The following is a 67,822-nucleotide window of genomic DNA, read 5'->3' as shown; positions in this document are numbered from 1 at the left end:
GTGGATCCTCGCTGCATTAGGGTGATGTGTGGAATCTCACTGCATTAGGGTGATGTGTGAATTCTCGCTGCATTAGGGTGATGTGTCGATTCTCGCTGCCTTAGGGTGATGTGTGGAATCTCGCTGCATTAGGGTGATGTGTGGAATCTCACTGCATTAGGGTGATGTGTGAATTCTCGCTGCATTAGGGTGATGTGTCGATTCTCGCTGCATTAGGGTGATGTGTCGATTCTCGCTGCATTAGGGTGATGTGTGGAATCTCGCTGCATTAGGGTGATGTGTGGAATCTCACTGCATTAGGGTGATGTGTGGATTTGTGCTGCATTAGGGTGATGTGTGGAATCTCACTGCATTAGGGTGATGTGTGAATTCTCGCTGCATTAGGGTGATGTGTCGATTCTTGCTGCATTAAGGTAATGTGTGGATTCTTGCTGCATTAAGGTGATGTGTGGATCCTCGCTGCATTAGGGTGATGTGTGGATTCTCGCTGCATTAGGGTGATGTGTGGATTTGTGCTGCATTAGGGTGATGTGTCGATTCTCGCTGCATTAGGGTGATGTGTTGATCCTCGCTGCATTAGAGTGATGTGTCGATTCTCGCTGCATTCGGGTGATGTGTGGAATCCCGCTGCATTAGGGTGATGTGTGGATTCTCGCTGCATTAGGGTGATGTGTGGAATCCCGCTGCATTCGGGTGATGTGTGGATTTGTGCTGCATTCGGGTGATGTGTGGATTTGTGCGGCATTCGGGTGATGTGTGGATCCTCGCAGCATTAGGGTGATGTGTGGATCCTCGCTGCATTAGGGTGATGTGTGGATACTCGCTGCATTAGGGTGATGTGTGGATTTGTGCTGCATTAGGGTGATGTGTGGATCCTCGCTGCATTAGGGTGATGTGTGGATTCTCGCTGCATTAGGGTGATGTGTGGATTTGTGCTGCATTAGGGCGATGTGTGGATCCTCGCTGCATTAGGGTGATGTGTGCATTTGTGCTGCATTAGGGTGATGTGTGGATTCTTGCTGCATTAGGGTGATGTGTGGATCCTCGCAGCATTAGGGTGATGTGTGCATTTGTGCTGCATTAGGGTGATGTGTGGATTCTCGCTGCATTAGGGTGATGTGTGGATCCTCGCTGCATTAGGGTGATGTGTGGATTCTCGCTGCATTAGGGTGATGTGTGGATCCTCGCAGCATTAGGGTGATGTGTGCATTTGTGCTGCATTAGGGTGATGTGTGGATTCTCGCTGCATTAGGGTGATGTGTGGATCCTCGCTGCATTAGGGTGATGTGTGGATTCTCGCTGCATTAGGGTGATGTGTGGATCCTCGCTGCATTCGGGTGATGTGTGGATTCTCGCTGCATTAGGGTGATGTGTGGATTCTCGCTGCATTAGGGTGATGTGTGGATTCTCGCTGCATTAGGGTGATGTGTGGATCCTCGCTGCATTAGGGTGATGTGTGGATTCTTGCAGCATTAGGGTGATGTGTGGATCCTCGCTGCATTAGGGTGATGTGTGGATTTGTGCTGCATTAGGGTGATGTGTGGATCCTCGCTTCATTAGGGTGATGTGTGGATTCTCGCTGCATTAGGGTGATGTGTGGATTCTCGCTGCATTAGGGTGATGTGTGGATTCTCGCTGCATTAGGGTGATGTGTGGATACTCGCTGCATTAGGGTGATGTGTGGCTGTGTGCTGCATTAGGGTGATGTGTGGATCCTCGCAGCATTAGGGTGATGTGTCGATTCTCGCTGCATTAGGGTGATGTGTCGATTCTCGCTGCATTCGGGTGATGTGTGGATTCTCGCTGCATTAGGGTGATGTGTGGAATCTCGCTGCATTAGGGTGATGTGTGGATTTGTGCTGCATTCGGGTGATGTGTGGATTTGTGCTGCATTAGGGTGATGTGTGGATTTGTGCTGCATTCGGGTGATGTGTGGATTTGTGCTGCATTAGGGTGATGTGTGGATTTGTGCTGCATTCGGGTGATGTGTGGATTTGTGCTGCATTAGGGTGATGTGTGGATCCTCGCTGCATAAGGGTGATGTGTGGAATCTCACTGCATTAGGGTGATGTGTGAATTCTCGCTGCATTAGGGTGATGTGTCGATTCTCGCTGCATTAGGGTGATGTGTGGAATCTCGCTGCATTAGGGTGATGTGTGGATCCTCGCTGCATTAGGGTGATGTGTGGAATCTCGGTGCATTAGGGTGATGTGTGGGTCCTCGCTGCATTAGGATGATGTGTGGATCGTTACTGCATTAGGGTGATGGGTGTATCCTCGCTGCATTAGGGTGATGTGTGGAATCGCGCTGCATTAGGGTGATGTGTGGATTCTCGCTGCATTAGGGTGATGTGTGGATTCTCGCTGCATTAGGGTGATGTGTGGATCCTCGCTGCATTAGGATGATGTGTGGAATCTCGGTGCATTAGGGTGATGTGTGGGTCCTCGCTGCATTAGGATGATGTGTGGATCCTTACTGCATTAGGGTGATGGGTGTATCCTCGCTGCATTAGGGTGATGTGTGGATCCTCGCTGCATTAGGATGATGTGTGGAATCTCGGTGCATTAGGGTGATGTGTGGGTCCTCGCTGCATTAGGATGATGTGTGGATCCTTACTGCATTAGGGTGATGGGTGTATCCTCGCTTCATTAGGGTGATGTGTGGATTCTGGCTGCATTAGGGTGATGTGTGGATCCTCGCTGCATTAGGGTGATGTGTCGATTCTCGCTGCATTAGGGTGATGTGTCGATTCACGCAGCATTAGGGTGATGTGTCGATTCTTGCTGCATTAGGGTGATGTGTGGATCCTCGCTGCATTAGGGTGATGTGTCGATTCTCGCTGCATTAGGGTGATGTGTCGATTCTTGCTGCATTAGGGTGATGTGTGGATCCTCGCTGCATTAGGGTGATGTGTCGATTCTCGCTGCATTAGGGTGATGTGTCGATTCTCGCTGCATTCGGGTGATGTGTGGATTCTCGCTGCATTAGGGTGATGTGTGAATTCTCGCTGCATTAGGGTGATGTGCGGATTCTTGCTGCATTAGGGTGATGTGTCGATTCTCGCTGCGTTAGGGTGATGTGTCGATTCTTGCAGCATTAGGGTGATGTGTGGATCCTCGCTGCATTAGGGTGATGTGTCGATTCTCGCTGCATTAGGGTGATGTGTCGATTCACGCAGCATTAGGGTGATGTGTCGATTCTTGCTGCATTAGGGTGATGTGTGGATCCTCGCTGCATTAGGGTGATGTGTAGATTCTCGCTGCATTTGGGTGATGTGTCGATTCTCGCTGCATTAGGGTGATGTGTGGATTTGTGCTGCATTAGGGTGATGTGTGGATTCTTGCTGCATTAGGGTGATGTGTGGATTCTCGCTGCATTAGGGTGATGTGTGGAATCCCGCTGCATTCGTTTGATGTGTGGATTCTCGCTGCATTAGGGTGATGTGTGGATTCTCGCTGCATTAGGGTGATGTGTGGATCCTCGCAGCGTTAGGGTGATGTGTGGATTTGTGCTGCATTAGGGCGATGTGTGGATCCTCGCTGCATTAGGGTGATGTGTGGATTCTCGCTGCATTAGGGTGATGTGTGGATACTCGCTGCATTAGGGTGATGTGTGGATTCTCGCTGCATTAGGGTGATGTGTGGATACTCGCTGCATTAGGGTGATGTGTGGATTTGTGCTGCATTAGGGTGATGTGTGGATCCTCGCAGCATTAGGGTGATGTGTCGATTCTCGCTGCATTAGGGTGATGTGTGGATCCTCGCTGCATTCGGGTGATGTGTGGAATCTCACTGCATTAGGGTGATGTGTCGATTCTCGCTGCATTCGGGTGATGTGTGGATTCTCGCTGCATTAGGGTGATGTGTGGAATCTCGCTGCATTAGGGTGATGTGTGGATTTGTGCTGCATTCGGGTGATGTGTGGATTTGTGCTGCATTAGGGTGATGTGTGGATTTGTGCTGCATTAGGTTGATGTGTGGATTTGTGCTGCATTCGGGTGATGTGTGGATTTGTGCTGCATTAGGGTGATGTGTGGATCCTCGCTGCATAAGGGTGATGTGTGGAATCTCACTGCATTAGGGTGATGTGTGAATTCTCGCTGCATTAGGGTGATGTGTCGATTCTCGCTGCATTAGGGTGATGTGTGGAATCTCGCTGCATTAGGGTGATGTGTGGATCCTCGCTGCATTAGGGTGATGTGTGGAATCTCGGTGCATTAGGGTGATGTGTGGGTCCTCGCTGCATTAGGATGATGTGTGGATCCTCACTGCATTAGGGTGATGGGTGTATCCTCGCTGCATTAGGGTGATGTGTGGAATCTCGCTGCATTAGGGTGATGTGTGGATCCTCGCAGCGTTAGGGTGATGTGTGGATTTGTGCTGCATTAGGGCGATGTGTGGATCCTCGCTGCATTAGGGTGATGTGTGGATTCTCGCTGCATTAGGGTGATGTGTGGATTCTCGCTGCATTAGGGTGATGTGTGGATTCTCGCTGCATTAGGGTGATGTGTGGATACTCGCTGCATTAGGGTGATGTGTGGATTTGTGCTGCATTAGGGTGATGTGTGGATCCTCGCAGCATTAGGGTGATGTGTCGATTCTCGCTGCATTAGGGTGATGTGTGGATCCTCGCTGCATTCGGGTGATGTGTGGAATCTCACTGCATTAGGGTGATGTGTCGATTCTCGCTGCATTCGGGTGATGTGTGGATTCCCGCTGCATTAGGGTGATGTGTGGATTTGTGCTGCATTCGGGTGATGTGTGGATTTGTGCTGCATTAGGGTGATGTGTGGATCCTCGCTGCATTAGGGTGATGTGTGGATCCTCGCTGCATTAGGGTGATGTGTGGATTTGTGCTGCATTAGGGTGATGTGTGGATCCTCGCAGCATTAGGGTGATGTGTGGATACTCGCTGCATTAGGGTGATGTGTGGATTTGTGCTGCATTAGGGTGATGTGTGGATTCTTGCTGCATTAGGGTGATGTGTGGATCCTCGCTGCATTAGGGTGATGTGTGGATTCTCGCTGCATTAGAGTGATGTGTGGATTTGTGCTGCATTAGGGCGATGTGTGGATCCTCGCTGCATTAGGGTGATGTGTGGATTTGTGCTGCATTAGGGCGATGTGTGGATCCTCGCTGCATTAGGGTGATGTGTCGATCCTCGCTGCATTTGGGTGATGTGTGGATTCTTGCTGCATTAGGGTGATGTGTGGATCCTCGCAGCATTAGGGTGATGTGTGGATTTGTGCTGCATTTGGGTGATGTGTGGATTCTCGCTGCATTAGGGTGATGTGTGGATCCTCGCTGCATTAGGGTGATGTGTGGATTCTCGCTGCATTAGGGTGATGTGTGGATCCTCGCAGCGTTAGGGTGATGTGTGGATTTGTGCTGCATTAGGGCGATGTGTGGATCCTCGCTGCATTAGGGTGATGTGTGGATTCTCGCTGCATTAGGGTGATGTGTGGATTCTCGCTGCATTAGGGTGATGTGTGGATTCTCGCTGCATTAGGGTGATGTGTGGATTCACGCTGCATTAGGGTGATGTGTGGATACTCGCTGCATTAGGGTGATGTGTGGATTTGTGCTGCATTAGGGTGATGTGTGGATCCTCGCAGCATTAGGGTGATGTGTCGATTCTCGCTGCATTAGGGTGATGTGTGGATCCTCGCTGCATTCGGGTGATGTGTGGAATCTCACTGCATTAGGGTGATGTGTCGATTCTCGCTGCATTCGGGTGATGTGTGGATTCTCGCTGCATTAGGGTGATGTGTGGAATCTCGCTGCATTAGGGTGATGTGTGGATTTGTGCTGCATTCGGGTGATGTGTGGATTTGTGCTGCATTAGGGTGATGTGTGGATTTGTGCTGCATTAGGGTGATGTGTGGATTTGTGCTGCATTCGGGTGATGTGTGGATTTGTGCTGCATTAGGGTGATGTGTGGATCCTCGCTGCATAAGGGTGATGTGTGGAATCTCACTGCATTAGGGTGATGTGTGAATTCTCACTGCATTAGGGTGATGTGTCGATTCTCGCTGCATTAGGGTGATGTGTGGAATCTCGCTGCATTAGGGTGATGTGTGGATCCTCGCTGCATTAGGGTGATGTGTGGAATCCCGGTGCATTAGGGTGATGTGTGGGTCCTCGCTGCATTAGGATGATGTGTGGATCCTTACTGCATTAGGGTGATGTGTGGATCCTCGCAGCGTTAGGGTGATGTGTGGATTTGTGCTGCATTAGGGCGATGTGTGGATCCTCGCTGCATTAGGGTGATGTGTGGATTCTCGCTGCATTAGGGTGATGTGTGGATTCTCGCTGCATTAGGGTGATGTGTGGATTCTCGCTGCATTAGGGTGATGTGTGGATTTGTGCTGCATTAGGGTGATGTGTGGATCCTCGCAGCATTAGGGTGATGTGTCGATTCTCGCTGCATTAGGGTGATGTGTGGATCCTCGCTGCATTCGGGTGATGTGTGGATTCTCGCTGCATTAGGGTGATGTGTGGAATCTCGCTGCATTAGGGTGATGTGTGGATTTGTGCTGCATTCGGGTGATGTGTGGATTTGTGCTGCATTAGGGTGATGTGTGGATTTTGCTGCATTAGGGTGATGTGTGGATTTGTGCTGCATTCGGGTGATGGGTGGATCCTCGCTGCATAAGGGTGATGTGTGGAATCTCACTGCATTAGGGTGATGTGTGAATTCTCGCTGCATTAGGGTGATGTGTCGATTCTCGCTGCATTAGGGTGATGTGTGGAATCTCGCTGCATTAGGGTGATGTGTGGATCCTCGCTGCATTAGGGTGATGTGTGGAATCTCGGTGCATTAGGGTGATGTGTGGGTCCTCGCTGCATTAGGATGATGTGTGGATCCTTACTGCATTAGGGTGATGGGTGTATCCTCGCTGCATTAGGGTGATGTGTGGAATCTCGCTGCATTAGGGTGATGTGTGGATCCTCGCTGCATTAGGGTGATGTGTGGAATCTCGGTGCATTAGGGTGATGTGTGGATTCTCGCTGCATTAGGGTGATGTGTGGAATCTCGGTGCATTAGGGTGATGTGTGGGTCCTCGCTGCATTAGGATGATGTGTGGATCCTTACTGCATTAGGGTGATGTGTGGATCCTCGCTGCATTAGGGTAATGTGTGGATTCTTGCAGCATTAGGGTAATGTGTGGATTCTTGCAGCATTAGGGTGATGTGTGGATTCTGGCTGCATTAGGGTGATGTGTGGATCCTCGCTGCATTAGGGTGATGTGTCGATTCTCGCTGCATTAGGGTGATGTGTCGATTCACGCAGCATTAGGGTGATGTGTCGATTCTTGCTGCATTAGGGTGATGTGTGGATCCTCGCTGCATTAGGGTGATGTGTCGATTCTCGCTGCATTAGGGTGATGTGTCGATTCACGCTGCATTAGGGTGATGTGTCGATTCTCGCTGCATTTGGGTGATGTGTAGATTCTCGCTGCATTAGGGTGATGTGTCGATTCACGCTGCATTAGGGTGATGTGTCGATTCTCGCTGCATTCGGGTGATGTGTAGATTCTCGCTGCATTCGGGTGATGTGTCGATTCTCGCTGCATTAGGGTGATGTGTCGATTCTCGCTGCATTCGGGTGATGTGTGGATTCGCGCTGCATTAGGGTGATGTGTGAATTCTCGCTGCATTAGGGTGATGTGTGGATTCTTGCTGCATTAGGGTGATGTGTCGATTCTCGCTGCATTAGGGTGATGTGTGGAATCTCGCTGCATTAGGGTGATGTGTGGATTCTCGCTGCATTAGGGTGATGTGTAGATTCTCGCTGCATTCGGGTGATGTGTCGATTCTCGCTGCATTAGGATGATGTGTGGATTTGTGCTGCATTAGGGTGATGTGTGGATTCTTGCTGCATTCGGGTGATGTGTGGATTCTCGCTGCATTAGGGTGATGTGTGGAATCCCGCTGCATTCGTTTGATGTGTGGATTCTCGCTGCATTAGGGTGATGTGTGGATTCTCGCTGCATTAGGGTGATGTGTCGATTCTCGCTGCATTAGGGTGATGTGTGGAATCTCGCTGCATTAGGGTGATGTGTGGATCCTTGCTGCATTAGGGTGTCGTGTGGAATCTCGCTGCATTAGGGTGATGTGTGGATTCTCGCTGCATTAGGGTGATGTGTGGATTCTCGCTGCATTAGGGTGATGTGTGGATTCCCGCTGCATTAGGGTGATGTGTGGATTCTCGCTGCATTAGGGTGATGTGTGGATTCTCGCTGCATTAGGGTGATGTGTGGAATCTCGCTGCATTCGTTTGATGTGTGGATTCTCGCTGCATTAGGGTGATGTGTGGATTCTCGCTGCATTAGGGTGATGTGTGGATCCTCGCTGCATTAGGGTGATGTGTCGATTCTCGCTGCATTTGGGTGATGCGTCGATTCTCGCTGCATTTGGGTGATGTGTCGATTCTCGCTGCATTTGGGTGATGTGTGGATTCTTGCTGCATTAGGGTGATGTGTGGATTCTCGCTGCATTAGGGTGATGAGTCAATTCTCGCAGCATTAGGGTGATGCGTCGATTCGTGCTGCATTAGGGCGATGTGTCGATTCTCGCTGCATTTGGGTGATGTGTGGATTCTTGCTGCATTAGGGTGATGTGTGGATCCTCGCAGCATTAGGGTGATGTGTGGATTTGTGCTGCATTAGGGTGATGTGTGGATTCTCGCTGCATTAGGGTGATGTGTGGATCCTCGCTGCATTAGGGTGATGTGTGGATTCTCGCTGCATTAGGGTGATGTGTGGATCCTCGCAGCGTTAGGGTGATGTGTGGATTTGTGCTGCATTAGGCCGATGTGTGGATCCTCGCTGCATTAGGGTGATGTGTGGATTCTCGCTGCATTAGGGTGATGTGTGGATTCTCGCTGCATTAGGGTGATGTGTGGATTCTCGCTGCATTAGGGTGATGTGTGGATTCTCGCTGCATTAGGGTGATGTGTGGATACTCGCTGCATTAGGGTGATGTGTGGATTTGTGCTGCATTAGGGTGATGTGTGGATCCTCGCAGCATTAGGGTGATGTGTCGATTCTCGCTGCATTAGGGTGATGTGTGGATCCTCGCTGCATTCGGGTGATGTGTGGAATCGCACTGCATTAGGGTGATGTGTCGATTCTCGCTGCATTCGGGTGATGTGTGGATTCTCGCTGCATTAGGGTGATGTGTGGAATCTCGCTGCATTAGGGTGATGTGTGGATTTGTGCTGCATTCGGGTGATGTGTGGATTTGTGCTGCATTAGGGTGATGTGTGGATTTGTGCTGCATTAGGGTGATGTGTGGATTTGTGCTGCATTCGGGTGATGTGTGGATTTGTGCTGCATTAGGGTGATGTGTGGATCCTCGCTGCATAAGGGTGATGTGTGGAATCTCACTGCATTAGGGTGATGTGTGAATTCTCGCTGCATTAGGGTGATGTGTCGATTCTCGCTGCATTAGGGTGATGTGTGGAATCTCGCTGCATTAGGGTGATGTGTGGATCCTCGCTGCATTAGGGTGATGTGTGGAATCTCGGTGCATTAGGGTGATGTGTGGGTCCTCGCTGCATTAGGATGATGTGTGGATCCTTACTGCATTAGGGTGATGGGTGTATCCTCGCTGCATTAGGGTGATGTGTGGAATCTCGCTGCATTAGGGTGATGTGTGGATTCTCGCTGCATTAGGGTGATGTGTGGATTCTCGCTGCATTAGGGTGATGTGTGGAATCTCGGTGCATTAGGGTGATGTGTGGGTCCTCGCTGCATTAGGATGATGTGTGGATCCTTACTGCATTAGGGTGATGGGTGTATCCTCGCTGCATTAGGGTAATGTGTGGATTCTTGCAGCATTAGGGTGATGTGTGGATTCTGGCTGCATTAGGGTGATGTGTGGATCCTCGCTGCATTAGGGTGATGTGTCGATTCTCGCTGCATTAGGGTGATGTGTCGATTCACGCAGCATTAGGGTGCTGTGTCGATTCTTGCTGCATTAGGGTGATGTGTGGATCCTCGCTGCATTAGGGTGATGTGTCGATTCTCGCTGCATTAGGGTGATGTGTCGATTCACGCTGCATTAGGGTGATGTGTCGATTCTCGCTGCATTTGGGTGATGTGTAGATTCTCGCTGCATTAGGGTGATGTGTCGATTCACGCTGCATTAGGGTGATGTGTCGATTCTCGCTGCATTAGGGTGATGTGTAGATTCTCGCTGCATTCGGGTGATGTGTCGATTCTCGCTGCATTAGGGTGATGTGTCGATTCTCGCTGCATTCGGGTGATGTGTGGATTCTCGCTGCATTAGGGTGATGTGTGAATTCTCGCTGCATTAGGGTGATGTGTGGATTCTTGCTGCATTAGGGTGATGTGTCGATTCTCGCTGCATTAGGGTGATGTGTGGAATCTCGCTGCATTAGGGTGATGCGTGGATTCTCGCTGCATTAGGGTGATGTGTAGATTCTCGCTGCATTCGGGTGATGTGTCGATTCTCGCTGCATTAGGGTGATGTGTGGATTTGTGCTGCATTAGGGTGATGTGTGGATTCTTGCTGCATTAGGGTGATGTGTGGATTCTCGCTGCATTAGGGTGATGTGTGGAATCCCGCTGCATTCGTTTGATGTGTGGATTCTCGCTGCATTAGGGTGATGTGTGGATTCTCGCTGCATTAGGGTGATGTGTCGATTCTCGCTGCATTAGGTTGATGTGTGGATTCTCGCTGCATTAGGGTGATGTGTGGATTCTCGCTGCATTAGGGTGATGTGTGGATTCTTGCTGCATTAGGGTGATGTGTGGAATCTCGCTGCATTAGGGTGATGTGTCGATTCTCGCTGCATTAGGTTGATGTGTGGATTCTCGCTGCATTAGGGTGATGTGTGGAATCTCGCTGCATTAGGGTGATGTGTGGATTCCTGCTGCATTAGGGTGATGTGTCGATTCTCGCTGCATTAGGGTGTCGTGTGGAATCTCGCTGCATTAGGGTGATGTGTGGATTCTCGCTGCATTAGGGTGATGTGTGGATTCTCGCTGCATTAGGGTGATGTGTGGATTCCCGCTGCATTAGGGTGATGTGTGGATTCTCGCTGCATTAGGGTGATGTGTGGATTCTCGCTGCATTAGGGTGATGTGTGGAATCTCGCTGCATTCGTTTGATGTGTGGATTCTCGCTGCATTAGGGTGATGTGTGGATTCTCGCTGCATTAGGGTGATGTGTGGATCCTCGCTGCATTAGGGTGATGTGTCGATTCTCGCTGCATTTGGGTGATGCGTCGATTCTCGCTGCATTTGGGTGATGTGTCGATTCTCGCTGCATTTGGGTGATGTGTGGATTCTTGCTGCATTAGGGTGATGTGTGGATTCTCGCTGCTTTAGGGTGATGAGTCAATTCTCGCTGCATTAGGGTGATGCGTCGATTCTTGCTGCATTAGGGTGATGTGTCGATTCTCGCTGCATTTGGGTGATGTGTGGATTCTTGCTGCATTAGGGTGATGTGTGGATCCTTGCTGCATAAGGGTGATGTGTGGAATCCCGCTGCATTAGGGTGATGTGTGGAATCTCGGTGCATTAGGGTGATGTGTGGGTCCTCGCTGCATTAGGATGATGTGTGGATCCTTACTGTATTAGGGTGATGGGTGTATCCTCGCTGCATTAGGGTGATGTGTCGATTCTCGCTGCATTAGGGTGATGTGTGGATTCTCGCTGCATTAGGGTGATGTGTGGATTCTTGCTGCATTAGGGTGATGTGTGGATTCTCGCTGCATTAGGGTGATGTGTGGATTTGTGCTGCATTAGGGTGATGTGTGGAATCTCACTGCATTAGGGTGATGTGTGAATTCTCGCTGCATTAGGGTGATGTGTGAATTCTCGCTGCATTAGGGTGATGTGTGGAATCTCGCTGCATTAGGGTGACGTGTGGATTCTCGCTGCATTAGGGTGATGAGTGGATTCTCGCTGCATTAGGGTAATGTGTGGATTCTTGCTGCATTCGGGTGATGTGTGGATTTGTGCTGCATTCGGGTGATGTGTGGATTTGTGCTGCATTAGGGTGATGTGTGGATCCTCGCTGCATTAGGGTGATGTGTGGAATCTCACTGCATTAGGGTGATGTGTGAATTCTCGCTGCATTAGGGTGATGTGTCGATTCTCGCTGCATTAGGGTGATGTGTGGAATCTCGCTGCATTAGGGTGATGTGTGGAATCTCACTGCATTAGGGTGATGTGTGAATTCTCGCTGCATTAGGGTGATGTGTCGATTCTCGCTGCATTAGGGTGATGTGTCGATTCTCGCTGCATTAGGGTGATGTGTGGAATCTCGCTGCATTAGGGTGATGTGTGGAATCTCACTGCATTAGGGTGATGTGTGAATTCTCGCTGCATTAGGGTGATGTGTCGATTCTTGCTGCATTAAGGTAATGTGTGGATTCTTGCTGCATTAAGGTGATGTGTGGATCCTCGCTGCATTAGGGTGATGTGTGGATTCTCGCTGCATTAGGGTGATGTGTGGATCCTCGCAGCATTAGGATGATGTGTGGATACTCGCTGCATTAGGGTGATGTGTGGATTTGTGCTGCATTAGGGTGATGTGTCGATTCTCGCTGCATTAGGGTGATGTGTTGATCCTCGCTGCATTAGAGTGATGTGTCGATTCTCGCTGCATTCGGGTGATGTGTCGATTCTCGCTGCATTAGGGTGATGTGTGGAATCCCGCTGCATTAGGGTGATGTGTGGATTTGTGCTGCATTCGGGTGATGTGTGGATTTGTGCTGCATTCGGGTGATGTGTGGATTTGTGCTGCATTAGGGTGATGTGTGGATCCTCGCTGCATTAGGGTGATGTGTGGATCCTCGCTGCATTAGGGTGATGTGTGGATTTGTGCTGCATTAGGGTGATGTGTGGATCCTCGCAGCATTAGGGTGATGTGTGGATACTCGCTGCATTAGGGTGATGTGTGGATTTGTGCTGCATTAGGGTGATGTGTGGATTCTTGCTGCATTAGGGTGATGTGTGGATTTGTGCTGCATTAGGGCGATGTGTGGATTCTCGCTGCATTAGGGTGATGTGTGGATCCTCGCTGCATTAGGGTGATGTGTGGATTCTCGCTGCATTAGGGTGAGGTGTGGATTTGTGCTGCATTAGGGCGATGTGTGGATCCTCGCAGCATTAGGGTGATGTGTGGATTCTCGCTGCATTAGGGTGATGTGTGGATTTGTGCTGCATTAGGGCAATGTGTGGATTCTCGCTGCATTAGGGCGATGTGTGTATCCTCGCTGCATTAGGGTGATGTGTGGATTTGTGCTGCATTAGGGTGATGTGTCGATTCTCGCTGCATTAGGGTGATGTGTGGATCCTCGCAGCATTAGGGTGATGTGTGCATTTGTGCTGCATTAGGGTGATGTGTGGATTCTCGCTGCATTAGGGTGATGTGTGGATCCTCGCTGCATTAGGGTGATGTGTGGATTCTCGCTGCATTAGGGTGATGTGTGGATCCTCGCAGCATTAGGGTGATGTGTGGATCCTCGCTGCATTAGGGTGATGTGTGGATTTGTGCTGCATTAGGGCGATGTGTGGATTCTCGCTGCATTAGGGTGATGTGTGGATCCTCGCTGCATTAGGGTGATGTGTGGATCCTCGCTGCATTCGGGTGATGTGTGGATTCTCGCTGCATTCGGGCGATGTGTGGATCCTCGCTGCATTCGGGCGATGTGTGGATCCTCGCTGCATTCGGGTGATGTGTGGATTCTCGCTGCATTAGGGCGATGTGTGGATCCTCGCTGCATTCGGGTGATGTGTGGATTCTCGCTGCATTAGGGTGATGAGTGGATTCTTGCAGCATTAGGGTGATGTGTGGATTTGTGCTGCATTAGGGTGATGTGTGGATTCTTGCAGCATTAGGGTGATGTGTGGATTCTCGCTGCATTAGGGTGATGTGTGGATTCTCGCTGCATTAGGGCGATGTGTGGATCCTCGCTGCATTCGGGTGATGTGTGGATTCTCGCTGCATTAGGGTGATGAGTGGATTCTTGCAGCATTAGGGTGATGTGTGGATTCTCGCTGCATTAGGGTGATGTGTGGATACTCGCTGCATTAGGGTGATGTGTGGATCCTCGCTGCATTCGGGTGATGTGTGGATCCTCGCTTCATTAGGGTGATGTGTGGATTCTCGCTGCATTAGGGTGATGTGTGGATACTCGCTGCATTAGGGTGATGTGTGGATTTGTGCTGCATTAGGGTGATGTGTGGATCCTCGCAGCATTAGGGTGATGTGTCGATTCTCGCTGCATTAGGGTGATGTGTCGATTCTCGCTGCATTCGGGTGATGTGTGGATTCTCGCTGCATTAGGGTGATGTGTGGAATCTCGCTGCATTAGGGTGATGTGTGGATTTGTGCTGCATTCGGGTGATGTGTGGATTTGTGCTGCATTAGGGTGATGTGTGGATTTGTGCTGCATTAGGGTGATGTGTGGAATCTCGCTGCATTAGGGTGATGTGTGGATTTGTGCTGCATTCGGGTGATGTGTGGATTTGTGCTGCATTAGGGTGATGTGTGGATCCTCGCTGCATAAGGGTGATGTGTGGAATCTCACTGCATTAGGGTGATGTGTGAATTCTCGCTGCATTAGGGTGATGTGTCGATTCTCGCTGCATTAGGGTGATGTGTGGAATCTCGCTGCATTAGGGTGATGTGTGGATCCTCGCTGCATTAGGGTGATGTGTGGAATCTCGGTGCATTAGGGTGATGTGTGGGTCCTCGCTGCATTAGGATGATGTGTGGATCCTTACTGCATTAGGGTGATGGGTGTATCCTCGCTGCATTAGGGTGATGTGTGGAATCGCGCTGCATTAGGGTGATGTGTGGATTCTCGCTGCATTAGGGTGATGTGTGGATTCTCGCTGCATTAGGGTGATGTGTGGATCCTCGCTGCATTAGGATGATGTGTGGAATCTCGGTGCATTAGGGTGATGTGTGGGTCCTCGCTGCATTAGGATGATGTGTGGATCCTTACTGCATTAGGGTGATGGGTGTATCCTCGCTGCATTAGGGTGATGTGTGGATCCTCGCTTCATTAGGGTGATGTGTGGATTCTGGCTGCATTAGGGTGATGTGTCGATTCTCGCTGCATTAGGGTGATGTGTCGATTCTCGCTGCATTCGGGTGATGTGTGGATCCTCGCTTCATTAGGGTGATGTGTGGATCCTCGCTGCATTAGGGTGATGTGTCGATTCTCGCTGCATTAGGGTGATGTGTCGATTCACGCAGCATTAGGGTGATGTGTCGATTCTTGCTGCATTAGGGTGATGTGTGGATCCTCGCTGCATTAGGGTGATGTGTCGATTCTCGCTGCATTAGGGTGATGTGTCGATTCACGCTGCATTAGGGTGATGTGTCGATTCTCGCTGCATTTGGGTGATGTGTAGATTCTCGCTGCATTAGGGTGATGTGTCGATTCACGCTGCATTAGGGTGATGTGTCGATTCTCGCTGCATTCGGGTGATGTGTAGATTCTCGCTGCATTCGGGTGATGTGTCGATTCTCGCTGCATTAGGGTGATGTGTCGATTCTCGCTGCATTCGGGTGATGTGTGGATTCTCGCTGCATTAGGGTGATGTGTGAATTCTCGCTGCATTAGGGTGATGTGCGGATTCTCGCTGCATTAGGGTGATGTGTCGATTCTCGCTGCATTCGGGTGATGTGTGGATTCTTGCAGCATTAGGGTGATGTGTGGATCCTCGCTTCATTAGGGTGATGTGTGGATTCTGGCTGCATTAGGGTGATGTGTGGATCCTCGCTGCATTAGGGTGATGTGTCGATTCTCGCTGCATTAGGGTGATGTGTCGATTCACGCAGCATTAGGGTGATGTGTCGATTCTTGCTGCATTAGGGTGATGTGTGGATCCTCGCTGCATTAGGGTGATGTGTAGATTCTCGCTGCATTCGGGTGATGTGTCGATTCTCGCTGCATTAGGGTGATGTGTGGATTTGTGCTGCATTAGGGTGATGTGTGGATTCTTGCTGCATTAGGGTGATGTGTGGATTCTCGCTGCATTAGGGTGATGTGTGGAATCCCGCTGCATTCGTTTGATGTGTGGATTCTCGCTGCATTAGGGTGATGTGTGGATTCTCGCTGCATTAGGGTGATGTGTGGATCCTCGCAGCGTTAGGGTGATGTGTGGATTTGTGCTGCATTAGGGCGATGTGTGGATCCTCGCTGCATTAGGGTGATGTGTGGATTCTCGCTGCATTAGGGTGATGTGTGGATACTCGCTGCATTAGGGTGATGTGTGGATTCTCGCTGCATTAGGGTGATGTGTGGATACTCGCTGCATTAGGGTGATGTGTGGATTTGTGCTGCATTAGGGTGATGTGTGGATCCTCGCAGCATTAGGGTGATGTGTCGATTCTCGCTGCATTAGGGTGATGTGTGGATCCTCGCTGCATTCGGGTGATGTGTGGAATCTCACTGCATTAGGGTGATGTGTCGATTCTCGCTGCATTCGGGTGATGTGTGGATTCTCGCTGCATTAGGGTGATGTGTGGAATCTCGCTGCATTAGGGTGATGTGTGGATTTGTGCTGCATTCGGGTGATGTGTGGATTTGTGCTGCATTAGGGTGATGTGTGGATTTGTGCTGCATTAGGTTGATGTGTGGATTTGTGCTGCATTCGGGTGATGTGTGGATTTGTGCTGCATTAGGGTGATGTGTGGATCCTCGCTGCATAAGGGTGATGTGTGGAATCTCACTGCATTAGGGTGATGTGTGAATTCTCGCTGCATTAGGGTGATGTGTCGATTCTCGCTGCATTAGGGTGATGTGTGGAATCTCGCTGCATTAGGGTGATGTGTGGATCCTCGCTGCATTAGGGTGATGTGTGGAATCTCGGTGCATTAGGGTGATGTGTGGGTCCTCGCTGCATTAGGATGATGTGTGGATCCTCACTGCATTAGGGTGATGGGTGTATCCTCGCTGCATTAGGGTGATGTGTGGAATCTCGCTGCATTAGGGTGATGTGTGGATCCTCGCAGCGTTAGGGTGATGTGTGGATTTGTGCTGCATTAGGGTGATGTGTGGATTTGTGCTGCATTAGGGTGATGTGTGGATCCTCGCTGCATTAGGGTGATGTGTGGATTCTCGCTGCATTAGGGTGATGTGTGGATTCTCGCTGCATTAGGGTGATGTGTGGATTCTCGCTGCATTAGGGTGATGTGTGGATACTCGCTGCATTAGGGTGATGTGTGGATTTGTGCTGCATTAGGGTGATGTGTGGATCCTCGCAGCATTAGGGTGATGTGTCGATTCTCGCTGCATTAGGGTGATGTGTGGATCCTCGCTGCATTCGGGTGATGTGTGGAATCTCACTGCATTAGGGTGATGTGTCGATTCTCGCTGCATTCGGGTGATGTGTGGATTCCCGCTGCATTAGGGTGATGTGTGGATCCTCGCTGCATTAGGGTGATGTGTGGATTTGTGCTGCATTAGGGTGATGTGTGGATCCTCGCTGCATTAGGGTGATGTGTGGATCCTCGCTGCATTAGGGTGATGTGTGGATCCTCGCTGCATTAGGGTGATGTGTGGATTTGTGCTGCATTCGGGTGATGTGTGGATTTGTGCTGCATTAGGGTGATGTGTGGATCCTCGCTGCATTAGGGTGATGTGTGGATCCTCGCTGCATTAGGGTGATGTGTGGATTTGTGCTGCATTAGGGTGATGTGTGGATCCTCGCTGCATTAGGGTGATGTGTGGATCCTCGCAGCATTAGGGTGATGTGTGGATACTCGCTGCATTAGGGTGATGTGTGGATCCTCGCAGCATTAGGGTGATGTGTGGATACTCGCAGCATTAGGGTGATGTGTGGATACTCGCTGCATTAGGGTGATGTGTGGATTTGTGCTGCATTAGGGTGATGTGTGGATTCTTGCTGCATTAGGGTGATGTGTGGATCCTCGCTGCATTAGGGTGATGTGTGGATTCTCGCTGCATTAGAGTGATGTGTGGATTTGTGCTGCATTAGGGCGATGTGTGGATCCTCGCTGCATTAGGGTGATGTGTGGATTTGTGCTGCATTAGGGCGATGTGTGGATCCTCGCTGCATTAGGGTGATGTGTCGATTCTCGCTGCATAAGGGTGATGTGTGGATTCTTGCTGCATTAGGGTGATGTGTGGATCCTCGCAGCATTAGGGTGATGTGTGGATTTGTGCTGCATTTGGGTGATGTGTGGATTCTCGCTGCATTAGGATGATGTGTGGATCCTCGCTGCATTAGGGTGATGTGTGGATTCTCGCTGCATTAGGGTGATGTGTGGATCCTCGCAGCGTTAGGGTGATGTGTGGATTTGTGCTGCATTAGGGCGATGTGTGGATCCTCGCTGCATTAGGGTGATGTGTGGATTCTCGCTGCATTAGGGTGATGTGTGGATTCTCGCTGCATTAGGGTGATGTGTGGATTCTCGCTGCATTAGGGTGATGTGTGGATTCACGCTGCATTAGGGTGATGTGTGGATACTCGCTGCATTAGGGTGATGTGTGGATTTGTGCTGCATTAGGGTGATGTGTGGATCCTCGCAGCATTAGGGTGATGTGTCGATTCTCGCTGCATTAGGGTGATGTGTGGATCCTCGCTGCATTCGGGTGATGTGTGGAATCTCACTGCATTAGGGTGATGTGTCGATTCTCGCTGCATTCGGGTGATGTGTGGATTCTCGCTGCATTAGGGTGATGTGTGGAATCTCGCTGCATTAGGGTGATGTGTGGATTTGTGCTGCATTCGGGTGATGTGTGGATTTGTGCTGCATTAGGGTGATGTGTGGATTTGTGCTGCATTCGGGTGATGTGTGGATTTGTGCTGCATTAGGGTGATGTGTGGATCCTCGCTGCATAAGGGTGATGTGTGGAATCTCACTGCATTAGGGTGATGTGTGAATTCTCACTGCATTAGGGTGATGTGTGGATTCTCGCTGCATTAGGGTGATGTGTGGATTCTCGCTGCATTAGGGTGATGTGTGGATTCACGCTGCATTAGGGTGATGTGTGGATACTCGCTGCATTAGGGTGATGTGTGGATTTGTGCTGCATTAGGGTGATGTGTGGATCCTCGCAGCATTAGGGTGATGTGTCGATTCTCGCTGCATTAGGGTGATGTGTGGATCCTCGCTGCATTCGGGTGATGTGTGGAATCTCACTGCATTAGGGTGATGTGTCGATTCTCGCTGCATTCGGGTGATGTGTGGATTCTCGCTGCATTAGGGTGATGTGTGGAATCTCGCTGCATTAGGGTGATGTGTGGATTTGTGCTGCATTCGGGTGATGTGTGGATTTGTGCTGCATTAGGGTGATGTGTGGATTTGTGCTGCATTAGGGTGATGTGTGGATTTGTGCTGCATTCGGGTGATGTGTGGATTTGTGCTGCATTAGGGTGATGTGTGGATCCTCGCTGCATAAGGGTGATGTGTGGAATCTCACTGCATTAGGGTGATGTGTGAATTCTCACTGCATTAGGGTGATGTGTCGATTCTCGCTGCATTAGGGTGATGTGTGGAATCTCGCTGCATTAGGGTGATGTGTGGATCCTCGCTGCATTAGGGTGATGTGTGGAATCCCGGTGCATTAGGGTGATGTGTGGGTCCTCGCTGCATTAGGATGATGTGTGGATCCTTACTGCATTAGGGTGATGGGTGTATCCTCGCTGCATTAGGGTGATGTGTGGAATCTCGCTGCATTAGGGTGATGTGTGGATCCTCGCAGCGTTAGGGTGATGTGTGGATTTGTGCTGCATTAGGGCGATGTGTGGATCCTCGCTGCATTAGGGTGATGTGTGGATTCTCGCTGCATTAGGGTGATGTGTGGATTCTCGCTGCATTAGGGTGATGTGTGGATTCTCGCTGCATTAGGGTGATGTGTGGATACTCGCTGCATTAGGGTGATGTGTGGATTTGTGCTGCATTAGGGTGATGTGTGGATCCTCGCAGCATTAGGGTGATGTGTCGATTCTCGCTGCATTAGGGTGATGTGTGGATCCTCGCTGCATTCGGGTGATGTGTGGATTCTCGCTGCATTAGGGTGATGTGTGGAATCTCGCTGCATTAGGGTGATGTGTGGATTTGTGCTGCATTCGGGTGATGTGTGGATTTGTGCTGCATTAGGGTGATGTGTGGATTTTGCTGCATTAGGGTGATGTGTGGATTTGTGCTGCATTCGGGTGATGTGTGGATTTGTGCTGCATTAGGGTGATGTGTGGATCCTCGCTGCATAAGGGTGATGTGTGGAATCTCACTGCATTAGGGTGATGTGTGAATTCTCGCTGCATTAGGGTGATGTGTCGATTCTCGCTGCATTAGGGTGATGTGTGGAATCTCGCTGCATTAGGGTGATGTGTGGATCCTCGCTGCATTAGGGTGATGTGTGGAATCTCGGTGCATTAGGGTGATGTGTGGGTCCTCGCTGCATTAGGATGATGTGTGGATCCTTACTGCATTAGGGTGATGGGTGTATCCTCGCTGCATTAGGGTGATGTGTGGAATCTCGCTGCATTAGGGTGATGTGTGGATTCTCGCTGCATTAGGGTGATGTGTGGATTCTCGCTGCATTAGGGTGATGTGTGGAATCTCGGTGCATTAGGGTGATGTGTGGGTCCTCGCTGCATTAGGATGATGTGTGGATCCTTACTGCATTACGGTGATGTGTGGATCCTCGCTGCATTAGGGCGATGTGTGGATCCTCGCTGCATTAGGGTAATGTGTGGATTCTGGCTGCATTAGGGTGATGTGTGGATCCTCGCTGCATTAGGGTGATGTGTCGATTCTCGCTGCATTAGGGTGATGTGTCGATTCACGCAGCATTAGGGTGATGTGTCGATTCTTGCTGCATTAGGGTGATGTGTGGATCCTCGCTGCATTAGGGTGATGTGTCGATTCTCGCTGCATTAGGGTGATGTGTCGATTCACGCTGCATTAGGGTGATGTGTCGATTCTCGCTGCATTTGGGTGATGTGTAGATTCTCGCTGCATTAGGGTGATGTGTCGATTCACGCTGCATTAGGGTGATGTGTCGATTCTCGCTGCATTCGGGTGATGTGTAGATTCTCGCTGCATTCGGGTGATGTGTCGATTCTCGCTGCATTAGGGTGATGTGTCGATTCTCGCTGCATTCGGGTGATGTGTGGATTCTCGCTGCATTAGGGTGATGTGTGAATTCTCGCTGCATTAGGGTGATGTGTGGATTCTTGCTGCATTAGGGTGATGTGTCGATTCTCGCTGCATTAGGGTGATGTGTGGAATCTCGCTGCATTAGGGTGATGTGTGGATCCTCGCTGCATTCGGGTGATGTGTGGATTCTCGCTGCATTAGGGTGATGTGTGGAATCTCGCTGCATTAGGGTGATGTGTGGATTTGTGCTGCATTCGGGTGATGTGTGGATTTGTGCTGCATTAGGGTGATGTGTGGATTTTGCTGCATTAGGGTGATGTGTGGATTTGTGCTGCATTCGGGTGATGTGTGGATTTGTGCTGCATTAGGGTGATGTGTGGATCCTCGCTGCATAAGGGTGATGTGTGGAATCTCACTGCATTAGGGTGATGTGTGAATTCTCGCTGCATTAGGGTGATGTGTCGATTCTCGCTGCATTAGGGTGATGTGTGGAATCTCGCTGCATTAGGGTGATGTGTGGATCCTCGCTGCATTAGGGTGATGTGTGGAATCTCGGTGCATTAGGGTGATGTGTGGGTCCTCGCTGCATTAGGATGATGTGTGGATCCTTACTGCATTAGGGTGATGGGTGTATCCTCGCTGCATTAGGGTGATGTGTGGAATCTCGCTGCATTAGGGTGATGTGTGGATTCTCGCTGCATTAGGGTGATGTGTGGATTCTCGCTGCATTAGGGTGATGTGTGGAATCTCGGTGCATTAGGGTGATGTGTGGGTCCTCGCTGCATTAGGATGATGTGTGGATCCTTACTGCATTAGGGTGATGTGTGGATCCTCGCTGCATTAGGGCGATGTGTGGATCCTCGCTGCATTAGGGTAATGTGTGGATTCTGGCTGCATTAGGGTGATGTGTGGATCCTCGCTGCATTAGGGTGATGTGTCGATTCTCGCTGCATTAGGGTGATGTGTCGATTCACGCAGCATTAGGGTGATGTGTCGATTCTTGCTGCATTAGGGTGATGTGTGGATCCTCGCTGCATTAGGGTGATGTGTCGATTCTCGCTGCATTAGGGTGATGTGTCGATTCACGCTGCATTAGGGTGATGTGTCGATTCTCGCTGCATTTGGGTGATGTGTAGATTCTCGCTGCATTAGGGTGATGTGTCGATTCACGCTGCATTAGGGTGATGTGTCGATTCTCGCTGCATTCGGGTGATGTGTAGATTCTCGCTGCATTCGGGTGATGTGTCGATTCTCGCTGCATTAGGGTGATGTGTCGATTCTCGCTGCATTCGGGTGATGTGTGGATTCTCGCTGCATTAGGGTGATGTGTGAATTCTCGCTGCATTAGGGTGATGTGTGGATTCTTGCTGCATTAGGGTGATGTGTCGATTCTCGCTGCATTAGGGTGATGTGTGGAATCTCGCTGCATTAGGGTGATGTGTGGATTCTCGCTGCATTAGGGTGATGTGTAGATTCTCGCTGCATTCGGGTGATGTGTCGATTCTCGCTGCATTAGGATGATGTGTGGATTTGTGCTGCATTAGGGTGATGTGTGGATTCTTGCTGCATTAGGGTGATGTGTGGATTCTCGCTGCATTAGGGTGATGTGTCGATTCTCGCTGCATTCGGGTGATGTGTAGATTCTCGCTGCATTCGGGTGATGTGTCGATTCTCGCTGCATTAGGGTGATGTGTCGATTCTCGCTGCATTCGGGTGATGTGTGGATTCTCGCTGCATTAGGGTGATGTGTGAATTCTCGCTGCATTAGGGTGATGTGTGGATTCTTGCTGCATTAGGGTGATGTGTCGATTCTCGCTGCATTAGGGTGATGTGTGGAATCTCGCTGCATTAGGGTGATGTGTGGATCCTCGCTGCATTCGGGTGATGTGTGGATTCTCGCTGCATTAGGGTGATGTGTGGAATCTCGCTGCATTAGGGTGATGTGTGGATTTGTGCTGCATTCGGGTGATGTGTGGATTTGTGCTGCATTAGGGTGATGTGTGGATTTTGCTGCATTAGGGTGATGTGTGGATTTGTGCTGCATTCGGGTGATGTGTGGATTTGTGCTGCATTAGGGTGATGTGTGGATCCTCGCTGCATAAGGGTGATGTGTGGAATCTCACTGCATTAGGGTGATGTGTGAATTCTCGCTGCATTAGGGTGATGTGTCGATTCTCGCTGCATTAGGGTGATGTGTGGAATCTCGCTGCATTAGGGTGATGTGTGGATCCTCGCTGCATTAGGGTGATGTGTGGAATCTCGGTGCATTAGGGTGATGTGTGGGTCCTCGCTGCATTAGGATGATGTGTGGATCCTTACTGCATTAGGGTGATGGGTGTATCCTCGCTGCATTAGGGTGATGTGTGGAATCTCGCTGCATTAGGGTGATGTGTGGATTCTCGCTGCATTAGGGTGATGTGTGGATTCTCGCTGCATTAGGGTGATGTGTGGAATCTCGGTGCATTAGGGTGATGTGTGGGTCCTCGCTGCATTAGGATGATGTGTGGATCCTTACTGCATTAGGGTGATGTGTGGATCCTCGCTGCATTAGGGCGATGTGTGGATCCTCGCTGCATTAGGGTAATGTGTGGATTCTGGCTGCATTAGGGTGATGTGTGGATCCTCGCTGCATTAGGGTGATGTGTCGATTCTCGCTGCATTAGGGTGATGTGTCGATTCACGCAGCATTAGGGTGATGTGTCGATTCTTGCTGCATTAGGGTGATGTGTGGATCCTCGCTGCATTAGGGTGATGTGTCGATTCTCGCTGCATTAGGGTGATGTGTCGATTCACGCTGCATTAGGGTGATGTGTCGATTCTCGCTGCATTTGGGTGATGTGTAGATTCTCGCTGCATTAGGGTGATGTGTCGATTCACGCTGCATTAGGGTGATGTGTCGATTCTCGCTGCATTCGGGTGATGTGTAGATTCTCGCTGCATTCGGGTGATGTGTCGATTCTCGCTGCATTAGGGTGATGTGTCGATTCTCGCTGCATTCGGGTGATGTGTGGATTCTCGCTGCATTAGGGTGATGTGTGAATTCTCGCTGCATTAGGGTGATGTGTGGATTCTTGCTGCATTAGGGTGATGTGTCGATTCTCGCTGCATTAGGGTGATGTGTGGAATCTCGCTGCATTAGGGTGATGTGTGGATTCTCGCTGCATTAGGGTGATGTGTAGATTCTCGCTGCATTCGGGTGATGTGTCGATTCTCGCTGCATTAGGATGATGTGTGGATTTGTGCTGCATTAGGGTGATGTGTGGATTCTTGCTGCATTAGGGTGATGTGTGGATTCTCGCTGCATTAGGGTGATGTGTGGAATCCCGCTGCATTCGTTTGATGTGTGGATTCTCGCTGCATTAGGGTGATGTGTGGATTCTCGCTGCATTAGGGTGATGTGTCGATTCTCGCTGCATTAGGGTGATGTGTGGATTCTCGCTGCATTAGGGCGATGTGTGGATCCTTGCTGCATTAGGGTGTCGTGTGGAATCTCGCTGCATTAGGGTGATGTGTGGAATCTCGCTGCATTAGGGTGATGTGTCGATTCTCGCTGCATTAGGGTGATGTGTGGATTCCCGCTGCATTAGGGTGATGTGTGAATTCCCGCTGCATTAGGGTGATGTGTGGATTCCCGCTGCATTAGGGTGATGTGTGGATTCCCGCTGCATTAGGGTGATGTGTGGATTCTCGCTGCATTAGGGTGATGTGTGGATTCTCGCTGCATTAGGGTGATGTGTGGAATCTCGCTGCATTCGTTTGATGTGTGGATTCTCGCTGCATTAGGGTGATGTGTGGATTCTCGCTGCATTAGGGTGATGTGTGGATCCTCGCTGCATTAGGGTGATGTGTCGATTCTCGCTGCATTTGGGTGATGCGTCGATTCTCGCTGCATTTGGGTGATGTGTCGATTCTCGCTGCATTTGGGTGATGTGTGGATTCTTGCTGCATTAGGGTGATGTGTGGATTCTCGCTGCATTAGGGTGATGAGTCAATTCTCGCAGCATTAGGGTGATGCGTCGATTCTTGCTGCATTAGGGCGATGTGTCGATTCTCGCTGCATTTGGGTGATGTGTGGATTCTTGCTGCATTAGGGTGATGTGTGGATCCTCGCAGCATTAGGGTGATGTGTGGATTTGTGCTGCATTAGGGTGAAGTGTGGATTCTCGCTGCATTAGGGTGATGTGTGGATCCTCGCTGCATTAGGGTGATGTGTGGATTCTCGCTGCATTAGGGTGATGTGTGGATCCTCGCAGCGTTAGGGTGATGTGTGGATCCTCGCTGCATTAGGGTGATGTGTGGATTCTCGCTGCATTAGGGTGATGTGTGGATCCTCGCTGCATTAGGGTGATGTGTGGATTCTCGCTGCATTAGGGTGATGTGTGGATTCTCGCTGCATTAGGGTGATGTGTGGATTCTCGCTGCATTAGGGTGATGTGTGGATTCTCGCTGCATTAGGGTGATGTGTGGATACTCGCTGCATTAGGGTGATGTGTGGATTTGTGCTGCATTAGGGTGATGTGTGGATCCTCGCAGCATTAGGGTGATGTGTCGATTCTCGCTGCATTAGGGTGATGTGTGGATCCTCGCTGCATTCGGGTGATGTGTGGAATCGCACTGCATTAGGGTGATGTGTCGATTCTCGCTGCATTCGGGTGATGTGTGGATTCTCGCTGCATTAGGGTGATGTGTGGAATCTCGCTGCATTAGGGTGATGTGTGGATTTGTGCTGCATTCGGGTGATGTGTGGATTTGTGCTGCATTAGGGTGATGTGTGGATTTGTGCTGCATTAGGGTGATGTGTGGATTTGTGCTGCATTCGGGTGATGTGTGGATTTGTGCTGCATTAGGGTGATGTGTGGATCCTCGCTGCATAAGGGTGATGTGTGGAATCTCACTGCATTAGGGTGATGTGTGAATTCTCACTGCATTAGGGTGATGTGTCGATTCTCGCTGCATTAGGGTGATGTGTGGAATCTCGCTGCATTAGGGTGATGTGTGGATCCTCGCTGCATTAGGGTGATGTGTGGAATCCCGGTGCATTAGGGTGATGTGTGGGTCCTCGCTGCATTAGGATGATGTGTGGATCCTTACTGCATTAGGGTGATGGGTGTATCCTCGCTGCATTAGGGTGATGTGTGGAATCTCGCTGCATTAGGGTGATGTGTGGATCCTCGCAGCGTTAGGGTGATGTGTGGATTTGTGCTGCATTAGGGCGATGTGTGGATCCTCGCTGCATTAGGGTGATGTGTGGATTCTCGCTGCATTAGGGTGATGTGTGGATTCTCGCTGCATTAGGGTGATGTGTGGATTCTCGCTGCATTAGGGTGATGTGTGGATACTCGCTGCATTAGGGTGATGTGTGGATTTGTGCTGCATTAGGGTGATGTGTGGATCCTCGCAGCATTAGGGTGATGTGTCGATTCTCGCTGCATTAGGGTGATGTGTGGATCCTCGCTGCATTCGGGTGATGTGTGGATTCTCGCTGCATTAGGGTGATGTGTGGAATCTCGCTGCATTAGGGTGATGTGTGGATTTGTGCTGCATTCGGGTGATGTGTGGATTTGTGCTGCATTAGGGTGATGTGTGGATTTTGCTGCATTAGGGTGATGTGTGGATTTGTGCTGCATTCGGGTGATGTGTGGATTTGTGCTGCATTAGGGTGATGTGTGGATCCTCGCTGCATAAGGGTGATGTGTGGAATCTCACTGCATTAGGGTGATGTGTGAATTCTCGCTGCATTAGGGTGATGTGTCGATTCTCGCTGCATTAGGGTGATGTGTGGAATCTCGCTGCATTAGGGTGATGTGTGGATCCTCGCTGCATTAGGGTGATGTGTGGAATCTCGGTGCATTAGGGTGATGTGTGGGTCCTCGCTGCATTAGGATGATGTGTGGATCCTTACTGCATTAGGGTGATGGGTGTATCCTCGCTGCATTAGGGTGATGTGTGGAATCTCGCTGCATTAGGGTGATGTGTGGATTCTCGCTGCATTAGGGTGATGTGTGGATTCTCGCTGCATTAGGGTGATGTGTGGAATCTCGGTGAATTAGGGTGATGTGTGGGTCCTCGCTGCATTAGGATGATGTGTGGATCCTTACTGCATTAGGGTGATGTGTGGATCCTCGCTGCATTAGGGCGATGTGTGGATCCTCGCTGCATTAGGGTAATGTGTGGATTCTGGCTGCATTAGGGTGATGTGTGGATCCTCGCTGCATTAGGGTGATGTGTCGATTCTCGCTGCATTAGGGTGATGTGTCGATTCACGCAGCATTAGGGTGATGTGTCGATTCTTGCTGCATTAGGGTGATGTGTGGATCCTCGCTGCATTAGGGTGATGTGTCGATTCTCGCTGCATTAGGGTGATGTGTCGATTCACGCTGCATTAGGGTGATGTGTCGATTCTCGCTGCATTTGGGTGATGTGTAGATTCTCGCTGCATTAGGGTGATGTGTCGATTCACGCTGCATTAGGGTGATGTGTCGATTCTCGCTGCATTCGGGTGATGTGTAGATTCTCGCTGCATTCGGGTGATGTGTCGATTCTCGCTGCATTAGGGTGATGTGTCGATTCTCGCTGCATTCGGGTGATGTGTGGATTCTCGCTGCATTAGGGTGATGTGTGAATTCTCGCTGCATTAGGGTGATGTGTGGATTCTTGCTGCATTAGGGTGATGTGTCGATTCTCGCTGCATTAGGGTGATGTGTGGAATCTCGCTGCATTAGGGTGATGTGTGGATTCTCGCTGCATTAGGGTGATGTGTAGATTCTCGCTGCATTCGGGTGATGTGTCGATTCTCGCTGCATTAGGATGATGTGTGGATTTGTGCTGCATTAGGGTGATGTGTGGATTCTTGCTGCATTAGGGTGATGTGTGGATTCTCGCTGCATTAGGGTGATGTGTGGAATCCCGCTGCATTCGTTTGATGTGTGGATTCTCGCTGCATTAGGGTGATGTGTGGATTCTCGCTGCATTAGGGTGATGTGTCGATTCTCGCTGCATTAGGGTGATGTGTGGATTCTCGCTGCATTAGGGTGATGTGTGGATTCTCGCTGCATTAGGGTGATGTGTGGATTCTTGCTGCATTAGGGTGATGTGTGGAATCTCGCTGCATTAGGGTGATGTGTGGATCCTTGCTGCATTAGGGTGTCGTGTGGAATCTCGCTGCATTAGGGTGATGTGTGGAATCTCGCTGCATTAGGGTGATGTGTCGATTCTCGCTGCATTAGGGTGATGTGTGGATTCCCGCTGCATTAGGGTGATGTGTGAATTCCCGCTGCATTAGGGTGATGTGTGGATTCCCGCTGCATTAGGGTGATGTGTGGATTCCCGCTGCATTAGGGTGATGTGTGGATTCTCGCTGCATTAGGGTGATGTGTGGATTCTCGCTGCATTAGGGTGATGTGTGGAATCTCGCTGCATTCGTTTGATGTGTGGATTCTCGCTGCATTAGGGTGATGTGTGGATTCTCGCTGCATTAGGGTGATGTGTGGATCCTCGCTGCATTAGGGTGATGTGTCGATTCTCGCTGCATTTGGGTGATGCGTCGATTCTCGCTGCATTTGGGTGATGTGTCGATTCTCGCTGCATTTGGGTGATGTGTGGATTCTTGCTGCATTAGGGTGATGTGTGGATTCTCGCTGCATTAGGGTGATGAGTCAATTCTCGCAGCATTAGGGTGATGCGTCGATTCTTGCTGCATTAGGGCGATGTGTCGATTCTCGCTGCATTTGGGTGATGTGTGGATTCTTGCTGCATTAGGGTGATGTGTGGATCCTCGCAGCATTAGGGTGATGTGTGGATTTGTGCTGCATTAGGGTGATGTGTGGATTCTCGCTGCATTAGGGTGATGTGTGGATCCTCGCTGCATTAGGGTGATGTGTGGATTCTCGCTGCATTAGGGTGATGTGTGGATCCTCGCAGCGTTAGGGTGATGTGTGGATCCTCGCTGCATTAGGGTGATGTGTGGATTCTCGCTGCATTAGGGTGATGTGTGGATCCTCGCTGCATTAGGGTGATGTGTGGATTCTCGCTGCATTAGGGTGATGTGTGGATTCTCGCTGCATTAGGGTGATGTGTGGATTCTCGCTGCATTAGGGTGATGTGTGGATTCGCGCTGCATTAGGGTGATGTGTGGATACTCGCTGCATTAGGGTGATGTGTGGATTTGTGCTGCATTAGGGTGATGTGTGGATCCTCGCAGCATTAGGGTGATGTGTCGATTCTCGCTGCATTAGGGTGATGTGTGGATCCTCGCTGCATTCGGGTGATGTGTGGAATCGCACTGCATTAGGGTGATGTGTGGATTTGTGCTGCATTAGGGTGATGTGTGGATTTGTGCTGCATTAGGGTGATGTGTGGATTTGTGCTGCATTCGGGTGATGTGTGGATTTGTGCTGCATTAGGGTGATGTGTGGATCCTCGCTGCATAAGGGTGATGTGTGGAATCTCACTGCATTAGGGTGATGTGTGAATTCTCGCTGCATTAGGGTGATGTGTCGATTCTCGCTGCATTAGGGTGATGTGTGGAATCTCGCTGCATTAGGGTGATGTGTGGATCCTCGCTGCATTAGGGTGATGTGTGGAATCTCGGTGCATTAGGGTGATGTGTGGGTCCTCGCTGCATTAGGATGATGTGTGGATCCTTACTGCATTAGGGTGATGGGTGTATCCTCGCTGCATTAGGGTGATGTGTGGAATCTCGCTGCATTAGGGTGATGTGTGGATTCTCGCTGCATTAGGGTGATGTGTGGATTCTCGCTGCATTAGGGTGATGTGTGGAATCTCGGTGCATTAGGGTAATGTGTGGATTTGTGCTGCATTAGGGTGATGTGTCGATTCTCGCTGCATTAGGGTGATGTGTCGATTCACGCAGCATTAGGGTGCTGTGTCGATTCTTGCTGCATTAGGGTGATGTGTGGATCCTCGCTGCATTAGGGTGATGTGTCGATTCTCGCTGCATTAGGGTGATTTTTCGATTCACGCTGCATTAGGGTGATGTGTCGATTCTCGCTGCATTTGGGTGATGTGTAGATTCTCGCTGCATTAGGGTGATGTGTCGATTCACGCTGCATTCGGGTGATGTGTCGATTCTCGCTGCATTCGGGTGATGTGTGGATTCTCGCTGCATTAGGGTGATGTGTGAATTCTCGCTGCATTAGGGTGATGTGTGGATTCTTGCTGCATTAGGGTGATGTGTCGATTCTCGCTGCATTAGGGTGATGTGTGGAATCTCGCTGCATTAGGGTGATGCGTGGATTCTCGCTGCATTAGGGTGATGTGTAGATTCTCGCTGCATTCGGGTGATGTGTCGATTCTCGCTGCATTAGGGTGATGTGTGGATTTGTGCTGCATTAGGGTGATGTGTGGATTCTCGCTGCATTAGGGTGATGTGTGGATTCTTGCTGCATTAGGGTGATGTGTGGATTCTCGCTGCATTAGGGTGATGTGTGGAATCCCGCTGCATTCGTTTGATGTGTGGATTCTCGCTGCATTAGGGTGATGTGTGGATTCTCGCTGCATTAGGGTGATGTGTCGATTCTCGCTGCATTAGGTTGATGTGTGGATTCTCGCTGCATTAGGGTGATGTGTGGATTCTTGCTGCATTAGGGTGATGTGTGGAATCTCGCTGCATTAGGGTGATGTGTGGATCCTTGCTGCATTAGGGTGTCGTGTGGAATCTCGCTGCATTAGGGTGATGTGTGGATTCTCGCTGCATTAGGGTGATGTGTGGATTCTCGCTGCATTAGGGTGATGTGTGGATTCCCGCTGCATTAGGGTGATGTGTGGATTCTCGCTGCATTAGGGTGATGTGTGGATTCTCGCTGCATTAGGGTGATGTGTGGAATCTCGCTGCATTCGTTTGATGTGTGGATTCTCGCTGCATTAGGGTGATGTGTGGATTCTCGCTGCATTAGGGTGATGTGTGGATCCTCGCTGCATTAGGGTGATGTGTCGATTCTCGCTGCATTTGGGTGATGCGTCGATTCTCGCTGCATTTGGGTGATGTGTCGATTCTCGCTGCATTTGGGTGATGTGTGGATTCTTGCTGCATTAGGGTGATGTGTGGATTCTCGCTGCATTAGGGTGATGAGTCAATTCTCGCTGCATTAGGGTGATGCGTCGATTCTTGCTGCATTAGGGTGATGTGTCGATTCTCGCTGCATTTGGGTGATGTGTGGATTCTTGCTGCATTAGGGTGATGTGTGGATCCTTGCTGCATAAGGGTGATGTGTGGAATCCCGCTGCATTAGGGTGATGTGTGGAATCTCGGTGCATTAGGGTGATGTGTGGGTCCTCGCTGCATTAGGATGATGTGTGGATCCTTACTGTATTAGGGTGATGGGTGTATCCTCGCTGCATTAGGGTGATGTGTCGATTCTCGCTGCATTAGGGTGATGTGTGGATTCTCACTGCATTAGGGTGATGTGTGGATTCTCGCTGCATTAGGGTGATGTGTGGATTCTCGCTGCATTAGGGTGATGAGTGGATTCTCGCTGCATTAGGGTAATGTGTGGATTCTTGCTGCATTCGGGTGATGTGTGGATTTGTGCTGCATTCGGGTGATGTGTGGATTTGTGCTGCATTAGGGTGATGTGTGGATTCTTGCTGCATTCGGGTGATGTGTGGATTCTCGCTGCATTAGGGTGATGTGTGGAATCTCACTGCATTAGGGTGATGTGTGGAATCTCACTGCATTAGGGTGATGTGTGAATTCTCGCTGCATTAGGGTGATGTGTGAATTCTCGCTGCATTAGGGTGATGTGTGGAATCTCGCTGCATTAGGGTGACGTGTGGATTCTCGCTGCATTAGGGTGATGTGTGGATCCTCGCTGCATTAGGGTGATGAGTGGATTCTCGCTGCTTTAGGGTAATGTGTGGATTCTTGCTGCATTCGGGTGATGTGTGGATTTGTGCTGCATTCGGGTGATGTGTGGATTTGTGCTGCATTAGGGTGATGTGTGGATCCTCGCTGCATTAGGGTGATGTGTGGAATCTCACTGCATTAGGGTGATGTGTGAATTCTCGCTGCATTAGGGTGATGTGTCGATTCTCGCTGCATTAGGGTGATGTGTCGATTCACGCTGCATTAGGGTGATGTGTGGAATCTCGCTGCATTAGGGTGATGTGTGGAATCTCACTGCATTAGGGTGATGTGTGAATTCTCGCTGCATTAGGGTGATGTGTCGATTCTTGCTGCATTAGGGTAATGTGTGGATTCTTGCTGCATTAAGGTGATGTGTGGATCCTCGCTGCATTAGGGTGATGTGTCGATTCTCGCTGCATTAGGGTGATGTGTGGATTCTCGCTGCATTAGGGTGATGTGTGGATCCTCGCAGCATTAGGATGATGTGTGGATACTCGCTGCATTAGGGTGATGTGTGGATTTGTGCTGCATTAGGGTGATGTGTCGATTCTCGCTGCATTAGGGTGATGTGTTGATCCTCGCTGCATTAGAGTGATGTGTCGATTCTCGCTGCATTCGGGTGATGTGTCGATTCCCGCTGCATTAGGGTGATGTGTGAATTCTCGCTGCATTAGGGTGATGTGTGGAATCCCGCTGCATTAGGGTGATGTGTGGATTTGTGCTGCATTCGGGTGATGTGTGGATTTGTGCTGCATTCGGGTGATGTGTGGATTTGTGCTGCATTAGGGTGATGTGTGGATCCTCGCTGCATTAGGGTGATGTGTGGATCCTCGCTGCATTAGGGTGATGTGTGGATTTGTGCTGCATTAGGGTGATGTGTGGATCCTCGCAGCATTAGGGTGATGTGTGGATTTGTGCTGCATTAGGGTGATGTGTGGATTCTCGCTGCATTAGGGTGATGTGTGGATTTGTGCTGCATTAGGGTGATGTGTGGATTCTCGCTGCATTAGGGTGATGTGTGGATTTGTGCTGCATTAGGGCGATGTGTGGATCCTCGCTGCATTAGGGTGATGTGTGGATTTGTGCTGCATTAGGGTGATGTGTGGATTCTTGCTGCATTAGGGTGATGTGTGGATCCTCGCAGCATTAGGGTGATGTGTGGATTTGTGCTGCATTAGGGTGATGTGTGGATTCTCGCTGCATTAGGGTGATGTGTGGATCCTCGCTGCATTAGGGTGATGTGTGGATTCTCGCTGCATTAGGGTGATGTGTGGATCCTCGCAGCGTTAGGGTGATGTGTGGATTTGTGCTGCATTAGGGCGATGTGTGGATCCTCGCTGCATTAGGGTGATGTGTGGATTCTCGCTGCATTAGGGTGATGTGTGGATTCTCGCTGCATTAGGGTGATGTGTGGATTCTCGCTGCATTAGGGTGATGTGTGGATTCTCGCTGCATTAGGGTGATGTGTGGATACTCGCTGCATTAGGGTGATGTGTGGATTTGTGCTGCATTAGGGTGATGTGTGGATCCTCGCAGCATTAGGGTGATGTGTCGATTCTCGCTGCATTAGGGTGATGTGTGGATCCTCGCTGCATTCGGGTGATGTGTGGAATCTCACTGCATTAGGGTGATGTGTCGATTCTCGCTGCATTCGGGTGATGTGTGGATTCTCGCTGCATTAGGGTGATGTGTGGAATCTCGCTGCATTAGGGTGATGTGTGGATTTGTGCTGCATTCGGGTGATGTGTGGATTTGTGCTGCATTAGGGTGATGTGTGGATTTGTGCTGCATTAGGGTGATGTGTGGATTTGTGCTGCATTCGGGTGATGTGTGGATTTGTGCTGCATTAGGGTGATGTGTGGATCCTCGCTGCATAAGGGTGATGTGTGGAATCTCACTGCATTAGGGTGATGTGTGAATTCTCGCTGCATTAGGGTGATGTGTCGATTCTCGCTGCATTAGGGTGATGTGTGGAATCTCGCTGCATTAGGGTGATGTGTGGATCCTCGCTGCATTAGGGTGATGTGTGGAATCTCGGTGCATTAGGGTGATGTGTGGGTCCTCGCTGCATTAGGATGATGTGTGGATCCTTACTGCATTAGGGTGATGGGTGTATCCTCGCTGCATTAGGGTGATGTGTGGAATCTCGCTGCATTAGGGTGATGTGTGGATTCTCGCTGCATTAGGGTGATGTGTGGATTCTCGCTGCATTAGGGTGATGTGTGGAATCTCGGTGCATTAGGGTGATGTGTGGGTCCTCGCTGCATTAGGATGATGTGTGGATCCTTACTGCATTAGGGTGATGGGTGTATCCTCGCTGCATTAGGGTAATGTGTGGATTCTTGCAGCATTAGGGTGATGTGTGGATCCTCGCTGCATTAGGGTGATGTGTCGATTCTCGCTGCATTAGGGTGATGTGTCGATTCACGCAGCATTAGGGTGATGTGTCGATTCTTGCTGCATTAGGGTGATGTGTGGATCCTCGCTGCATTAGGGTGATGTGTCGATTCTCGCTGCATTAGGGTGATGTGTCGATTCACGCTGCATTAGGGTGATGTGTCGAATTCTCGCTGCATTTGGGTGATGTGTAGATTCTCGCTGCATTAGGGTGATGTGTCGATTCACGCTGCATTAGGGTGATGTGTCGATTCTCGCTGCATTCGGGTGATGTGTAGATTCTCGCTGCATTCGGGTGATGTGTCGATTCGCGCTGCATTAGGGTGATGTGTCGATTCTCGCTGCATTCGGGTGATGTGTGGATTCTCGCTGCATTTGGGTGGTGTGTGAATTCTCGCTGCATTAGGGTGATGTGTGGATTCTCGCTGCATTCGGGTGATGTGTCGATTCTCGCTGCATTAGGGTGATGTGTGGAATCTCGCTGCATTAGGGTGATGTGTGGATTCTCGCTGCATTAGGGTGATGTGTAGATTCTCGCTGCATTCGGGTGATGTGTCGATTCTCGCTGCATTAGGGTGATGTGTGGATTTGTGCTGCATTAGGGTGATGTGTGGATTCTGGCTGCATTAGGGTGATGTGTGGATTCTCGCTGCATTAGGGTGATGTGTGGAATCCCGCTGCATTCGTTTGATGTGTGGATTCTCGCTGCATTAGGGTGATGTGTGGATTCTCGCTGCATTAGGGTGATGTGTCGATTCTCGCTGCATTAGGGTGATGTGTGGATTCTCGCTGCATTAGGGTGATGTGTGGATTCTCGCTGCATTAGGGTGATGTGTGGATTCTTGCTGCATTAGAGTGATGTGTGGAATCTCGCTGCATTAGGGTGTCGTGTGGAATCTCGCTGCATTAGGGTGATGTGTGGATTCTCGCTGCATTAGGGTGATGTGTGGTTTCTCGCTGCATTAGGGTGATGTGAGGATTCCCGCTGCATTAGGGTGATTTGTGGATTCTCGCTGCATTAGGGTGATGTGTGGATTCTCGCTGCATTAGGGTGATGTGTGGAATCTCGCTGCATTCGTTTGATGTGTGGATTCTCGCTGCATTAGGGTGATGTGTGGATTCTCGCTGCATTAGGGTGATGTGTGGATCCTCGCTGCATTAGGGTGATGTGTCGATTCTCGCTGCATTCGGGTGATGTGTCGATTCTCGCTGCATTTGGGTGATGCGTCGATTCTCGCTGCATTTGGGTGATGTGTCGATTCTCGCTGCATTTGGGTGATGTGTGGATTCTTGCTGCATTAGGGTGATGTGTGGATTCTTGCTGCATTAGGGTGATGAGTCAATTCTCGCTGCATTACGGTGATGCGTCGATTCTTACTGCATTAGGGTGATGTGTCGATTCTCGCTGCATTTGGGTGATGTGTGGAATCCCGCTGCATTAGTGTGATGTGTGGAATCTCGGTGCATTAGGGTGATGTGTGGGTCCTTGCTGCATTAGGATGATGTGTGGATCCTCGCTGCATTAGGGTGATGTGTCGATTCTCGCTGCATTTGGGTGATGTGTAGATTCTCGCTGCATTCGGGTGATGTGTTGATTCACGCTGCATTAGGGTGATGTGTCGATTCTCGCTGCATTCGGGTGATGTGTCGATTCTCGCTGCATTAGGGTGATGTGTCGATTCTCGCTGCATTAGGGTGATGTGTGGAATCTCGCTGCATTATGGTGATGTGTGGATTCTCGCTGCATTAGGGTGATGTGTAGATTCTCGCTGCATTCGGGTGATGTGTCGATTCTCGCTGCATTAGGGTGATGTGTGGATTTGTGCTGCATTAGGGTGATGTGTGGATTCTTGCTGCATTAGGGTGATGTGTGGATTCTCGCTGCATTAGGGTGATGTGTGGATTCTCGCTGCATTAGGGTGATGTGTGGATTCTCGCTGCATTAGGGTGATGTGTGGATTCTTGCTGCATTAGGGTGATGTGTGGATTCTCGCTGCATTAGGGTGATGTGTCGATTCTCGCTGCATTAGGGTGATGTGTGGATTTGTGCTGCATTAGGGTGATGTGTGGATTCTCGCTGCATTAGGGTGATGTGTGGATTCTCGCTGCATTAGGGTGATGTGTGGAATCTCGCTGCATTCGTTTGATGTGTGGATTCTCGCTGCATTAGGGTGATGTGTGGATTCTCGCTGCATTAGGGTGATGTGTGGATCCTCGCTGCATTCGGGTGATGTGTCGATTCTCGCTGCATTTGGGTGATGCGTCGATTATCGCTGCATTTGGGTGATGTGTCGATTCTCGCTGCATTTGGGTGATGTGTGGATTCTTGCTGCATTAGGGTGATGTGTGGATTCTCGCTGCATTAGGGTGATGTGTCGATTCTCGCTGCATTTGGGTGATGTGTGGATTTTTGCTGCATTAGGGTGATGTGTGGATTTTTGCTGCATTAGGGTGATGTGTGGATTCTCGCTGCATTAGGGTGATGTGTGGATTTTTGCTGCATTAGGGTGATGTGTGGATTTTTGCTGCATTAGGGTGATGTGTGGATCCTTACTGCATTAGGGTGATGTGTGGACGCTCGCTGCATTCAGTTGATGTCAGGATTATGACTGCATTCAGGTGATGTGGAGCCAGTGGGTGACGAGTGGATCTTTGCTGCAAACTAGCACTGTGGTGATGTATGGGTTATTTTCTGGGAACATTAGTGCTGCTGGGAGAGGTGGAGAGTAGGGCTTGAGTTGGAGGATCGCCAGCCATGATTTGACTTCAGGCTCGTTCTGAGGTCTGGATTCCATTTAAACCATATGCTACTGCAGTTTCTAATGAAGCTCCAGCATCAGAAGCTTTGAGACAAATTCAGAGTACAGCTCCCTGCGATCCACATCTCCAGCTCGTTGGAATATAAATCCCCACTTGAAGCTTTCAAAGCGAAGAAGGTAGAAGTTGGTGTTTCGTTTGACTTCTTTGTTGAGGATTATACATCAGAATCATGATGTTGGAGCAAGACAAGGAATAAATGCTTTCTCAGAGTATTTTCGGTGGTATAACAACATCTGTCTATTTCATACGGCTCGAGGTGGGATACACAACGATGTTTTGGAATTTTTTCCTGGCTACCAAAACTGGATCTGAAGGGAAAATGAGTCTTGCTGATTAAATTCAACCATTTCTCAATGGATTCGTGAAACTGTTGAGTGCTGGAATATATCACAAATCTGCTTTCTGTCTCATGATAATATGCGTACAATTTGTTTCACAATTTCAGTAATTAGACGTAAAGTGAGAAGAACTCTTTATCAAGCAATGTAATACTGAACTCTGGTTGTGCTACTCTGTTAAGTGAGCAAGCTTAATCAAAGAAAAACAGCAGCAACGCTTAACTCTGCAGATCAGAGGCTCAGAATGAAACTGCATTGTAGTGTTTGCCTACATGTTGTCTTTTTGTCACTCCTCCACCTCTTACGAGGAGATTACTACGAGCATGATCCCAGACTGGTAGGTGATCTGATACTGTTCATGCACTGTTTGATAAATACATTACTCAAATGTTCCTGAGACGTGTCATTTTACTGAGGTGGACTGTTGGCAGTGAGTGTGATCATCATTGCAAACATAGCTTTTAAAAACCTGAGGTAATGAAGTGTCTCACTGTTGTGGGACTGTGCGTGATACTAGCCTGTCTTAACACTGAAGGAATGAAAATAGACTCATGCATTTGACGTTTGGCTTCTCTGAGAGCTCAACCCGTTTGCTGTTTATGTGAAATCAGTCAGAGTTCAAAGTGGGAAGTCCATAGAATCCCTACAGTGCAGAAGGAGGCCATTCAGCCCATCGAGCCTGCATTGACAACAATTCCACCCAGGCCCTATCCTTGTAACCCCACATATTTATCCCGCTAATCATCCTGACACTAAAGGGCAATTTATCATGACCAATCCACCTAACCCGTACATCTTTGGACTGTGGGAGGAAACCGGAGCAGCCGGAGGAAACCCGCGCAGACATGGGAAGAACATGCAAACTCCACACAGTCACCTCAGACCGGATTCGAACCTGGGACCCCGGCGCTGTGAGACAGCAGTGCTAACCACTGTGCAGCCCATGTCGTTATTGTAATTCTCCTGGCTTTATCACTAATATCAATAGAGGGAAACACACCCCACAGATCAAAATGTTCACAGGTTGGATCCTGAGTCACGCTGGGTTTGAGGTGAACTCACCCGGCCAGCAGAGAGAATGTTGCACTTGATCTCAATTTAGGCAAAGAAGATGCTGGTGAGGATTGCCACCCCCATCAGCTACCCACTGGGCCCATTCCAAGATGAGGGACTGATCCTGCCCTGGCTAAACTGCCAGCTCTCAGATGAACAGTGGCAGGATGGCACAGTGGTTAGCACTGCTGCCTGACAGCGCCAGGGACCTGGGTTCGATTCCCAGCTTGGGTCACTGTCTGCGTGGAGTCTGCACGTTCTCCCCGTGTCTGCGTGGGTTTCCTCCGGGTGCTCCGGTTTCCTCCCGCAGTCTGAAAGACGTGCTGGTTAGGTGCGTTGGCCATGCTGAATTCTCCCTCAGTGCCAGGGAGCGCCGGAACAGGCACTGGAGTGTGATGACTAGGGAAATTTCCACAGTAACTTTATTGCAGTGTTAATGTAAGCCTACTCGTGACACTAATAGATAAACATTAAACTTTAAAAAAACAATGGCACCAAAATCCAATCAGGAGAGGAAGGGAGGGGAGGAAAGTCAACGTTCTGAATTTTTGGGTAGAGTAAAAGTAAAGTTTATTCATTAGTCACAAGTAAGGCTTACATTAACACTGCAATGAAGTTACTGTGAAAATCCCTGAGTCGCTACACTCTGGTACCTGCTCGGGTCAATGCACCTAACCAGCACGTCTTTCAGGCTGTGGGAGGAAACCGGAGCACCCAGAAGAAACCCACGCAGACATGGGGAGAATGCGCAGACTCTGCACAGACAGTCACCCAAGCTGAGAATCGAACCTGGGTCCCTGGCACTGTGGAGGTAGCAGTGCTAACCACTGTGCCACCGTGCCGAGGTAGAGTATCTCAACTCTTTCAACATTTATTTTCGATCTATAGCCCGCCGGAAAGGTACTTTCTCCTGTATTTTCTGAAAGAAACTGAGTAAAATTATTCTTCCCCATTAAAGTTGCACTCACTCTGTAGAGTCCTCCATGTGCAGGGAGACCTATTCTCCTCAGCTCCTGCAGTTCCATCACGGTCTTGATGCATTGTATTGTTTTGCATCACAAACTGCCTGATTAGCTGTGAGACTCACTCATTCCTGCATCGCCAGCTAACAATCAACCTGTATCTAGGATAGTACAAAACAACTCGGGGCTGTGTACCGAAGTGAAAACTAGAGAATCCTTTGCTGTTTCACAGTCAGCTGTATACGGACAAAACAAAAACATTTCATGCCTTTATTTTTCATTATTTGGATGTCAGGAGTGGTCCAGAGACTCAGAGGGGGGGGGGGGGGGGGTCAAGGAACCTCACTCTAGGCCACACCTGGAACACTGTGAACAGTTTTGGTCTCCTTACCTAAGGAAAGATACACTGGCATTGGAGGCAGTCCAGAGAAAGTTCACCATGTTGATCCCAGGTATGGAGGGATTTCCTTATGAGGAGAGGTTGGGTAGTTGGGCCTCTACTCATTGGAGTTTAGAAGAATGATAAGTGACCTTATTGAGCCATACAGGATTCTCAGGGGGCTTGACTGAGTAGATGCTGAAAGGCTGCTTCTCCTTGTGAGATAGTCCAGAACTAGTGGGCATAATCTCAGAGTAAGGAGGTCCCCATTTAAGACGAGCTGAGGAGGAATTTCTTCTCTCAGAGGGTAGTGAATCTGTGGAATTTTATAATCAGTAAGGGAATCGAGGGTTATTGGGATAAGGCAGGAAAGTGGAATTGAGGGTTATCATTTCAGATCAATCATGATCCCGTTGAATGGCGGAGTAGATTCGATGGGTCAAATGGCCTACTTCTGCTCCTATGTCTTATGGTGTTATTATCCAGGAATTTAAGACAAAATCCAGGCTAACAGGTCATTGCAGTACTGAGGGAGTGCTGCATTTACTGAGCTGCTTTCTTCCGGGTGAGACTTCAAACCTTTCGGGTGAACAGAGTACTCTCGGAACTATTTTAAAGGACAGTTTGGAAGTTTTCCCAATTTGACTAGAGTTCTCCAGTACTTAGCCCTTAACTCCACCAAAAAAACCAACTATCTGGTCATTGCTGTCTGTGAGAACTGTGTGTAAACTAGTCACTGCATATCTCTACATTACAACAGTGAGGACACTGGCTCGAAAGTGTTTTAGATCTTCCAGATGTGGTGACAGGAATGATAGAAATGCAGGCTCTTCCTTTTATTGCCCAATACAATTGATGTTGTTCTCTGCATGCTGCTGTTGACGATAACAGTCTCTTCCGCCAATTCTTTCTTTCATTTTATTTAATTCTATGTCCAGGATCCATCCTAAAACTATGAGTGCCTCTGTCCTCTGCTCCAGTCTGCAGCTATCTCCCCACACTCTAGAACTTATACCCTAAACTCCTCCATCTACCACTTTGAATTCGACCATCAGATATCAGCCTTGCCCTGCCCAGATCCCAAATCTATGAAGTAACTGGGATATTTTGTCATCTGAAAGGTATTTAAAAGTGGTCGTTGCCTGCCCTGCAGTCCCTGCACCCAACAACACCCCCATTCTGTCCCGCACTCCCCCCATTCTGCCCCGCACTCCCCCATTCTGCCCCGCACTCCCCCATTCTGTCCCGCACTCCCCCCATTCTGCCCCGCACTCCCCCATTCTGCCCCGCGCTCTCCCCATTCTGCCCCATGCTCCCCCCACTCTGTTCCACACTCCCCCCACTCTGCCCCGCACTCCCCCCATTCTGCCCCGCACTCCCCCCATTCTGTCCCGCACTCCCCCATTCTGCCTCGCACTCCCCCCATTCTGTCCCGCACTCCCCCCATTCTGTCTCGCACTCCCCCCATTCTGTCCCACACTCCCCCCATTCTGTCCCGCACTCCCCCCATTCTGTCCCGCACTCCCCCCATTCTGCCCCACACTCCCCCCATTCTGTCCCGCACTCCCCCCATTCTGTCCCGCACTCCCCCCATTCTGCCCCGCACTCCCCCCATTCTGTCCCGCACTCCCCCCATTCTGTCCCGCACTCCCTCCATTCTGTCCCGCACTCCCCTCATTCTGCCCCGCACTCCCCCCATTCTGTCCCACACTCCCCTCATTCTGCCCCGCACTCCCCCCATTCTGCCCTGCACTCCCCCCACTCTGTTCCACACTCCCCCCATTCTGTCCCGCACTCCCCCCACTCTGTTCCACACTCCCCCACTCTGCCCCGCACTCCCCCCACTCTGTTCCACACTCCCCCCACTCTGTTCCACACTCCCCCATTCTGCCCTGCACTCCCCCCACTCTGCCCCGCACTCCCCCATTCTGCCCCGCACTCCCCCGACTCTGTACCACACTCCCCCCACTCTGCCCCGCACTCCCCCCATTCTGTCCCGCACTCCCCCCATTCTGCCCCACACTCCCCCCATTCTGTCCCGCACTCCCCCCATTCTGTCCCGCACTCCCCCCATTCTGCCCCGCACTCCCCCCATTCTGTCCCGCACTCCCCCCATTCTGTCCCGCACTCCCTCCATTCTGTCCCGCACTCCCCTCATTCTGCCCCGCACTCCCCCCATTCTGTCCCGCACTCCCCTCATTCTGCCCCGCACTCCCCCCATTCTGCCCTGCACTCCCCCCACTCTGTTCCACACTCCCCCCATTCTGTCCCGCACTCCCCCCACTCTGTTCCACACTCCCCCACTCTGCCCCGCACTCCCCCCACTCTGTTCCACACTCCCCCCACTCTGTTCCACACTCCCCCATTCTGCCCTGCACTCCCCCCACTCTGCCCCGCACTCCCCCATTCTGCCCCGCACTCCCCCGACTCTGTACCACACTCCCCCCACTCTGCCCCGCACTCCCCCCATTCTGCCCTGCACTCCCCCCACTCTGCCCCGCACTCCCCTCATTCTGCCCCGCACTCCCCTCATTCTGCCCCGCACTCCCCGCACTCTGTTTCACACTCCCCCCACTCTGTTCCACACTCCCCCCACTCTGTTCCACACTCCCCCCACTCTGTTCCACACTCCCCCCACTCTGCCCCGCACTCCCCCCATTCTGTCCCGCACTCCCCCCATTCTGCCCCGCACTCCCCCCATTCTGCCCCGCACTCCCCCCATTCTGCCCCGCACTCCCCCATTCTGCCCCGCACTCCCCCATTCTGCCCCGCACTCCCCCCACTCTGTTCCACACTCCCCCCATTCTGCCCCGCACTCCCCTCATTCTGCCCTGCACTCCCCCCATTGTGCCCCGCACTCCCCCCATTCTGCCCCGCGCTCTCTCCATTCTGCCCCGCGCTCTCCCCATTCTGCCCCGCGCTCTCCCCATTCTGCCCCGCACTCCCCCCATTCTGTTCCACACTCCCCCCACTCTGCCCCGCGCTCTCCCCATTCTGTCCCGCACTCCCCCCATTCTGCCCCACACTCCCCCATTCTGTCCCGCACTCCCCCCATTCTGTCCCGCACTCCCCCCATTCTGCCCCGCACTCCCCCCATTCTGCCCCGCACTCCCCCCATTCTGCCCCGCACTCCCCCCATTCTGCCCCGCACTCCCCCATTCTGCCCCGCACTCCCCCCATTCTGTCCCGCACTCCCCCCATTCTGCCCCGCACTCCCCCCATTCTGCCCCGCACTCCCCCCATTCTGCCCCGCACTCCCCCCATTCTGCCCTGCATTCCCCCCATTCTGCCCCGCACTCCCCCCATTCTGCCCCGCACTCCCCCCATTCTGCCCCGCACTCCCCCCATTCTGCCCCGCACTCCCCCATTCTGTCCCGCACTCCCCCATTCTGCCCCACACTCCCCCCATTCTGCCCCGCACTCCCCCATTCTGCCCCACACTCCCCCCATTCTGCCCCGCACTCCCCCCATTCTGCCCCGCACTCCCCCCATTCTGCCCCGCACTCCCCCCATTCTGCCCCGCACTCCCCCCATTCTGCCCCGCACTCCCCCCATTCTGCCCCGCACTCCCCCCATTCTGCCCCGCACTCCCCCCATTCTGCCCCGCACTCCCCCCATTCTGACCCGCAACCCCCCCATCTCCCCCAGTCTGTCCTGTTATTGATACTAAAGCATGGCTTAAGGAATGGAAATTTTATCAGAAAAATGCAAGCAGCAGACTATGAAGAAAAATGCAGGCAATAAGTTGGAAATATTTAAGAGTGATGGAATTTTATTACTCTCCACCAAGGGGGAAAGTCAGCCAGCAGTCACTAAGATTGCCTATTTCCATCTACGTCACATTGCCCAACTCTTCCCCTATCGGTCCGATTATTCTAATGCACTCTTGGCTGGCTACCCTCATCCTAACCTCTGGAAAGTTATCCAAACCTGCTGCCTGTGTGCTAACTCGCACCAGGTCCCACTCAATTATCACCCTGTGCTCACTGACCTACTCCAGCTCTCAGCCAAGCAATTCTCAATTTTAAAATTCTCATCCCTGCTTTTAAATCCCTCTATTGTCTGAAACCTTCTTACCTCTGGAATCTCCCTCAGCCCCACAGCCCTCCTGAATATCTATACTCATCTAATCCTGGCCTCTTGGGCATCCCCATTTTAATCACTCCATAATTGGCTGCCAGGTCCTAAGCTCTGGAATTCTCCCCTTAAATCTCTCTGCCTCTCCACCTCACTTTTCTCATTTACGAAACTAATCTTTTTGGCCAAGCTTTTGGTAATATTGCCTTATGTGGCGCTATGTCCAACAACTCCTGTTATGTGCCTTGGGATGTTTTACTATATTAAGGCATTAAATAAATATAAGTTGTTGTAGTTATGTTTCCCCTTTTACTTTGCTTCACATGTCAAACGCGGAGATCACACTTCTCAGTAAAACACTAATAAAATCAATTCAGTATCTGCGATCACAGCAAAATGGGACTGGCTGATCTTAGAGATTTGATACAGCCCCTGCATTGAACCTTCCCCAGCATGTACTCTGTGTCATACAGGGCGGCACGGTAGCACAGTGGTTAGCACTGCTGCCTCACAGCTCCAGGGACTCAGGTTCAATTCTGGCTTCGGGTCACTGTCTGTGTGGAGTGTGCACATTCTCCCCGTGTCTGCGTGGGTTTCCTCCGGGTGCTCCAGTTTCCTCCCACAGTCCAAAGATGTGTGGGGTTACGGTGATTGGCCATGCTAAATTGCCGCTTAGTGTCCCGGCATGCGTAGGTTAGAGGGATTAGTGGGGTAAATATGTGGGGTTACAGGGATGGGGCTTGGGTGGGATTGTTGTCGATGCAGACTCGATGGGCTGAATGGCCTCCTTCTGCACTATATGAAACATTCTGCTCTCCAGCTTATGTGAATAGAACTCCCACTCACCTGACGAAGGAGCAGCGCTCCGAAAGCTAGTGGCTTTTGCTACCAAATAAACCTGTTGGACTTTAACCTGGTGTTGTGAGACTTCTTTACTGTCTCCAGCTTATAGACAGATCTGGAATTAAAGTTTGAAGTCTGCAAACCTCCAATCAATGCTGCCCTCTGCTGTCTGAGATAAACATTTCAACAGATTTCCTTAACTTCAGAGAGTGACGCCCTTGCGCACAGAAGCACTGTGGTATTAAAATAACCCTAGCTTGCTGGGCAAGTGGGAAACAGCTACTGCAGTGGGCGTGAAAGCCTACATTGTGAATTTGTTCAGTTTAGTTTATTTATTAGTGTCACAAGTAAGCTTACATTAACGCTGCAATGAAGTTACTGTGAAAATCCCCCAGTTGCCACACTCCGGCGCCTGTTCGGGTACACTGAGGGAGAGTTGACCTTGGCCAATGCACCCTAACCAGTACATCTTTCGGACTGTGGGAGGAAACCCTCGCAGACACAGGGAGAACGTGCAGACTCCGCACAGACACTGAACCAAGGCCTGGAATCAAACCCAGGTCCCTGGCGCTGTGAGGCAGCAGTGCTAACCACTGTGCCACCCCAGCCTTTGTGCTTAGTGTGCAACAATGTGTAATCATTCTGCACATTGGCAGTAATCCCATTTTCTCCACATTCCTAAACTCAGTTCAGAGTATTCCCATTTAGTGCGCGATAATATAAAACTTAGATTCAGATTTAATGTCTCCTTTCACAACAATTAAAGGCACTGATGCTTGATGCTAAAATGGTAGAAAGAACCACCTGACAATATAGAAACTTTAAGGCACAGAAAGAGACCATTTGATCTATCATGTCTGTGCCAACAAAAAAGGTCAACCAACCTCAGCTCACTTCCCAGATCTTCCATGCTCCAATGTATCAACTTCCTCCCTAATCATTCCATCAATTGCTTCAAATCCTGGCCCTGGTTATCGACCTGTCTGTGAGACAGTCCTTTCTCTAGCTGGGCCCCTCACAATTTTATACACCTCAATTAAATCTTCCCTCAGCCATCTCTGTTCAAAAGAAACCAACCCCAGTCTTTCTTAAGTTAAAATTCTACATCCCTGGCAAATCCTCTCCATACCCTCTCCAGTGTGATGACATTCTTCCTGTAATATGGCAGCCAGAACTGGCGCAGTACTCTCAATGTGGTACAACTAGTGTTTTGTACATTACTGGCATATCCTCCCTGCTCTTATATTTTATGCTTCAGCTAATAAAGGAAAGTATTCTATATTTCTTCTGGACATACACACTTCTAGATCCCTCTGCTCCCCTACAACTTTCAGTGTTCTAGCCATGTATTGGGCCACTATTCTGACCTGACTGGTCCATTGATATCTTCATAATTATCTTTCTCAATACCAACCGCATGGCTAGAATCTGTATTCTCTGCAATAGCGCTTTGGTGGCACAATGATTAGCATTACTGCCTCATAGTGCCAGGGACCTGGGTTCGATTCCTGGCTTGGGTCACTGTCTGTGTGAAGTTTCTCCCCGTGTCTGCTTGGGTTTCCTCCAGATGCTCCGGTTTCCTCCCACAGTCCAAAGATGTGTGGGTTAGATGGATTGGCCATGCCAAATTGCCCCTTAGTGTCAGGGAGACTAGCTAGGGTAAATGCATGGGGTTATGGGAATAGGGCCTGGGTGGGGTTGTTGTCAGTGCAGGCTTGATGGGCCAAATGGCCTCCTTCTGCACTGTAGAGATTCTATGTCCCTTACACTAAATTCTAATACAACCAGAAACAAGGAAGCTAGTCTGAGCCCAGCCAAACTCCACTAAACCAACAAATGTAAATGTAACTCATTTATTCAAAAAGGGAGACAAAAGCAGGAAGCAATAGGCCAGTTAGCATAACATCGGTCATCGGGAAAATGTTAGAAGCCATTATTAAGGATGTGAGAGCAGGACACTTGGGTGGGGTGGGGGAAACAAGGCATTCAGGCAGGGCCTACATGGTTTTGAGAAAGAGAAATCAAGTTTAACAAATGTTTGAGAGTTCTTTGAAGGAGTCACATGTGCTGTAGAGAAAGGGGATTCAGTAGCTGTATTAGAACATAGAACATAGAACAGTACAGCACAGAACAGGCCCTTCGGCCCACGATGTTGTGCTGAGCTTTATCTGAAACCAAGATCAAGCTATCCCACTCCCTATCATCCGATTTCCAGAAGGCATTTGATAAGATGCCACATCAAAGGTTATTGCCGAAAATAAAAGCTCATGGTGTAGGGAGTAATATGTTGGCATGGATTGAAGATTGAGGAGCTAACAGGAAACAGAGAGTTGATATAAATGAGTCTTTTTCAGGCTGGCAGTATGTGAAAAATGGTGTGTCACAGGGATCAGTGCTGGGGCCTCAACCTTTAACAATTTATGTCAATGACTTGGATGAAGTGACTAAATTTGCTATGACCCAAAGGTAGGCAGGAAAATAAGTTGTGAAGAGGACTTAAGGAGGCTACAAAGGGATTAGGTTAAATGAGTGGACAAAACTCTGGCAAATGGAGTATAATGTGGACAAATGTGAATTTGTCCATTTTGGCAGGAAGAATACAAAAGAAGCGTATTATCTAAATGGTGAGACTTGGCAGACCTCTGAAGTGCAGAGGAATCTGTGGGTCCTAGTGCATGAATCACACAATGTACAGGTACAGCAGATAATTAGGAAAGCTAATTGAATGTTATTGCTTATTGTGAGGAGAATTGATTACAAAAGTTGGGAGGTTATGCTTCTGTTGTATAGGGAATTGGTGAGACCACATCTGGAATATATCTGTAGAGTAATGGTCTCCTTATTTAAGGAAAGATGTAAATGTGTTAGAAGCAATTCAGAGGTTTACTAGGCTAATACCAGGAGTGAGCAGGTTGTCTTATGAGGAAAGATTGAAGAGGTACGGTTTTTATCCACTAGTGTTTAGAAGAGTAAGGGGCGACTTAATCAAAACCTTTAAGAGCCTGAGGGGTCTTGACAGGGTGGATCTGGAGAGGATGTTTCCTCATATGGGAGAATCTAGAACTAGGAGTCACTGTTTAAAAATAAGGGGTCGCTCATTTCAGAGGAGAATTTTTTTCTCTCAGAGGGTGGGGAGTCTCTGGAACTCTCTTCCTCAAAATCAGTGAAAGCAGAATCTTTGAATAATTTTAAGGCAGAGCTAGATAGATTCTTAATTAACAATGGAGTGAAAGTTTATTGGGGGGTAGACAGGATTGTGGGGTTGAAATTACAATCAGATCAGCCATCATCCTTCTGAATGGCGGAGCAGACCCGATGGGCTGAATGGCCTAATTCTGCTCCTATATCTTATGGTTTCATTCGTATGTTCATAGCAACGACCTTCCAGTCAGAAAAACACCCAGCGGTCATTACTCTTTGACTTCCAGCCCTGAGCCAATTTGGTGCAACCTGCCACTTTTACTTAGATCCCATGGACTCTTACTTTTCTGACCAGTTTGCATGTAGGTCACCATAAACTTTGCTAAAATCCATGTAGACTACATGAAACTCACTGCCCCTTCACTACCTCCTCAAAAAACCCAATCAAGATAGTCAGGCATGATTGTCCCATAACAAATCCATTCCAATTATCTTTGACTAATCTAAATTCATCTTTCTAATTAACCTTTCTAATTATTTATCGTGTTCCTTAATTTTTTTCCAGTAATTTACCCACCACCGAGGTTGGGTTGACTGGTCTGTGATTATTCAGACTATCCCAGCTTTACTTTTTCAAGTGATGGCAGTCCCCCAGTTCCATGCCTGTAAGCAATGAGGATTGAAAAGTGGTATTTCTATTGCTATTTCTTCCTTTGCTTCTCTTCGGTTCGAATCCCACCATGGCTGTTGGTGGAATTAAAATTTAGTGACTGAATCTGGAATTGAAAGCTAGTCTCAGTAATGCTGACCATGAAACTATCATTGATTGGTGTAAAAACCCATCTGCTTCACTAGTGTCCTTTAGGGAAGGAAATCTGCTGTCCTTGCTCTGTCACGCTTACAAGTGACTCCAGATCCATAACAATGTGGTAGACTCTTTACTGGCCCAGCAAGCTGCACAGCTCCAGGGTAATGAGGAAGGAACAACAAATGTTGGCCTTCTCAGCAATACCCAAGTCACATGAATGAATACATTTTTTTTAAAAATCATCTGAATGAACTAATTCAGATCAAACATCAGGCTTTGTCGGTCTGTATAGATTAACCATAGGAACAGGAGTAGGCCATTCAGCCCATTGCACTTACTCCACCATTCAGATCATGGCTAATCATTTTTTTTATTCATTTGTGGGACATGGGCGTCGCTGGCTGGCCAGCATTTATTGCCCATCCCTGGTTGCCTGAGGGCAGTTGAGAGTCAACCGCATTGCTGTGGCTCGGGAGTCACATGTAGGCCAGACTAGGTAAGGACGGCAGATTTCCTTCCCTAAAGGACATTGGTGAACCAGATGGGTTTTTCCAACAATCGGCAATGGTTTCATGATCATCAGTAGATTCTTAATTCCAGGTTTTTTTTTAATTGAATTCAAATTCCACCATCTGCCCTGGTGGGATTCAAACCCGGGTCCCCAGAACATTAGAACATTATATTCTGGATTAATAGTCTAGCGATAATACCACTAGGCCAATGCCTCCCCCTCATTTACCACAATGCCACATTCCTGAACTATCTCCATATCCCTTTATGTCATTAGTCTCCAGAAATCTATCTATTTCTATCTTAAACATGCTCAGTGATTAAGCTTCCACAGCCCTCTGGAGTTGAGAATTCTAAAGGTTCAAAACTTCGAGTGAAAAAATCCCTCCTCACCTATCTTAATGGCCTACCCCTTATCATGGCATGATGTTGCCTGGTTTTAGACTCACCAGAGGAAACATTATCTAAAACCACCCTGTCACACTCTAAGAATTTTATTAAATTAAATTATTCTTTGTTCTTTGTTCTTTGTTCTAAGTTTAAATGAGGTCACCCCTCATTCTTCGAAACTCTCAGGAATAATCTCTCCTCACGGTCTTGCCATTCCAGGGATTAATTTGGTGAACCTCCATTGCATTCCCTCTATGGCAAGTACTGCATAACCTTACGGAGCAAAAAGTTATTTTTAAATAGGAATAATGTTTTTAATCGATGAACATTTAGTTTTACTATGTGAGATATATTTAGCAAAAAAAATAAGCTGCAAACCTGAGTCAGTGGGATGATGCAGAACAAATAGGATAGTGGAACAGTGGTTAGCACTGCTGCCTCACAGTGCCAGGGATCTGGATTCAATTCCTAGATTGGGTCACTGTGTGGGGTCTGCACATTCTCCCCATGTCTGCGTGGGTTTCCTCCGGATGCTCTGGTTTCCTCCCACAGTCCGAAAGACGTGCTGGTTAGGTGCATTGGCCATGCTAAATTCTCCCTCAGTGTATCCGAACAGGCGCCGGAATGTGGCGACTAGGGGATTTTCACAGTACCTTCATTGCAGTGTTAATGCAAGCCTATTTGTGGCATTAATAAATAAACTTTAAACTTTAAAACAGTGCCATGTTACGTTTCTGGTTCTTTTCCCTTTCAGAAGCCGAAGACAGCGAGTTTAGAGCAACAAATAAGAGCTGCTTCCAATGTGAGCGAATTATTGTCAATTATTAACTCACCGGATTGGAAACGGTGGAAATGCCGTCAAAAATTAAAGTATCTGGCAGGCTTTGACACACGATCACGCTCAACTAGGTTCGCCTCTCCCTACTATGATGTAGAAACTCTCAAATGTAAGCTTATTTATTTCCAAGCCTCTTCCTTTATCCTTCATATATTTAAAGTGAAGGTGGGAATTAAACTTACAGCATTTTTTAACATTTGTTTTCAATGCAGCCATCGATGATGAATGGCAGAGGACTCAATGTGTCCCCAGGGAATCCTGTGTTGATGTTGCTAAGGAACTCGGAAGAAGCACTAATACCTTCTTCAAACCTCCATGCGTGTCTGTATTTCGATGCGGTGGATGCTGTAATGAAGAGAGTCTGGTCTGCAAGAACATCAGCACGTCCTACATCCGCAAAGAGGTGGCTGCCACATCGCTGGCTTTGCTATGCACTATTTTTATATTGCTTTAAGGTTGTAAATCTTATTTACAGTGGAAAATTAGTTGGTAATCTATAGTACATAGAAATGTGAACTTTCTTCAAAATGAGCCTTCCTTGGTATTTTTCACTTCGTTTTTTTTATTCATTTGTGGGACGTGGGCGTCACTGGCTGCCCATCCCTCGTTGCCCTTGAGAAGGTGGTGATGAGTTGCCTTCTTGAAACGCTGTAGTCCACGTGCTGTGACTACAAGATCTCCACTGAGACTTTACATATCTAAAACAACAGATAATTAAAACTGTTTAGCTTGATAATCCATTAGTTTTATTGCCACAAAACCTGGAACATAATAGTATTTATTAGATAAACATGTCCAGGTGGGTGATTCATGTAACTTTTATTTCCATTTCAAAAGCCTCTTCATAATGGTTCAGATTTCAATGACAAAATAATCATAAAATCCCTACAGTGCAGAAGGAGGCCATTCGGCCCATTGAGTCTGCACCCAGGCTTACCCCCATAACCCCACGTATTTACCCCCGTAATCCCCCTAACCTAAATATCTTGGGACACTGAGGGGCAATTTAGCATGGTCAATCCCCCTAACCTGCACATCTTTGGAGTCAGTAAGAAGTCTCACAACACCAGGTTAAAGTCCAACAAGATTATTTGGAATCACGAGCTTTTGGAGCACTGCTCCTTCATCAGGTGAGTGGAGAGGTAGGTTCACAATCACGGCATTTATATGCAAAGACACAATTGCAAGATATCTTGCAAGAGGAACATCTGGTGAAGGAGTAGCACTCCGAAAGTATGTGATTCCAAATAAACCAGTTGGACCTTAACCTGATGTTGTGAAACTTCTTACTGTGCCCACCCCAGTCCAATGGCAGCATCTTCACATCATCTTTGGAGCGTGGGAGGAAACCGGAGCACCCGGAGTAAACCCATGCAGACACAGGGAGCATTTGCAAACTCCACCCAGACAGTGACCCAAACCAGGAATCGAACCCAGGTCCTTGGAGCTGTGAGGCAGCAGTGCTAACCATTGTGCCACTGTGCATTGGGTTCAATTACATAGATTAAGCTTGAACTTCATTTGAGTAGAGACAATTAAGGGATAACCTAGTTGAAAGGTATTTAAATGAATTGATAGGTCAGATAAACGATTTTCTCCAGTGGGTAAGTCCAGAACAAGGATGTTAAACCTTAAAATTAGAATTAAATTATTAGGGATGATGTCAGGCACACTTCACTTTTTAACATTTTTTTACTCCATCCTTAAAGTTATAAAGCCAATGTTCAAAGGCGTCCAGGCAAACCCAAATCCATTCCAAATACCAAAATCCAATTGAATCCAATTCAAGGTCCTACAAAAGAGACAAACAAGATCCAAGCTGACAAGATAAGGCATTGCACCGCTTTTTGGCCTGGATATTAGCCATAAGGTTGTTCAGGTGAGGATGATTGAAAATGTCAAAACTGAGGGTGGGATTTTCCAGCGATAACACCGGTAGGTATCGTCGCGGGTGGGACAGGAAATTTGGAGAGCTGTTGACTTTTAATAGCTCTCCAAATTTTCTTGTCCAGCCCGTGAAGGTGTTTGCCAATGTCGGGGCTGGAAAGTCCCACCCTGAATGATTAATTTTTACTCGGCAAAAATAGCTTTTGAAATGTACCATTTACTAAATTTGCAGGCAGTAGACCCAATATAGGTAGATGAAATTAAGATACAGATTAGCATGAATGAATAGCAGATCTTGCTTGAGGGACAGAATGGCTTATTCCTCTTCCAAAATTCCAATCATCGTCAATTAAACTCACTGCAGAACGTTAGAATTGATACTTAACAATGTAAATACTTTTTAATGATGAGATTTATGCTCTTGCAATGCTGCTCAACCTCTCCAGTCCAGAAAGGGAACAATTAAAACTTTGGAATTTCACTCCCACAGTTAGTAGATTGTTGCTCGCGATGTTTTTAAAGATGCAATTATTAAATTTTTCTGTATCATTTTCTTCTTTCTTTCCCTTTATGTACCTAATCTGACTAATTTACCTTGTTTCCTTCTCCACTGTATAATCATAAGAGACCATTCAGACCATTAAGGCCTCTCTGTAAGAGTCATTTAGTTAGTCTCACTCCCCTGCCCTTTCCACATTGCCTTGCATGTTTCTCCTTCTGGTAATAATCCAGTTTTGAATACCTTTATTGAATCTGCCTCCATCACACTTTCATAGAGTCATAGAGGTTTACAGCACGGAAACAGGCCCTTCAGCCCAACTTCTCCATGCCGCCTTTTTTTAAAATCCATAAGCTAATCCCAATTGCCCGCATTTGGCCCATATCCCTCTATAGCCATCTTACCCATGTAACTATCTAAATGCTTTTTAAAAGATAAAATTGTACCCGCCTCTACTACAACCTCTGGCAGCTTGTTCCAGACACTCACCATCCTCTGTGTGAAAAAATTGCCCCTCTGGACACTTTTGTATCTCTCCCCTCTCACCTTAAACCTATGCCCTCTAGTTTTAGACTCCCCTACCTTTGGGAAAAGATATTGACTATCTACCTTGTCCATGCCCCTCATTATTTTATAGACCTCTATAAGGTCACCCCTCAGCCTCCTACGCTCCAGAGAAAAAAGTCCCAGTCTATCCAGCCTCTCCTTATAACTCAATCCATCAAGTCCCGGTAGCATCCTAGTAAATCTTTTCTGCATTCTTTCTAGTTTAATAATATCCTTTCTATAATAGGGTGACCAGAATTGCATACAGTATTACAAGTGTGGCCTTACCAATGTCTTGTACAACTTCAACAAGATAGTCCAACTCCTGTATTCAATGTTCTGACCGATGAAACCAAGCATGCCGAATGCCTTCTTCACCACTCTGTCCACCTGTGACTCCACTTTCAAGGAGCTAGATCCCTTTGTTCTGTAACTCTCCCCAATGCCCTACCATTAACTGAGTAAGTCTTGCCCTGGTTCAATCTACCAAAATGCATCACCTCGCATTTGTCTAAATTAAACTCCATCTGCCATTCATCAGCCCACTGGCCCAATTGATCAAGATCCCGTTGCAATTGGAGATAACTTTCTTCACTGTCCACTATGCCACCAATCTTAGTGTCATCTGCAAACTTACTAACCTGCCCCCTATATTCTCATCCAAATCATTAATATAAATGACAAATAACAGTGGACCCAGCACTGAGCCCTGAGGCACACCGCTGGTCACAGGCTTCCAGTTTGAAAAACAACTCTCTACAACCACCCTCTGGCTTCTGTCAAGAAGCCAATTTTGTATCCATTTAGATACCTCACCCTGAATCCCGTGAGATTTAACCTTATGCAACAAACTACCACGCGGTACCTTGTATTCCAGATTCTAACCACAGGCTGCATTAAAAAGTTTTCCCTGGTGTGGCCTTTGATTCTTTTGCCAATCACCTTAAATCTGTGAGCTTTGGTTCTTAAGCCTCCGTTAATGGGAAGGATTTCCCTCCATCTACTCTGTCCAGACCCCTCAGGATTTTGAACACACTGTCAAATAGCCTCACTGAGGAGGACAATTCTCATCTCATGTTCCAGGATCTTTCTCATCCTTAATTCCCATTGGTTGATGAGGTTAGGTTGATCCCCTCGTTACCCATCTGCACTTCCAGCAAAAAGGTTGAAGGGTGGTGGAAACAAAATCTGGACCAGTACTTTCTGCATCATTCTATCATTGAGAATTCACATTGCAGTTCTGAAGTAACAGGAAGAACGACTGCAGTATAATCAGAATAGAATCAACATTGGGGAAAATCATAGATTAGAAATCATAGAAACCCTACAGTACAGAAAGAGGCCATTCGGCCCACCGAGTCTGCACCGACCACAATCCCACCCAGGCCCTACATATTTTACCCACTAATCCCTCTAACCTACGCATCTCAGGACACTAAGGGGAATTTTAGCATAGCCAATCAACCTAACCCGCACATCTTTGGACTGTGGGAGGAAACCGGAGCACCCGGAGGAAACCCAGGAGGAGGAGAATGTGCAAACTCCACACAGGCAATGACCCAAGCTGGGAATCGAACCCAGGTCCCTGGAGCTGTGAAGCAGCAGTGCTAACCACTGTGCTACCGTGCCGGTATAGGTCAAAATTAGAAAGTACATAACCAAGAACAAGGATGACAAATTATTAACTCCAGTTATCCCAGTGGTGGACCAATAGTAAGTGTAGTGTGTTTTTATGCCTTTGTCAGTACCACTCACTATAACTCAGTTCAGTCATTGCAAAGGATGAATACAAAGGTTATTCGGAACAGTAGTTTTTAAAGGAGTGGAAAATTGAAGTGAAGTGTTGCAGCGTGGAAATTAGTTCATGATGGCAATATCAGTATGGACGCCAAAAGTATCTTCATTTAATAAATTGTTTATTTGTGTGCTGCACTACAGAAATGATTGCCATAGTACAAGCTGAAGTCCTGGCAGAGTTGCAGGGCAGTAGTGGGGTTGGAACTTGGAACATGATTGAAATCTGCTTCGTTTCTCGTGCCATTTCTAGTCTAAGGGGAGATGATGAATCTTCCAGCAGTCTCCTCCCTGATTGCAAATTCCTGGGCCAGTCCAGAAACTCCAACCATTATGCTCTCCATAGTCCCAGCGGCCTACACCATCTGAGGTCACATTAGATTCCGTATGGGACCAGACAAAGGCCCTAAGTTGACCAATTGCCTTTAAATATATGGCCAAATAACTTCTCCTTGGTTCGACCATCAAAACAGCAAGATGCCACATCGATCTTCCTCACCTTATTCAGTGTAGGTGTCTCTATTGTGTCAATAAAAGTGTATATACAAAACTCACCTATTTAAATGCTCCTGGACCCAGGTATCTGAGATAGGGTCCGTTGCACCTGATATTGGTGTCCAGGAGTCCTACATTGTTGGGAGTAGTATCTTAAATGTTCCAAGACCTGTAATTTTGTTCTGCCTTGTTAGCAGAAACCTAGCAAAAGACTCCAAACTCTATTCGGATGAGAAGGTGCGGAGGGCTGAAAAAGCAGGCATTATTAGGCACTCCTGGGACTCACCAACAGCAACCACCGCTTCTCTGTTGGTACCACTAAGCAGTGAAGAGCTGCTGGCCAGTGGGACCTCCATCCTCAGGGTCCTTGATTATGGGGAAGGCCCACTGCTGTCCAGTTAAGTGCCTGATTAGCACTTCAACCAGCAGGCCTTCCTTGAAAGAGGTGACACAGGGCTCTCATTTGCTCTCCATCTGGCAGGTGAGATCTGGCCCAGTCTTCTACAGTAAATACCACCTTGTGTCTATTATCTTAACACAGGCATTAACTAAATATTCCCTTTCTTAAAATAGCAGAAATAGGATTTTGTTACTAACATCGCCTGACTAAATTTCCACCATTTATCAACCAGTAATAAAGGAGAAGAGATCTTTAGAGACAAACACTTATCTACTTCTATTTAAACAAAGAATGGTTATTGAAATGTCATTAACATTTCACTTGTATTTCTAGCTGTTTGAGATTACCATTCCCCTGACCAATATACCAGAGCTCTTGACTGTCAGAATTGCGAACCATACTTCTTGTAAATGCATCTCCAGTCGACATGCATATTCCATCATTCGAAGATCAATCTTCACACATGAATACAGGTAAATGAAATCCTATCCCACCTTGTGATACTTGTGATAAAATCACGATTGGAAATGTAATACCCAGCATGGAATTGAACCACACACACACTCCAACTCATTTGAAAACAGAAAAACAAAACGGCTTTGAAAATGTGGCTTCCCTGTTTCAGTTATTGTTCCCTGTTACAGTTTCAGACAATGTAAACTCCAAATCTCAGCGAGGCTGGATGGAGATAACTATAAGCAAACTTTCAAATCAGTTTCAGCCAGTAAAATCAGAGAATACTAAGAAATACTCAGCAGGTCTGGCAGCATCTCTGGAAAGATCATAAGAAATAGGAGCAGGAAAAGGCCGTTTGCCCCCTTAAGCCTGTTCTGTTATTCACTAAGGTCATAACTGATCTGACTGTGGCCTTAACTCCACTTTCCTGCCTGCCACCTTGAACACTTGACCCCCTTGTTGATCAAAAATCTAAATCAGCCCTGAATATATTCAATGACCAAGTCTCCACTGTCCTTGGGGAAGAGATATCGAAATTCTAACAATCCTCCAAGAGAGAAAATTCCTCCTGATCTCTAAATTAAATGGGCAACTCCTTATTTCCTAACTGTGTGACCTCATTTGTATTTTCCCACGTAAGGAGAAACATCTTCCAAGCAACCTACCCTGTCAAGTCCTCTCAGAATCTTATATATTTCAATACAATCACCTCTCATTCTTCTAAACTCGAATGAGTATAGACCCAACCTCCTCAACTTTTCCTTAAAAGACAACCAGTTAGAAATGACAGGACTGTGACCTTTCATATAGCTTCAGCAAAACGTAAAGTGGCATTTGGACACCTGTAAATACAGCTGCTCATTCTGCCTGGCCTTCGATGCTGTTTCAAAAAACAAAGAACAAAAAGAAAATTACAGCACGGGAACAGGTCCTTCGGCCCTCCAAACCTGCACCAACCATGCTGCCCGTCTGAACTAAAACCACCTACCCTTCCGGGGACCACATCCCTCCATTCCCATCCTATTCATGTATTTGTCACGACGCTCCTTGAAAATCACTATCGTATCTGCTACCACTACCTCTCCCGGCAGAATTCCAGGCACCCACCATCCTCTGTGTAAAAAAACTTGCCTCGTACATCTCCTTTAAACCTTGCCCCTTGCACCTTAAACCTATGACTCCTTGTAATTGACTCTTCCACCCTGGGAAAAAGCTTCTGACTATTCACTCTGTCCATGCCTCTCATAATCTTGGAGACTTTTATCAGGTTGCCCTTCAACCTCCATCGTTCCAGTGAGAACAAACCAAGTTTGTCCAACCTCTCCTCATAGCTAATGCCCTTCATATCAGGCAACATCCTGGTAAATCTTTTCTGTACCCTCTCCAAAGCCTCCACATCCTTCTGGTAGTATGGCGACCAGTGGTTTCATAATCCCTTAAATCCTAAAGTGTCAGTATGGTTTAATGGTTGCACTGAACTTTTGAGTCGCAAAGATGGTTTGGTTTTGAGCTGTTTTAGCATCCTTGCGTAGAATCTAGCAGAGATGTCAGCCCAGCTGCACTGTCAGATGAAGCGTTGAACCAATGTCTGCCTGCACAGTGGATGCAAAAGATGCTTTTGCTCTTCAAAGGTGGGCAAGAGATTTTTTCAGGCATGTTGGGACAACATTCATCACTGGGCAGAATTCTACGGTGCCCTGCTGGTGAGTTTGCAGCCTGTAAAATTTCCCACTCACACCACAACCTGTTCACAGTTTAATGTCAGGGGTGTGAGGCAATTGAGACCCTTAAGTAGGCTGCTTCCCATCCAGCCTCAGTTCTGAGATGTGCGGGTTAGGTGGATGCTAAGTTGCCTCTTAGTGTCATAGAAATCATAGAAACCCTACAGTACAGAAAGAGGCCATTCGGCCCATCGAGTCTGCACCGACCTTAATCCCACCCAGGCCCTACCCCCACATCCCTACATATTTACCCACTAATCCCTCTAACCTACGCATCTCAGGACACTAAGGGCAATTTTTAGCATGGCCAATCAACCTAACCCGCAGATTTTTGGACTGTGGGAGGAAACCGGAGCACCCGGAAGAAACCCACGCAGACACGAGGAGAATGTGCAAACTCCACACAGACAGTGACCCGAGCCGGGAATCGAACCCAGGTCCCTGGAGCTGTGAAGCAGCAGTGCTAACCACTGTGCTACCGTGCCGCCCCGTGTCATGGGGATTAGTAGGATAAATACGTGGGGTTATGGGGATAGGGCCTGGGTGAAGGCTCGATGGGCCGAATGCACTGTGGGGATTCTACGATTTTATTCTATGAGGCTGGTGGATACTGTTCAAGGGTGGGGGGAAGAAGCAGGTAACCTACCAAGGCTTCAGGCGAAAAGCTCCCATAACTGCCCCCCACCCCATTCCAAATTGGGCATCAACCTCCCACAAAGGTCTGCCCCCACGAACCTCTATTAAGAGCCCAACCTCCTCCCCCCCCCCACCCCCCCACCCCACCTTTCCTGTTACCAGGCCTCCCCTCTGTGAGATAGGTCGCCCCCACTACACTCAGCTAGTCTTGGACTTCGGGATTTATAATCTGGGGATTGCTTGTAATCCCAGTCCTGCCCACAGCACCACTGGGACTACTGGGCTGCTGGCCAATCAGATAGCCTGAGGGAGGGGCGACAGAGCCATCTCAAGCCAAGAAATGTCTTTGGGGCTGTTGTGGGTGGCGGGATACGTTCCCTGCCAACGCTTTGGGTGGCAGAGTAGGAAAGCCCTCCATCTGAAAAATCACGTCCACTAATCCAACAGGTTCAGGGTTTATTCAAAACAGCTCTCTTTCTGACATAAATTAGCTCCCATTTTTGCCTTCAAAGTAACTGCAACTGCATCTGAGAAGTAATTCTTTGGCCTTGAGAAGAAGCTACAACAATTTGAATGTGCCGTGCGAGCTATAAATTGGTAGAATTTGAAAATCTGCTTTCCCAAAGTCCTTGATGCACCTTTCAGTGCAATGGATACCAAGGTTGAACCAGTTCAAATAAAAACCCCAAAATTAAAGTAATAATTCTCGGTAATAATAAAAAACTCTGTTCGAATCATAATTCATGTTTGGGCATGAACTGTATCCTTCAAAACACACTTTTATTGTATCATGTAGCTGTTTATTTTCGATAAATTTAGTGTTAAAGCTGTATCTTTTTGCTCATGAACAGTATAATATGTAGGACATGTTTTATTTGGTGAATTTAGGAATTATATATTGTAGAGAATATACACCAGTGTAAATTTAACAGCAGGGACAGCAGGACTAACAGGACTAACAGGCTGCTGCTGTGACTTCCAGCTGTCTGCATGATGACAATCACTGCTCCAGGGGACTGGTCTGGGATAAAGAGAAATGCCACTGTGTGACCTCCTCAGTTCAAGGAGAAGATGGTAACAAACTCTTTTTTAAAAATTATTTCACACACTGCTAGATAAACAGGCACGGGCTACACTCTCTCAAATGTGTTTCTTTCCTGTCCAGAACTCTCACCCATTGCAGAACTGGCTATCTGTGGGGCCTATATGGAGTTCAATGAGGAATTGTGTGACTGTGTTTGTAGGAACATGGAAAGTCATGAAACGTGCTTGCAGAAACAGAAAGCATTTGATCCACAGTCCTGCAGGTAGGAACACTGATAGCAACCGAGTTAATGTTAGAAGCTTAAAGGAAAGCTATAAGAACACTACATTATGGCAAAGATGATTTGAATCCTCCATTTTATAACTTGTATTGGATGACGAAGCCACATCTACGGGACTCACTGCTTGCTCTATCTGCCCGACTTTGATTTGACCCATTTGCCCATTTGTGGGTTTCCTCCGGGTGCTCTGGTTTCCTCCCACAGTCCGAAGGATGTGCTGGTTAAGTGCATTGGCCATGTGAAATTCTCCCTCAGTGTACCCGAACGGATGCCGGAGTGTGGCAACTGGGGATTTTCACAGTAAATTCGTTGCAGTGTGAATGTAAGCCTACTTGTGACACTAATAAATAAACTTTAAACTTTAAAAACTCTAAACTTTAAAAAACTTTAAACTTTTGAACTTTGACAGAACTAAACACCGACAGGCCAAACACTGCAAGAATACAAAACTCAGTGGAATGAGGAAGGAGCCTTTATTTAGCCCAGTGATAAGCAACCTAGGCTAGTGAGTGAGCTGTGAGATTGATGTTCACTAACCATGACCCCATGAACAAGATTAAATACATTTAATGCATGCCAAATATTTCATAATGAGTTACAGAAAATGACTTAATTGTTTATATATTAAGAGAACTGTCAACTTTAATGGTAAAAACAAAAGAAATATTTACACTTTGGACACAGAGGGAGTGCAGGACTCCCACAGTCAATGCTGTGAACAATCGGCCTGCACCTCACTTCGCTTGCCCTCGCTTTATGTGAGTACCACTTCAGTCATGTTAATAGGAAGAAAAACTACACAGATGGAAATCAGCAGAATGTGGCAACCCTGTGCATGGGTAACGGTCAACAAAATGTCTCATGGACTGCACACAGAGCCCAGGTGGGCCACATGTGGCCCTCCTGGCCGTAGATTGCGCACTGCTGCTTTAGCTCATTGAGCTGAGTTATACACAGCTTGATTCTCCAGGGCAATATCAGGCCTTTCTTCCTACATAAAAATTGCTTCTGTATCTTCCTGCTCTAAATCTATTTTACTGTGACAAAAGTTCTGACATTGTTGGTCACTCTCGAGGAATAAAAACAGAAAATTCTGGATAAACTCAGCAGGTCTGGTAGCATTTGTGCAGAGAAAGAGAGTTAACGTTTCGGGACAAAATGACTCTTCTACAGAATTTAAGCAAGGTAGAAATGTAATGAATTGAACAGTTGTAATGAGGGAAGAGGAGGTGGGATGGAATAGAAGAACAGAGATAGGTTGGGGCAAAGGAGATATGGACAAGTTTGTCATGGACATAAGACAAAGGGGCAGCACGGTGGCACAGTGGTTTCTTACTGTGCCTCACAGCGCCAGGGACCCAGGTTCAATTCCAACCTCGGGTCACTGTCTGTGTGAGCTCGCACATTCTCCCCATGTCTGCGTGAGTTTCCTCCGGGTGCTCACACAGACCAAAGATGTGTGCGTTACGTGGATTGGACATGCTAAATTGCCCCTTAGTGTCAGGGGGATTAGGAGGGTAAATGTGTGGGGTTATGGGGATGGGGGGGTGGGCGGGGGGGGAGGGCGAGGACGGAGGGTTAAGATGGAGGGGGAATTTACTATCTAAAGTTGTTGGACAGTTTTGCTTCTTTCTTCTTTTAAACAGCCAACCTTTCTCCATTAAAACCAACACAGTCTCACATGAACCTGTTAAGTGATCTGCTGCTAATGTTGTCTCGCAATAATTATACTGGAGAATATTTGCGAAATTTCAATGGAAATCTTCCCATACCTTCTGGTACATTTTTGAGCAGCATCATTGGCCAACTGGATGGAGCTCTTTCTAATTGGCTACACTAATCCATAATGATTCTACAGTAAATACCTCAAAGGTGCACATTCCCATTTCTATTTAACGTGTTCCTGCCATTGTGGTGCACACAGATGGGCAGAAACCCTTCCGCTGCCATTCCTCAGACAGCTACCACAACCAACATCATCCCGATCGTCATTGGGAATGGGATTCCTAGCTGACCCAAACATATTCATATCCAAATGTCGGGCCCAATACTGCTGCCTTTAGAGGGGTGGGCAAAGTCAGCTTGCAGCACACATCAGATTCAGGAACATCGTTGGCATGCAAAGCAAAAAATACTTACATCCACACCAACTTTCCTCAGTAGAAGTAAGGAACTGGTCATCTTCTCAGGTTTTCTATATTACTTAGTTTCAAACTTATTTTTGTTATAATTCTGCAAAGTCTCTGGGTAACATTTCAATTGATAATTTCGCGAAACAGGTATTATGGGTTGTAATTTACTTTTACTGGATATGCTCACCTAAAATCCACATTCTGTACCACCCACCCAAGTACCATAAAAATGTATCAAGGTATCTTCACTGCTTTTCTCCCTCAGCCTCTGCACTGAACGGCGTTTCATTCCTCCTTTCAACCTCCTCCTTAATTCATCACGTCTATCTCTGTCCAGTTAACTTCTTTCTTACCCTCCTGAAATCTCTTCCTTCATATAATTGTGGGCGGCATAGTGACACAATGGTTAGCACTGCTGCTGCCTCACAGCACCCAGGACCTGGGTTTAATTCTGACCCTGGGTGACTGTCAGTGTGGAGTTTGCACTTTGTCCCCATGTCTGTGTGGGTCTCCTCTGGGTGCTCCAGTTTCCTCCCACAGTCCAAAGATGTGCAGGTTAGGTGGATTGGACATGCTAAATTGCATCTTAGGGTCAGGGGGACTAGAAGGGTAAATATGTGGGGTTACAGGGATAGGGCCTTGGTGGAATTGTTGTTGGTGCAGACTCGATGGGCCAAATGACCTCCTTCTGCACTGTAGGGATTCGATGATTCTATGAATGTGCCCAATCCATATTGATGGCCACCCCTTGACCCTGTCATCTCACATGGTCTGTCTAATCCCATCACAATTGAGGCCATCTTTGAACACTTCCTTGTATCACTCTCCATCCAGAAACCCATTCCCCCTTCCAATGCTACCCCCTCCTGTTTCTGCCCATGGAAAGAAACTCTCTCTCCCAATTCACTCAACATTTCAAAGTCCAAATTGGCCAACCTTTGGCCCTCTGTTCCCCAAATCATTTTAGCAGCTACTGATTTACTCAACTCCTACACCTCCATCCTTGAAACCTGAGACCCAATTACAACTTCCTCTGGTTCAGCCTTCATCTCCTCTCCTTAAGCTGAAGGATCACCATATAATTATCCACTACTGGACCTGGCTAGACCACATAAAACTCTTCATCAGCTGCTTCTCTCACCTGCCACATTGGCTCACTATTCTAGAATCACCTTGGAGTGCAAAGATAATCCCTGGCTTCTTTCCTGCACTATAGTCTTTTTAAATTCCTCTCCCCTGTCACCTCCACCTTCACATGCAACAATAAGTGTGAGGAGTCCATAGATTTCTTTGTCACTAAATTTGTGACCATGTCTCTGCCATTTCTGCCCCCCGCCCCCGCTCCCTCACCCCACTGAGTCAAGATTCCTTTAAGATTCCCATCCCTGAACTCGCAATGTGCTCTAGTTTCTCATCTCTCAAGCCCTCTCTAGCTCATCTTCTCTGAGACACATCTGCTGCTCCCATGACCTTAACTCCCCTAAACTGCTGACCATCCACTTCCCCTCCTGGTCACCATGTTAGCCGGTAATGTTAATGGTTCAGTCGGTAGCATCTCCTTCAAATCAGCCATCAGCATCTCTCTCCTTAAAAAAATCCACCCTCCTATCTTTGAATAATGTCTCATTTCCAACCTCCCTTTCCTCTCCAAAATCCTTGAATGTGATGTTCTGGGAAAGATAAGCATGGATCTGGAAGGTGATCCCATTTTAGAATACCTGCAATTAGGTTCCTAGCCCTCCCATGGTACTGAAACGGCTAATATCACAGTTGTAAATAATGTGCTAGGTGACTTTGTGTCCTTCTCGATCAGTTTGCAGCCTTTTGCATGGTAGGCCACACTATTCTCCTCCAACAGTCATCCACTCGGGTGGGACAGCACTTGCCTGGCTCCATTCTTATCTATCTAATCGCCGCCAGAGTATCATTTGCAATGGCTTCTTTCCCTGTTCCTGCATCATTACCTCTGGTATCTCCCAGGATCTCTCCTTGGCCACTTCCTATTTCTCATCTGTACACTGCCTTTCACATTATATTATCTGAAAACACACGGTCAGTTTCCATATCTACACTAATGACACCCAGCTCTACTTCACCACTGCCTCTCTGGACCCCTCCACTGTCTCTAAATTACCACACCATTATCCAATATCCAGTATTAGATAAGAGATTTCCTTAATATTGGGAAGACTGAAGCCATTGCCTTCAGTCCCCACCACAAATTGTTTTCCCCCGCCACCAAGTATTTCCCCTTCTGTAGCACTGCATGCCTCTGCCCTTGCCTCAGTTCATCTACTGCTGAAACCCTTATGTCTTTGTTGGCTCTAGACTTTACTATTCCAACGCACCTTTGCCTGGTCTCCCACTTTCTATCCTTCAAAAACTTGAAGTCATCCAAGACCTTGCTGCCTGTGTCCTAACTTGCACCAAGTCCCATTCTGCCACCATCTGCCGTGCTGAGCAAGATTGGCTCCTGGTCATGCAACATCCTGCTTTCAAAATTCTCATACTTGCTTTCAAATAAATCCCCCCCCATGACCTCACCCTTTCCTATCTCTATAATCTCCTCCAGCTCCAAAACCCTCTGAGATATCTGTGCTCATATAAATCTGGCCTCTTGAATAGCTCTGATTTGAATTGCTCCACCATTGGCTTCCAAGGCCTTAAACTCTGGGATCGCCCCTTTAAACCTCTCAGTCACTTGCTCTTTTCTCCTTTAAGACACTCTTTAAAACTTATGTCTTTGACAAGCTTTTAGTCATCAGCTCCAATATCTCCTTAATACATTGAGGCACTATATAAACTTATCGTGTCCACCTTTTCATAGGGTTATTAGGTCTTGTCTACTAATTCAGTTTCAAATTGTTAATTTATTGCCTGCTGTTGAGCTTCTCTTTGTTCTTGTTACAGTTGTGTGGACAGACCTGCCTGTCCATACCATGGCAGATCCTGCGCTGTGGGGAAGGTCTTCAGTGATAAGCCAGTGTATGTGGAAGAATAAACATTAACATATTTTACAGAGGAAAGGCGACTGACAATCATGGATTGTGACTTTAATAAAAGTGCTCGTTCTACATTTCTGGCTTTGTTTTAAATTATTGATATTTTATGTAAGATATTAAACCACTTAGCAGTGACTGAAGTCTTATGGTCTATCATTTAATGTGAGGAACATATTCTCCATACGTAAAAAAAGTGTGTACAAATTCTCTGCTGAATTAATGGTCAAAATGCACAATATATTGCAGCATCCTGACACTCAATGTTACTTCTCTCCCCATTTATTTTCCTCTTCTTTCATCTCAACCCCATTCTAATTGCCAGCTAGTCTCCAGGCAACTTTTTCTTCTGTCAATTCCATTCTGAAGAGAGGCATTCAGTTATTTCTTATTGAGAATGTAAAAAGAAAGGCCAAAGCTCATACACCAAGAGTAGCGGCAAAGTTGAAAGAAGTGAAACAAATGTGGTAACTCAGGTTTAACTGACCCCACTCCTATGAAAGCCAGATGATTGTAAAAAGCAAGTCTACGCAAGGAAAGAACTGATGTGAAAAAAAACATAGATAAGACTTAATTTCACAACTTTAAAATATCTCTAATCATAAACCTACCCAAAATGACTTAATTAGATTTGCCACTAATACATGACACTTTGCCTATCATCCCTCAATCTAAGATAAAGAAATTCTTAACTGTCACTTTATAGAATCATAGAATCCCTACTGTGCAGAAGGAGGCTATTCGGTCCATCGAGCCTGCACCAATAACAATCCCACCCAGGCCCTATCACCATAGCCCCATGTATTTACCCTGCTAATCCCTCGACTAAGGGTCAATTTAGCATGGCCAATCAACCTAACCCCCACATCTTTGAAGTGTGGGAGGAAACTGGAGCACCCGGAGGAAACCTACGCAGACACGGGGTGAATGTGCAAACTCCACACAGATGGTCACCTGAGGCCGGAATTGGACCCGGGTCCCTGGCGTTGTGAGGCAGCAGTGCTAACCATTGTGCCACCATGTCACCCTGTAATTTTAATAATTCCAGTCCTTGGGCCAAGCTGCAAATAAATAACATTATTTTTTCAAATACAAAAGTCTTATACTTAAGTGGAAATTGGATGAATCACTTTCAGTTGCAGTTCTATCCTACACACTGTGCTCAGCCTGACTTGAAAGCTGTGCTTGTTAACATGGTTGAGAGCAGGCTGAACTTGGGTTCAGGTAAGCAATATGACATCCTCTCCTACATCTATATAAGCCTGAGATTTGATTTAAAGTTCAAATTTGTCTACCGGCACTTAAGTATAAATATTTAAACCATATCCATGCCATCACCAAACCACTCCCTTTACCTCTGTAAGATCGCCCATCTCTGCCCCTGCTTTAGCTCAGACCCTGCTAAAACCCTTGTCCATGATTTATACCTGGACTTCATAGAATCCTATAGTGCAGAAGGAGGCCATTTGGCCCATCGAGTCCGCACCAACCCTCCCCAACAGAACATCCTACCCAGGCCGTATCCCTGTAACCCCATGCATTCACTCCGCCAATCACCTAACCAACTTGACTTGACTGACCCAATGTTCTTCTGGCTGGCCTCCCACCTTACAATCCCCATAAATGTAAATGCATCCAAAGCTCTGCTGCACATATCCAAACACTCATCATGTTCTGTTCACCCAATACCCTCTCTGCTCGCTGACCTATTAGCTCCTGGTCCGGCCATGGCTCATTTTTTAAAAATTCTCATTGCTTTCCAATTCATTTGTGCCTTCTGCACTCCTCCAACTCTGATCTATTAAGAATCCCTGATTTTAATCACTCCAGATTGATGGCTGTGCCTTCACGGGGGCCAAACATTTTAATTTCCTCCCTAAACCCTTCTGTGCCTTGCTTCTCCTTGAAGACACCCCTCAAAACCTACCCTTCTTTAGATGGCTTGGTGAAAAAAATTGTCCATTTACACTGCTGTAAAATGGGACATTTTACTACTTTAAAGACACTATATAAATGCAAGTTGTTATTGTACATTAGGTAAATATTGGCATAATATTACTAGTTGTAGGGCCTTGTATGCAAAGTACCACCCTCAGGTAAGAACAGGTGAACATTACTAGCCTGGTAAGGGTATAATTGTGATATTCTGTATTTTGTCCTTTGTGAATCCCATTTTGATCACTCCCCTATTGGTGACTGTGCCTTCAACTGTCCGATCCTAAGCTCTGGAGATGTCTCCCTAAACTTCTCTCCCCTCTTGGACACTTCTTAAAACCTACCTCTGACCACGCTGTTGGCCATCTGCCCCAATGCCTCCTTAAGAGGTTTGGTGTTGGGTGGCATGATGGCACAGTGGTTAGCACTTCTGCCTCACGGCACCAGGGATC

At 48.1% G+C, this 67,822-nt stretch overlaps 1 protein-coding gene across 1 annotated transcript; it reads left to right on the top strand.

Annotated features, from left to right (window-relative positions):
• Positions 1-37,408: 37,408 nt before the first annotated feature.
• vegfd (vascular endothelial growth factor D) lies at positions 37,409-65,444 on the top strand. The gene is given in 8 exon segments (XM_078232277.1): positions 37,409-37,881; positions 50,462-50,654; positions 50,758-50,948; positions 56,500-56,639; positions 59,962-60,053; positions 60,145-60,286; positions 65,347-65,415; positions 65,417-65,444. Coding segments are annotated over 8 exon segments (948 nt in total). The 5' UTR covers positions 37,409-37,788.
• Positions 65,445-67,822: the final 2,378 nt, after the last annotated feature.

The sequence above is a fragment of the Mustelus asterias genome, chromosome 17, assembly GCF_964213995.1.
Source record: "Mustelus asterias chromosome 17, sMusAst1.hap1.1, whole genome shotgun sequence".
NCBI classification, from domain to species: Eukaryota; Metazoa; Chordata; class Chondrichthyes; order Carcharhiniformes; family Triakidae; genus Mustelus; species Mustelus asterias.
This window is presented reverse-complemented; position numbering and strand designations above follow the sequence as displayed.